Here is a 72089-nt window from a genome sequence, read left to right on the forward strand (position 1 = left end):
AACCCATGCCCACCCGGGGTGGTGGCTTGGGCGTTTTCAGCCTACCCACGCCCAAACCCTCGCCCCATACCCCGCAGTCTAAGTAATGAGGTGGAAATTAAGAATGGTAAGAATATTTGTAGGGTTGGAGATGAAATAAGAGTTTTTAAGGATTTGTAAGGATATGACGTGGCAGATGATGTGGCAGCTAAGGACGTCTAAGAACGCACGTAGCATTAAAGATAGTCTTAGCTCACGATGGGAGTACTTGCAAATTGTGGGTTGTGGGTTATATGGCCCCTTCACCCTTAGCATATTTTGGGTTAGATTTAGTTAAAATTGAGGTTACTGGTTGAAGTCATTAATTAAAGTTCTACCTCTAATACCCTTCCAATGCAAAGTTTTTGATTAGGAGATCCAACAATCAAGATACATCATTTGTATATCTTTATCAAGCTTTGAAAACTTATTTAGACGATGCGTAGTGGGCAAGATCCATCCTTGGGCATTTTGCGCTATGTGGCAGCCCAGTCAACAATGGGGCATTATAAGGCGTTTTCTAAAATGCGTGTAGTGGGGATTGTGGGACATTATGTTTGTAATAAAATAAAATAAAAAAAAACATTTAAAAAATCTTATCAGCAAAAAAATGGAAGCTCAAATGTGATTGGCCAAGAAATGGCCCCACCGGCGTGATTTATAACATGCCATAACAAAAAAAAAAAAAGGCCAAACACGCCCCAACGTAGTGGCTGGTGGGCGAGATTGAGCACAGAAAACGTCCCTTTAGACGGCCACTACGGTGATCTTATAATACTATAATATACCTTACCAACCTACAAGGGAACCACCAATGACACTGACGGTGCTAACTATGACCACTAATCTTAAATAAATCCATTTTCAATTGTTCATCCGAATTTATAGTAGAAGTTGACACCCACACCCACCCACACTCACCACTTCACTCATCAAAGTCCACAAACCCCCCATTTTCTTGCAATAATCACAAAACCACCAACTCCAAAGCTAGATTCTTCCAATCATCACATTAAATTAAACACACCACCACTACCACCTTTCCCCTTCGCCCAAATCCCTAAAACCATTCACCATCATCTCCAAATGCACAATCTTCTTCACCAATGGAGTCCCTTAAACCCCTGAGAAAAAAACCATACTTCCTCCCCCTCATCCTCTCTCTCCTCACCTCCTCTCTCCTCATCCTCTTCTCTCTCTTCTTCACAAACCCTTTTCACTCCTTCCACCATACCCAACCAAAAACCCTCCAACAAACCCCTCTTTTCGTCGAATCAAAGCTCCAAATCACCCCACCAAACCCCGATTCCACCGCACCCAAGCTCGCCTACCTCATCTCCGGCTCCACTGGCGATGTTCAGTCCTTGAAACGGACGCTAAAGGCGTTGTATCATCCGGTTAACCAGTATGTTGTGCATTTGGACCTTGAGGCGCCGCCTGAAGAAAGGTTGGAGCTTTTTGAGTTTGTGAAAAGTGAACCGGTGTTTAACGAAGTGGGTAATGTAAGGATTGTTGTTAGGTCGAATCTGGTGACGTATAGAGGGCCTACTATGGTGACGAATACGCTTCATGCGATGGCGATTTTGTTGAAGGAGGGGGCTGATTGGGACTGGTTTATTAATTTGAGTGCTTCGGATTATCCTTTGGTCACTCAAGATGGTATGTGTTTTTTTTTTTCGTTTGGGAATTTCGTCGAACAGTTGGTGGGTATGGGGTGAGTTTTGTACTTTTGTTATGTTGGTTAGAAGAAGTTGTTTGTTTTTGAAAAAGGGTATAAATTATGCAACTAAATTGGGTAATGGGTATGGGTGATCTTTTATTGTTTAATGGTTTTTGTCAGTTTTTTCGTTTGGGAATTTCGTCGAACAGTTGGTGGGTGTGGGGTATTGGGGTGGATTTGTGATGTTGGCTAAGAGGAAGTTGTTGGTTTTTTAAAGTGGGATAAAATATGGAACTAAAATGAGTAAGGGGTATGGGTGATTTTATAATTATGGTTATTTTTTTGAGAACTGTTGACTTGAAGTGAGTTTTGAAATTTGTAACTCTAATTTTTTTGGGTTGTATCGACTATTGAATGTTTAGTGATGGGAAGTATACTAGTATCCCCCCTTTGGTGCCAATTTTTTGTCCTTGCATTAGTTTTTGTACCTTCGGATTTTATCTTAACTGAGTAAACGGTACCGACGTTGGTTTTAAAAGGGGTGCCTGAGGTGCGTAGGAAACACATAAGGGGCTTGAGGCGGATTCTCATGTACTTTTGGGTTAAAATTAGGTCTGTAGGAGGTTTATATGAGAAATTAACCAAAATAATGAAAGAAATCATCAAAGGTTTACTTATCAAAAAGGTTGATATGTAAAACAGTTGAGATAAATGCAACTTTTGGATGTAAATAAAATCTTATTTGTTTGTACATAGAGTAAAGCCTCGTGCTTCGGCTTTTGGAGCTACATAGGCACTAGTTCTGTCTGGTGCACCGAGGCTTTGGCTTCACAAGGGTTCTAGAGGGAAGTGGTTAACACATATACTGTTCTATGATATTAATTCTTCGATGTTTAGTGAAGTAATCCCCGCTTTAGAATTGTGTAATGCTTTTTAACAAATTTACATAAGTAAGAGGAATTATCTTTTAACTTTGCATTTTAATTAAGAAAAACGCAGCCGTCCTCATGATCAAACTCACAATCAACGCTTTTTTTACAACTTTGACAGATTTGCTTCATACTTTGTCAACTGTTCCTCGGGAGCTAAATTTTATCGAGCACACCAGTGACATTGGCTGGAAAGAGTATGTGCATTTTCTACCCTTCGAATGACTAAAGTACGTCACGTATTGCCAATGCAGAACTTTGGTTATCCTCGTTTTTTGTCTGGTTGTAGGTACCAAAGAGCCAAACCCGTTATAATCGATCCGGGGCTATATAGTAATAAAAAATCAGATGTTTTCTGGGTCTCCCAGAAAAGGAGTGTTCCCACTGCTTACAAGCTCTTCACTGGTAACTTAAAAAAAAAAACTCATTTCATAAACTTAAAACATGATCTTTGATAATTTCAAAAAGATTAATGATTTGTTTTGTAGGTTCTGCGTGGATGATGCTTTCGCGATCCTTTGTAGAATATTGTTTATGGGGATGGGATAACCTACCAAGAATCGTCCTCATGTACTACGCTAATTTTCTTTCATCACCCGAAGGGTATTTTCACACAGTAATATGCAACGCCGATGAGTTCAAAAATACGACCGTAAATCATGACCTTCATTTCATTTCTTGGGATAACCCCCCGAAACAACACCCCCATTTTCTCTCCATTGATGATTACGAAAGAATGGTAGAAAGTCATGCCCCGTTCGCTAGAAAATTTGGTGAAGATAAGGAGTTACTCGACAAAATTGACTCTGAACTTCTAGGGCGTGAACCCGATGGTTTTGTGACAAGTAATCCCCTTATCCCTTATATGTTTATAGTTAGTATTTTTGCGAAACGTAGATAAAAATAAGCAAATTGCGAGAGTTAAAGTTGTTTGATGTTTTAGTTAAGGGGCTAAACATGTCATTATTAAAGTTGAGGGGCTAAAGTTGTTTATTATTAAAGTTGAGGGGGTAAAGTTGTTTTAGTTAAGGGGCTAAAGATGTCATTACTAAAGTTGAGGGGCTAAAGTTGTTTGATTTTAAAATTGAGGGCTAAAGTTGTTTGATTTTAAAATTGAGGGCTAAAGTTGGTTCTGATAAGGGGCTAAACATGTCATTATTAAAGTTCAGGGGCAAAACATGTCATTATAAAAGTTGAGGGGCTAAAGTTGTTTATTTTTAAAGTTGTTTTAGTTAAACTGGCTAAACATGTCATTATAAAAGTTGAGGGGCTAAATGATAGGAATCAGCTATGAGAGGGAAGTGAGTAATAGGTATTCTTAAGGGGCTAAAGTGTAATATGGGGATAGTATAAGTAATATAGAATAAGGCATGTTAGAGGGGGAATTGAGTCTGTTAGTTCGTTAGGGCTCCTGCATTTGTGCGTGGAGAGAGGGCGTAGCCCTGGATTATCTCTGTTTCTGTTCTTCTTTTCTCTTGTCGTATATCATCCGTTAAATCATTCAATAAACTGTTCTACTTCCCTGATTGAGTTACACTAATTTCACAAACCCTATCACTAAACATGTCGTTATTAAAGTTGTTTATTTTTAAAGTTGAGAGGCTAAGCTGTTTTAGTTAAGGGGCTAAAATGTCATTAGAAAGTTGAGAGGCTAAACATGTCATTATTAAAGTTGAGGGGCCAAAGTTGATTGATGTGACAAAATAGCATATTTTATGATGTCAAGGATTGACCCAAAAGTCAAATTGATATGCAGGCAATTGGTTAGACAGAAGTGATGCAAACAAAACTATAGCTGAAAGCATAGTCAGGAACGCAACTGAACTGAAACCGGGACCTGGAGCCGAGAGGATCAAGACCCTTATCGGCGGTATGCTATCTGACAAAGATTTTCACTTGAAGCATTGTATCTGATTATTTAGTACGCCCGTTTTCCTCCATTTCTTGCGGGCCTCGGGCCGTGGTGAGAATAAAGATTGGAAGAAAACGATCGGTCGCGTATAACTTGTAAGTAAGCACCAACCATGAAGGAGGTGTGTTTTACTGATGTAATTTGTCCAAGATCAAGTTTTTCTTGGAATATATTACCTATAAAGATATGAGATTTATATTTTATATTATATAAATGATGCCAAGTTTATATTTTGTAATGAAATCCTGGAGGAGCAGGGTATTAAAGTTGTAGCAATGCCAGTGTTGGTGGATGATGTTTCATTATAAACCATACATATGTCTGTATGAGTAGTACAATCTGCAATTCTTAGTTCTCTCGATGATCACATTATGAATGTTCGATCCCTTCTAACGACGGATAAGATTAGGATTGTTTTTTGTTTTCATTCACTGATTTTGATTGATTTTGTTTTTATGATAATAGCCGGGTTCATGTTTATCATGTTGATTGATCACACTCTTTATCAATTGATCGTTAAATCAATGTATTCTTCGGTTAATCATTTAAAGTTTGTTATTTGTTTTGATATGTTCTTGATTGATTTTGTATTCAAAGTAATGATCCAACTTATATTCTTTCTTTTGCGGTATTTAAGTTTCACTTTATGATATATGGTTATCAAGATGATATATATGAACGTGTGGATATTAGATTGATATCAGTGTTGGATCTCGGATGGTACACATGAGTTTTCGAGGGAGGGTGTGGGGAATAGAGGTTGCCTCTTGAGAGAACGGTGGAGAGAAGAGAAAGGTAAGAATTATTTGATATTATAAAGGTTTGTATATTTTGCATGCGTTCAATAGAACATTCTACACGACTACCCAACTATATACACAGAGACAATGTCCTAACCTAATTCTTAACCCTAATTTAGATGGATGGTGATGGTATTATGGAGATGGTGAAACAATGGTGATGATGGTGATGGCGGCGACAACGATGACGACGTTAGTGAGAGGCTTGGCAATCTTTTGCCCAAACATTTGGATTTTTTATAGGTTTTAGACTTCAATATAAGTTTTTGAGCTTTTTTAGTTTAAGTGCTATTATAAGGGGGCAAAACGGGTAAAAATAAAAAATAACATATTGTATTAAAGCTTTTTTTTGGGGTACTTGAGTAGATCAAATTTGTATTAAAGCCAACATATTGTTTCCATGGAGCATAGGCTGGTGACCATATGTTGTTAGCACACGTTTACTAGTTTATTACAATTTTTCTAAAACAGTTCATATTGACTTGTACACATATTCTTTCTAGCCTGAAGCAATATGATATTTTTTTAAACCACCCGAACTTATCCGAACCCGTTACGCTACCCGACCTGTCCATTTTACTAGATACAGTAGTGAGCATTTTCGCATTTCACACCCACTAAGGTTGAGTATTGTTGATAAACGTCTAGGGGGTGAAAACCACCACATTGGTGCCACATCGACTAAACCTGCCACGTCCCCTTCACGCTTGCCCCCCTTCGCCCCTTCAAGCGTTACCAGGCTAACGTCCAGCCCTTCACACCCCTCTTGCGTGGTGTTTAACGACCCATTCACGCCCTAGAACTTGCAAAAAAAAAAGTGGTACCACCTAAGGTTGAGTCGGATAGGGAACGCGGAACCGTAATACACAACCTAAGGTGTGATGTAAAAAAGAGGTGAAATCTGAAATGTGGCAACGTGGAACCATAATACACAACCTAAGGTGTGATGTAAAGAGGTGATGGTGGTGTGGTTGAGGGAAAGTGATAAGGATGAGAGAGATATGAGGAAGAGAGAGAGAGACTAATCAGACTTTCATGTGTATACATATAATTTTTAAAATTTATTTTGCTTGTTTATTAAAATACTTAAGATAAATGGGTAGAAGACTATTTTGCCCTCAAATTGGTCAAATTTAACCATGAAAATTAATTGAGTTAGGGCTAAAGGACATGACGTGCAAGGGTTTGCAAACATTAAGTACGTTTTTTTTTGTACATTTTAAAGATAAATGACACAGTTTGCAATCTGGTATCCACATAAAAGACGATTTTTGTAATTTACTCTTTATTTTATTATCACATGTAGCATCTTTTATATAATGGAAGTTGCGTGTCAGTTATGTAAGCCATCTAAAATTTGGTTTTACCGTCTTTTTTTCATATTAAAATTACGATGTCACATGTCAACTTTTCTAATGAACTTTATATTTTAAGAACTATATGACATATTGTTTAAAATTATTATTTTAAAAAAACTTTTACTCAATCGTGTAATTAACAGGTCCCTAATCTACTAAAGTGATATATTAAAGAACACGACTCTCAACTGATATATTAAAGGACGCATCCTTTCGGTAAGGGTATTTATAGGTTAACAATCCAAACCATTATACCCTTTAGGCATTTACCAAAAGAATGTGTTGTTTACTTTTATTATTAAAATGTATATTAAAGGACGCGACTTTAAAGCGATATATTAAAGGAAGCATCCTTTCGACCTTTAAATTAATATTCTAAACCAGTTGTTTTTAGCTGACGCGACTTTTAAATGAAAGGGTGTAAACCTCAAGTTAGTAATTCTGTATAGATATTATTGCACTCTATAATTTTATTTGTCTAATTTAACTAAGGGTAAATTACTTTTTGAGTCACTGTATTTTAGGGGTTTTAATTACTTGAGTCCAAAATCAAAATGTTTAACGCCCTGTGTCCCTATAGGCACTTTCTTAACCATTTGAGTTCAAATTTCTAACACTGTTAGAATTTTTTGGTTAAGTATCATTAAATGACCAAAATACCCTTATAGTTAAAAAATAAAAAAAAATATTATTAGATTTCTCTCTCAGTCTCTCTCTTATATATATCTCTTTCTCTCTCTCTCTCTAAACATTCTGCATCTTCATCTCTCTCTCTTTAGACCACCTGCATCCCTCACCACCATTGTCATCACCACAGCCACAACCACCTCTGTCACCAACCACCACCACAACCACAAAATAATAATAAGAAGAGTAAACTGCAATTTTACCCCCTGGGGTTAGGAGTGATTGGCACCCTTACCCCCACTAAGGAAATAATTGCAATTTTACCCCCCACTGTTTGCTGTTATGTCGCAACCTTACCCCCGACTTCAATTGTGTTGACTGGTCTGTTGACTTGGGGGTGAAATGACTATTTTACCCCCCAACGTTTGCTGTTATGTCGCAAGTTTACCCCCTGGCATCAAATATGTTGGCTGATCTGTTGACTTGGGGTAAATTACTAAAATGCCCTTTCTTATTACCCCCTATACTTTGTGTTTCGAAGCAAAATTACCCCCTGCAACTTCCAAAACCTTTCCCGCCACCATCCATATTCGATTCCACCACCCATATAAACCCCCTGGCATCAAATATGTTGACTGATTCAATTCAAATTCATTTAAAGGTTGTAACAGAATTCTTACTTTGAACCAAAGCATTTGGAATGCAAAGATTGAATTCATGGTTGGAATCAAGGTTGTAACAGAATTCTTACTTCATGGTTGGAATGCAAGGTTGTAACAGAATTCTTACGGAATTCAATTCAATTCAAATTCATTAAAATATTCGATTGCAGTTTTGTGTATATATACCCTCAAGGTCTCAACCATGAAGAACCTCCAGCCACAGCTTAAGGTCTTCTGTAATGGTTTCGTCCAGGCATTTGGAATGAATTAGAATTTTCCAAAAACCATTTGGAATGCAAAGAACCTTCGAATGAATTAGAATTTTTCCAAAACCATTTGGAATGCAAAGAAACTGGAATCTATATCAGAAGCTTTTGGAATGCAAATGCATCAGAACCTCTGCATCAGAAACTGGCATGTTACTCAAAACTGCTTAGTCACTTTAATATCATATTACATACAGCAACAACCAAACAACAGAGTAACCAAACAGCAGCAACTTAACAGTCAATCTGTTCTGTTCTATGATCAAACATAACAGCAGCAACTAATCATAGATGCAAATATAACCTGTACAAGCTTTTAACAGTCAATATTAGATGCAATATAACCTACATTAACCCACATTAACAGTCAATCTGTTCTATAATCAAACATAACATGTTCTATGATCAAGCATACCAAAAGATCCTAATATATAAATAGAGTTCAACTACACTACATATTAACCCATAAGATCCTAGAAGATTAGAGTTTAAGTATCCTACACAACCATTTCCTGCTGAGGGGGAAACTGGAAATGCAGGAACGGGCGGCCTCGCATCTTGACAACCAATGAGACCACAATCGATCGTAGTGAAACATGAATCCTCATGTCCACTGCAAATACAGAAACATCCATTACTAGTTCTGACCTGATTTTGCCCCACAATCAAAATAGTTGTTTGATTTTACCTGAAAACTGCGAGAAAAAAGGAGGATCGTTGTAGGATCGTGTTTCGACCCGAACGAGTCGTTTAGAGGAGTTTTTATCAGATACAGGTGCGGAAAACAAGTGTCTGACTTAGAAACAGCTAGCAAATCACTTTTAACACCTTTCTGTATATGACAATTTACATCCAAATCTCAAACCGGCAGCACTTCGGTATGAGTTACAAGGGAATGATACATGGTTTCGCTCATAAGCACCTATATATAGTGCATGGGGTTTCGCTCCAATGGACATGTACACATGAGCGAAACCTCCAGCTGACACATAAGCGAAACTATCAATGGTCACATAAGCGAAACCCTCTATGTCCCTATAAGCGAAACCCTATCTAAGATACATATGTTTTCCAGTTATCTCGTAAAACGTGCCCTGATCTAACAATCTAAGACTAAGATTCGATACAAGACGAAGTCGACAGATGCATGCACCAACAGACTCCCCCTCAGATGTTGACGAGTCGACTATCGAGTCATGACAATGCTGTGTCTTTACTTCTTCAGCCTTGATCAGTCTCTGGGCTTCTTTCTCTCTATCTTCATCTCTTTCTCTTTTATCATCAACAAACTTTTTCTCTTAGATGTTGACATCTTTAAATTTATCATCATTAACATGTACTCCCCCTCAAACGTTGATTCTTCCTGCATAAAACTCTACCACAAACATAAGTTTTATGATAAACATTTAAGCATATAAACACCATTTGAAACTTTCTCAAACAAATATGTCAATTCTTTTCTGATGAACCACTTGCAATTATATCGTCTTTCTTATCAAAACATCACTCTCCCAAACCATCTGTTCATCATGTTTAGCACTTGGAATTTTGAAAATCAACCTTTCAATATCAGTCGTCGAAAATCTTTTTGACTTTTTCAAAATTTATGCTAAAACACACCTAAAATCTTTTTGGATTTTCGGAAAGAAAAAAATGCAGAAATGAATTATTTACAGACAATATTTTTGTGAGTTTGCATAAGAGGATCATATCAATTTTTGAGACGTGTCAACAACACCGTTAAGCTGTGATTTCATTTTCAGCTCTAAACAATTCACTTAGATTGTCAGTATATCGGTCCACTTAAATTTTCACACAAAGTTCAATTGATCCGAGATACGATATTAATGTCTTAAGAACTTAAACTTATCTTTGTGTCCCACTACTTGAATATACTCCCGTATCCAGATCCCAATATTCAGTCTTACAGGTGAGTATACCACAAATGATATCTGTAAAGGGGTTATGTGCGAGGGCCGTGAGAGCTCAGGTCGATACTTCCGTATACGCAAAGAGATGACGGCTTCGACTTTTGGAGTGTCCCCTTTAGAGGATCTTTTGTTACAACAGCAGCGACTATCAATTTTATTGTTTCATCAGCTTGCTGAGGGCGATGCTATATTTCAAGCATTAGCAGAAAGCATTATCCGGGGACTAGGTCAGTACTTCCATACAACAGAAGTCCCGGGATAATACCCCAGATATCACTGAGCATAAAGACCTAGTATCTCAGAATAAGGGACCTTTCAAACAAGATTTCAGGGGTTACCTATATATCCAAGCAGTTTTGTTAACCCACAGAATAAGCAAGTTTGATTTTTAGGTTTATATCTCGTCACAATTTACTAAGTGTGTAAAAACCTACTGACACATCCGCAGTAATATTGTTTATCACATTTTATCTTTACAATTCTTTAGCATGTTGTGACAACCCACTGATGTACTATCATTTCCTCTTTTCACAACAAAACTCATTTTTGATTTTATCATGTTTTTGGCTTTTCAAATTTTCTAATGTTTTTGGATTTTCTGAAAATTTTCCACTCCCCTAAAATGCAAACACATTTCTAAGGAAATTTGAAAACTTTCTAAATCTTGACCCACTTGAAACATGAAATATAAAACCAACTGTACAAAACTTGGCAACCAATATCAAAGTGCATCAAATCTCCATTCACTTGGCATAAACAATCAGAACTCCCCCTATCAACAAACTATTTTCCCATTTAGATTTCAAAACACTTAAGTTTGTTTTAATCAAAATGGTTTTTCCGGAAAATAAGTTTGATTGATTTTACCACTTGTAGGTTTATCAATTTGGGGATGTGGTTCTTCATCTTGTCTTTCAACCACTTGTAGGAAAAAGCAAGTACAAATTAATGTCCTTGATTTACCATATTCAAGTATGCACAACCAAATCTTCTAACCACTTAATAAACAAACACAAACAAACCTCTTTACTGTTTGTATGATTGACATTACCGAATAAATTCCTCAAAAAAGATGCCGATACCTGCTCCTCGCTTACCAACCTGGGAGCTCCGGCAAGTCGGGTTTTTAGTTGAAGAAAATATCCACCCAAGCCTGACCAGCCTTGGGTGTCACCGAGTCACCATCACTCGGTTTCTTACCTTTCCTCTTCTTCTCATAAAATTCTTTAACCCCTTTGACTTTTCGATCAATCATCTTACCAAAGATATGCTTTACTTTGGGGTTAAAGACCTTCTCAGCATCAAACTCCTGTTTGTCATCATAAAATTGGTTAGAAATTTCAACTTTACCAATTTTCTTCTTATAATTTTCAGCCCGAAGTGATGGAAAATCCTCATCATTCACAGTCGGAACTGATTTTTCATCTTTTAAAATAGCTTCACTTTCCGAAACAACTTGTGGCTCATCTGATTTTGTGGAATCAGATTCATCACCAGAAGATAACTCCTCTGATTTTGACCTATCAGAATCATCGCTAGAGCTTTCAGCAGCTTTCTTAACAACCCAATTCTGGTTGTCAGATTTAGCTCTCTTCTTGTAAAATTTGTTTGAACATTCACCAATTTCAAAGGTAGAATTTTTAAACAATTTGGTTCTATCAATTGGTGGTTCAAACTCAACAACTCTCTCTTTGAGTTTACGAGATACTCCCTGTTTTGATTGTATTTCCTTAGAACAATCTCTGGCAATATGTCCAACAGTGTTGCATTAGTAACAGGTTCTCGTATCTTTCTTCTGCTCAGTCATCTTCTTCATTTCATCTTGCTTCTTTGCAAGGAACTCATTGTTTGACTGTCTCCAGAAATCTTTCTTTTGTTCTTCAGATGACGCTCCTGAAACAAATGTCATTTTGGATTTAAAATCACGAACATATTTTTCATTTTTCTGTTTTTCTGTAGGAGTAAAACCAAGACCTTTCTTTTTAAAATTACCATTATGGTTTGATTTCTTTTGGAAACCAGAACCAGAACCGTAACCTTTTTTCTTGTTTAGTCTTTGTTGAACTCTTGAGGTGTATTTTTTAAGTTTATCATTAAGACACAAATCTTTTATTTCAGAAATATTAATTTCTGTGAGTTTGAAAACCTTGTTTATCAATTTAGTTTTGACACCTCTTATTGGAAATTCCTCATCAGAATATATTTTGTCAGAATCATTCAAAGTGTAAGCAACTTTAAACGGTTCATCATCCAAATTAGATTTTGATAACAGGAATTCTTTGTCATAAACTATTTTGCCCTGTTTATCTTTTTGTCCCGGAGTGCTTGACTCAGACTTTGATTATGACACGGACTTCGACTTTGACTCTTCTGTTTCATCGTTTTCTAACACATGATCCACCACTATCTTCATCAATTGAGATTGTTGATCAGTGTCAGATGATGTAAACGTAACATCAATACTTTCTGGTAGATTGACTGACGACTCCGACTCCGACTCCCATTGTAAGTTTGTTGCCTTTTTTACTCTTTCGTCATTTGGATTTCTAGCCAAATATCCATTTTCCAGAGGGGGTGGACACTTGTTGTAACTGACACCTTGTTTCTTACCAGATGTTGTCTCTACAGTGCCTTTCTTCTTTTTAGTCTTTTTCACTGGAGTCTTTTCTTCAACCTTTTCTTCTGAAACTTTCTTTTCTTCAGTTACATCATTGTCCTCAAATGCCTTCAAGCTTTCAACCATTGGATAAATCCTGTCAATGACATAAGACGAACATGAGTAACTTTTCAACAAGCGATTAACTCAGTTTCAATTCTCTGAAGTTCAAGTTTTTGTTCAAGAGCAACACATTCTCGATATAGTTGTTTACAACTTTTTGCTTGACCATGAAAGCTCCTTGAAGTGTTTTCATTGCTGTAGCCTGCTCTTCACTTGTGTCGTTGTACATATTCATTTCCCGGTTCAACACATCATATGATTCTTTCAATCTGTTCATGTTGTGGATCAATGAACTGTTCTGTTTCTTTACAACTTCACAATTTTCACAAGTTATTGGATTCTTCTTTTCAATGGCTTCTTCATTAATCTCGAACTTTGGAATTTCTTTCACTTTTCTTCTCACTACTGGTACTGTCTCATCATCGCTGTTAACCGGTGTTTTTACCTTCTTCTTTTTCTTCTTTGCCTTCTCATCCTCACTGTCACTTTCTTCCATCATTTTTAGATGTTTTGCCATTTGTCTAGCATAATACTCAGAATCATCATCATCACTTTCTTCTTCAACTCTGGCAACAAAAGCTGTGTAAGCTGTAGCTTGATCAGGAATATAGTTATCCCAAGTGAAATTCTCCCAGCTAAAACCCTCGGGTAACTTTTCATCATCTTAATCAATCAAACAAGCTTTTCCATCAGCTGAGACATATTTATCCCAGTTGAATGGCTTCTTTTCTTCCTGATAAACCACAAGCTCTTTTTCCAAAATCTTCAATTATAGGTCTTCCATGTGCAGTTTGTGCTTGATGTTGATGCTGTTGAGATGGTTGTTGAGCAACTTGATGGTAGATGGCTTTTCGATAGTAATCATTATTGTTGTTGAAAGGATTCTGAGCTCCACTTGCTTCACGGTTGGTGCACTCCCTCTTAAAGTGACCTTTCTCCCTGCAACGAAAACAAGTGACTTTAGATTTATCAATACCTAAAGTAGAAACATTAGCCTCACGAAGATCATCTCTCCCCGTGATCTGCTTGAATTTCTCAGCTCTCCTTAACACGCTTGCCAAACACCATTTTATGTCCATCAGTTCCATCTCTTCAGCGTCTATCTGGTCATAATCTTCCTTTGTTAGCATTGGATTCCCGATACGACCTGCAACAAAACAACTGTAAGATTCTAAAACCATTCCTAATAAAGACATGTGGTTTTTAGCAACTTCCTCAGAATAATCCTAATCATTTTCAAGATTTAAAACAATATTGCACTGAAGTTTTCTCCCATTTTTGGTTGCTGAGATGTTCGGATCAAAAGAAGGAAATGATGTGAAACTTGTTTTGCTGTTTAATCCTGATGATGAACCTCCAGAAGAATTCTTGGCGTTGTAAGCAGTTTCTATTTTTGGAGATAAATTTGTATATTTCTCATTCACCCCTGCTTTATAGTACAACCCAATATCCTGTTCTCCATCGAAATCTTTCATTCGAACAATCTTTCTTTGTTCCATTTCCTGAGCTTCCAACTTCTCAATGAATTTGCTCAAAGTTAACGTGCTAAAACCGTTTTTGTTCCTGAGCATCATTAGATATGTTCCCCAAGTTTCATGTGGTAACGCATCTGCAAGCTTTTCAATTAACTCTTCATTGTCTTTGTTGATGCTTAACCTCTTCATGTTCACTAACAAGTTGCAATATCTTTCAATGATCTGTTTTGTACTCTCATTCTTTAATCCTCTAAACAAATCAAACTCCTTTTTCAAAAGTGACTTCTTATTCTTTACCATCTCCTGACTACCAACAAACTTTGATCGCAACGCTTTCCAGATTGAATATGAACTTCCGTTGTGTTGTAACAAAACCATAATATCTTCTTTCACAGCTTGTTGTAGCAGACTTAACATCATCTTTTCATTCTTATATTTCTTTTTGTCATCGGCACTCATATCTGTTATCACAACTTCCTCTTCATCATCATTTAACGGTCTCACATACTTTGTTTCAACACACTCCCATGCGTCTAGGTAGTTAGCTTGTACCCAGTTCTCGAAACGACCTTCCCAACCTTTATATTCTTCAATGTTCAATAGTTTGGGTGGTTTTTGTATTGTTCCCGTTTCGTTTTCGAGCATTGTAGTTTGTGCAATAGTGATCGGGGTAACCAGAGTAGCGAATGCGTTGTAAAATTCCTCGTCCATTTTTCAGATTTCAACAATTTACACAACTGTCCTTAAAAGCGAAATAGCAATGTTCACAAAAGCGAAACAGCTCTGAACTTGTGACACAAAAGCGAAACCTAATGATATTGTGATACTGGAGCGAAACCAATGTTCAAATGAGCGAATCCTTTTGTAATGTGACACAAGAGCGAAATTACTTGGTCCAATGAGCGAAACCCCTGAAATTAGTGACACAAGAGCGAAATATGATGGTCAAAAGAGCGAAATAGCAGTTTATGTGTATCTATGAGCAAAATCAACACTGTCACAAGAGCGAAACCTCTTGATGTCCGTATAAGCGAAACCTAATCGGATTCAATTTTAGTCCATTTTTAGTTCGAATTTAGATCTTAAACTTTCCAGGGTTTATTAATGTTCAATTATCTATGATCTGTGAAATTTTGAGCGAATTTCAACCGATAAAACTTTCTGAACTGAAGAAAGAAGGTGTAGGAGTAAGAAATCTCGATGAATTCCAGCTATTCTCTGCAGAACTCCTCCTCCTGAAGCTCTGATACCACTTGTAGGATCGTGTTTCGACCCGAACGAGTCGTTCAGAGGAGTTTTGATCAGATACAGGTGCGGAAAACAAGTATCTGACTTAGAAACAGCTAGCAAATCACTTTTAACACCTTTCTGTATTGATATCTGATAATTTACATCCAAATCTCAAACCGGCAGCACTTGGGTATGAGTTACAAGGGAATGATACATGGTTTCGCTCATAAGCATCTATATATAGTGCATGGGGTTTCGCTCCAATGGACATGTACACATGAGCGAAACCTCCAGCTGACACATAAGCAAAACTATCAATGGTCACATAAGCGAAACCCTCTATGTCCCTATAAGCGAAACCCTATCTAAGATACATATGTTTTCCAGTTATCTCGTAAAACGTGCCCTGATCTAACAATCTAAGACTAAGACTCGATACAAGACGAAGTCGACAGATGCATGCACCAACAATCGCTGGACCACAGCTGGATCGACGGTGGCCGGTGGTGTGGTCGCCGGCCCTGGCTCTGCCGGTGGAGCTGGATGCATCATTGCATTCTGTTCACTCATCTTCCGCTCATGTGGTGAAGAAGAAGGAATGGTGAAGAAGACGGAGTGGAGGTCGTCGGAGGGTGATGAAGAAGACAGAATGTAGGTCGCCGGTGGGAGATCGCCGGTGAAGAAGTCGGAAATGAAGAAGACGGACGGTGTAAAGTGAAGAAGATAGATTGTCACACCCCAACCGATGGCGGAATAATCGGGGCGCGGCACTGAGCGAAACAGATTGTCTAGAAGTTTCCATAACAATTATCATTACCAATCAATTTAAAATAACCCGTCCCATATCATGTCTCAAAAGGTAAACAAATTATTATAGACAAAATCTAGGCAAATAGTTCTGTTCCGACAACTCAGATTTTACAAAATTGCCCAATTGTTTATCTGCTTCTAGAGACTCTTGATTTCAGATCTACAGACAACTATTTGTTGGCCTCTAGAAGCTTATTATAGCCTCGCTTTCCTAGCAGATATGCGTCCTAATTTCCTGTCACATATGTTAAAATAAAAGTCAATACACATAGTGTAAAGGCGAGTATACAAGTTTGATAATAGCATATAGAGTTCGAAATAGTTTACGCATAACCAGCACGTACACAGAGGAAAACGAAGCATGTTAATTATCGACATGAACCTATCGGTACCAATGACTGCGGGTTAACTGCCCGAGTCAGTTCGCAATACATGATCACCACTGTAATCCATGCAAGTAATTGTCCTTAACAACCCCCGCATGAGCGGGTGCTGACTCCAAACTATAGTACTATCATCGTTAAGGCAGGTAGACAACATTCCATGTGTAAAAATAACAAACAAGCATTCATTAAGTCACGTGATACATGCAGTAACGGTTAGCGTTTAAAAATGTTGCGTAGTGTGTTCGATGTGATTTTGTATAAGTAACGTATGTAACACCCAAAAGCGCTTAAAGCAAAAAGGGATCGAGTATACTCACAGCGGTTGGATGGATTGAAGGGAGCGCTTGAGAGTAAGGTTAGCCTGAATAGTTCGATAGCATAACGATAAGTGACGTTTTACGCGTCAAATGATGCAAAGTGTAAGTGGGTCGAACAGATGGTCGATCGGTCGGCAGTCCGATCGGACAGCTGGTCGGGTGAGTGTCAATTCGTTCGGACAGTTGTCCGGTCGGACGGTAGTCCGATCGGAGGACTGTTCGAGTGGATTGTTTCTTCCTTTGAATGGGATGTGTTTGTGTATGATGGTTTGACTTTTGAAGTTTTCGTTGTAGCATTAGGAAGCATTAAAGTACCTTTACCTTTCAGGTCGGTCGATCAGACGGTCGTTCGATCGGCCGGCAACCTGATCGGTTGGGCAGCTTAGTGAGAACAAGTTCACAGCAGAATGTCACTCGATCGGACGACAGTTCGATCGGGTGGCATTCCTAGTGCATTGAACATGTGGAAAAATCGATTAAGTGTTAAAGCCCAAGTATCTCATGATCCGAAGAGTAATCCGATCGGATGGTAGTCCGATCGAACAACAGTTCGTTCAATACTCAAACTTCAAATATTAGAAAAAAAAGTGATTAAGTGTGGGACCTATAGTGCAAGCCGATCGGTTGACCGACCGTTCGGGTGGCTGTCCGTTCGGACAGCAGTCCGATCGGACGACACCCTGTCCTGGTCGTCCCGTTCGTCTTACACTTGGTTGGTTTTGATTGTTTGTTGTTTTATCGAGGCTTTTTGATAACGAGTCAAACAATCGGGAACTTGTCAATACTCGGTCCTCCTGATCGGACAGGAATCACCCAAACCCAATTAGCGAACTGTTCGAGACGGAGTTCTTGTTTAACCCGAAACCGATGAACCTCGTGGATAGGATCGGATCTTGAGCTAATGATGTGCGTTAGGTGTAATATAATTTAGGTATATATTTTAAGCCCTTTTACACTTTTTAGCCAAGTTTTAAATTTATAAAACACGATATTTACTAACACTAAACACACATATGGGCAAGTGCACCCATCGTGGACGTAGTATAGTGTTGGTAAGATACCGAGGTCGTCCAAGGACACAAGAGCAAAAGTAAGGGTTTATCCTCAACGTCTAATCAAATCAAAAAGTTAGAAAAGGTTTTTTAAACTATGAAAATAAAACTAACTAAAATGCTGAAAAATAAAATAAAAATAAAAACAGATAGACAAGATGAATCACTTGGATCCGACTCATGTGTAGTGTAACCTTTGATTATTTTCGCATTTTTGCACTTATTTAAGAGATTATCTTAGTTATTGTAGTAGGCCCCTCTTTTGAAGGCGACGTTACCCTCAACCCAGTAGTTTGAGTCAGCAAGGATACAATCCTAAAGGGTCGGATTATTGAAAGATAATTAATTAAGCTATTAATGCATAATGTGGTAGACCCCTCTTTTGAAGGCGACGTTACCCTCAGCTAAGTAGTCTGAGTCAGCAAGGATACAGTCCTAAGTAGCTGGGTTAAAGTTTTAATAGTAGTTTAACTTATGAGGGGATCAAAGAGTTTGGACCCCCGCCATCCAATACCTTTGGGTATTGAAGGAGGTCCTACTAAATTTGACCCAGGTCCTTTGCAGGATCTATACACTGAACAATGGCAAGACTCTTACCAAACCGTTCCCTTAACCCCCGACCAGGTAGCCAACATACCTCCATATAGACCGTGGAGATATGAATGGTGAAAATCTTTTATTTTATATAGACAGTAAAATAATGCCAAGACACCACGGACAAACGATAAGGAAGAATCACCTTCAACATAAGAAACTTGTAATTAAAGTCATTAATACAAAACCAATTAAAAAGTGCAAAAGATTAAAAATAAAAAGTATTACACTAGACATTTGTCTTCAACAAGTGATGTAAGAGACTTAGGCAAACATGGCCTTTGATTGTCAAGAACTCTTACGATTAATCTTGGATCCCGAGACGACTCACACACTCTATGATGAACAATGGATGATGGTGGTGGATGATGGTGTTATGGTGGTGGTGGGTGAAGTGTGAGAGAGGTGGTGTGCCAAGGGATGAGTTGCAAGAGCTCCAAACACTCCTATTTATAGGCTGAACAGAAGCTCGGGCATGGCCCCGTGTCCGCTGGGCACGGCCTCGTGTCCATCTGACTCTCTCTCTTCATTAATTGTAATTCGCAATTACAATAAATGCGCCTGTAGGAAGTTGACCACGCCCCCGTGTCCACTGGGCACGGCCCCGTGGTGGGCAACAGAAGCTTCTATGAGTTTGTCTTTTCTGCAGGCACTTGGGCACGGCTCCGTGCTCACTGAGCACGGGGCGTGTTCAGTCTTCTGTCTTCTTTGTTTTGCTTGGGAAGATGCTGTCGGGAGGTCGGGCATGCCACTTTTGTTCCTTTTCTTGTATTTATGTTAGATTTTGCTGTCTTTTTGCTTCTTTTGTTATTTTGAGCTCATTTAATCCTGAAAATACAAAAGGAAGACAAAAGCACACTTTTTCCAACATTAGTACTAAAAATGGTTAGTTTTATGCCACAATTGATGTAATTTATATGTTGCATTTTGTGCACATCAAATACCCCCACACTTGAATCTTTGATTGTCCTCAAGCAAAACTCTTTATAATGTGGCTTATGCACCCAAATGGAATGGGTAGAAGAGAAGTTTTGGGCTTGTCATAGAGTGTTGGAATTTCCAAGATTCTTTATTTAGGTTTTATTTTTATTTATTTACGATCCTATTCGTCATGATTTATTAAAAACGTTTCATAAGATAAATTACTTATCAGGGCATAACATACCTTTTTTAAAAATCCATTTATATACAAGTTCACATACCTCACGGGGAATCACTCAACACTCGGCCGAAGGTGTATTTTTAGTGAATCACTCGAGAGCGGCATGGAACTTACTCCTACCATAAGCTTGCCAAGCAATTAAGCCTCCTCCTTTTTAACTATATACCTTTGTAAATATCAAGATGACTTTTTGGGTGAAGGGTTAGGCTTGGGCTAAAGGTGGGTGGTTGGGTTAGTGGTTAGTAAAAAGGGCGAAAAGCGTAACAAACGTCGGTTTTTGAAAGACTTTTTATTTTTCACTTTTTTAATTTATTTTGATGAACCATTTATTTCAAAGTTATTTTTGATGAACTTGTTTGTTTATTTGGTTTCATCAAAATATTTATATATTTTTTTTCAAGTCATAAGAAAACCGAACATTGTTACTAAAAGAAAGGGTTAAAAATAAAAAGGTTTAGGTGGGTAAAAAGGGTGATTGTTTTGGGTTAAGAAATGAAAAGGTTTAGGCTTAAAGGGGTTAACTAGGGGGATTTTGGGTATGTGGTAAAAAAAATGAAAAATAATGGTGTAGAAAGAAAAAGGGTTAGTCCTAATGCCTCCATCATTTACTTACTCGGGTTTAAGTTGGTAAGGACCGGGAATGTATTGTCGTGGCAAGTTCTAGAGTCGTACGAACCAAGCAGCTATTCACACAAGAAACGAAAAATGAGCATTTAGTGTAAAGATATGTATTTGTATGCTCGATTAAAGGCTCAAAACTCACTTTTGTGGGAAAGGGTTTTTATGTGATCAAATATATATAATCAAATTTTAACTAAGTTTGTCATGCCTTTTCATAATTTTCTTATGTTGGTTCTTTTTATCACGACGCTATCGGTTGTAAACTTGTAAAAATATAACCTTGTTAGAACTTGAATTCCCAACTAAAACTTAGACAAGTAAAAAAAAATGAATTTTTTTTTTGAAAAAAATTGGGGTGATTAGCGGTTCCAATAGAGTTTTGTGTAAGGTTTGTTATTAGGACTTGCAAGATTCAAGGTTTTAGCATCCCCCCACACTTAAATTACACATTGTCCTCAATGTGTCCCAAAAATAAGTTTTTAGGTTGATTGAATGTGTAAAATGGTGTTAAAAGCAAAATTTTATGTTACTGGCATCCTGGACACGGCCTCGTGTCGGTTGGACACGACCCCGTGTTCAACAGCCAGTAACGAAAACTTACAGAAGATGGACACGGGGGCGTGTTGGCTGGGCACAACCCCGTGTCTGGCAAAAGTCTGTAGAAATTAAACAAACAGCAGGTCTGGGAGGTGGGCACAGGGGCGTGTCGGCCGGACACGACCCCGCGTGGACAGTCTGTAGGGATGAAAAACAAGTTTCTTTCTCCGGTTTTCCTGCCCTGGCTTTAGTAGTACTAATAATTTAGCACTCTAAGCCTCGTTTGTACCTGTTTTATCAGTAAATACCACACCAAACAATACCAAACGTCCTAAATTACCAAGTCAAGCATCCAAACCATCAAGTTAAAGATAAAAACAAAAGCAGAAAATAAAAATAAGTTAGGAAAAGTAAATTGTTCAACACTTCGGCACGCAGGCCGGAAATTGTTTGATAGAAAGGGAATTTAACCTGTGGGATCACCAACCAGCCGCTCCTACTCCTACTCCACCCGCCTAGTCCATGTCTTCATCACTGTCATCACCTCCTTCCCCATGCCCCGCCATATACTCCCGGATGCTTCCGATGTCATCTTGGATATCGGTAATGTTTCTTTCAATGGCTCCGACCCGGTGGTATGTGTTCTTGGCGAGGTTGTAGGTGTTCCTGGTGCACATAAGGTTATCCTGTAAAAGATCATGTAAACTCTGAAAGTTAGGAAAACCACCTCCTTGTGAGGAGGACTGGCCCGGTTCACCGTGGGGTTGGTACTGGTATTGGGGAGGTGGAGCGTGAAGGACTAGCGCCTCTTGCGGGTTCCATGCATGACCTTGCATCCTCTGAAAGCTTACTGACCCATCTTCCGCCTCATAAATTAGGTTCATGGAGCGACAAATGTGTACATCAACCCGTCCTGACAATGGGCTCCTTTCAAAAGACCTAGGTATGCGCGTGAAGAGCTTGAAGAGGCGGTACACCCATCACCCGTAGAAAATAGGGGTTGGTGCATGACCAAGCCGGTTCAGATGCATGTTATGGAGTAGGAGGAATGGAACATCGAGGGGTCTTCGGGTGTGAATGCAGTGGAGGACTACCAAATCTCTCAACCCAACAACGCCGCTGCTGTCATGTCTCTGACTAAGAGAGTAAGCAAGGAACCTATGAATGTAGCGATAAAGCGGATCCCTTAGCTTAGTGCTCTTAGTGCTGCTCGGGTTGTAGAATCCTTCCCCAATCTGAGCCCATGTGGCTTGGCGTGCGTTTTCATCCAACTCTCGCACTCCACCGGTGTTTTCTTCACTTCCCGAATCCTCTTCCGTATACAGCCCCACTATTGCCCCGAATTGCGCCATAGAGATCGAGTACCTAGTTCCACCACACCGAAATGCAACACCCTCATTGTCGAAAGGGTTGCACCTTGAGTTAAAAGTGAAGGTGCTGTAGAACTCCATGGTGCAGTCGTGTACCGATCGAAGTCGAGTGGTTAGGGCAACCCTTAGTGGGCCAGTAACGAGGTTGTTGAACCGGTCAAGTTGGTTCACCATGGCTAAGAGGTCCGTGCATGCTTGCCTTCGGTATTCTTCGGGTCTTGTTTGAAGTGTGTCATATCTGGCCCTAGCATCGAGCTCATTTGCGTTGAATCTTGTGAACTTCTTCGACATCTGAAAGAATACACCAAAAGTTAGCACGAAACAGTGAGATTTTCGGAAAAAACTGCAAACAGTGAGCTGGACACGGCCCCGTGCTCAGCGGGCACGACCCCGTGTCCAGGCGTCTGTTCCTCAAAAATTGCATTTTTCGACCCGGTCCCGAAAATCTGGAAATTTTTGGCCAAGTAGGTGCGGTTTTCCCCGAAAATAAACCCCAAGTGCCGTTTTTCCCAAAACAAACCGTTTACCCTTTCAGTTTCATCTTTTTCGGTTCAAAAACAAGGGTTTGGGGTTTTTATGAGAAATCGGGCAAGTCTATCAACAATACAAGTGTATTTACTTCCCATTACACTAATCTAAACTAATGCTAACAGATGATTGCAAAAATTTGAGGTTTGATCCGGATGAACTTCAAGAACCCTAGATTTTTCCCCAATTTTTTTATGTTTTAACTACATGCAAGTAACTAATTTAACTAGTAATGATGATAGAATCATACCTTGATATTGTTAGAATGAGAGGAGACGTCGAAAATCTGCGGAAAATCGCCTGGACCAGAGCGTTTTTCGGGGAAACGGGGCGTGTGGAATTATGTAACTGATATGAAAAGAGGGTTTTATCCCGACAGTTACGCGGACACGGCCCCGTGGACACGGCCACGTGCCGAGCAAAGTTTTGAAAATTTATTATTATTATTATTATTATTATTATTATTATTATTATTATTATTATTATTATTATTATTATTTTTAGTGCTCGTGTGAGTGCCCTGTTTTCCCAAAAACTTGGTTAGAAGACATACCGATTTTGATGTTTACCTGCTTGTTCATAACGTACTAGGTATGATGTTGATGTGTTTACTCGTCGACCGTTTGGAGCGAGATCTCTTCCTTTTCATCCTCAATGGATCCTCGATAGAGTTTCAGCCGTTGGCCATTGACTTTGAATGGAATTCCATTCCGAGATTCAATTTCTACTGTATCGTGAGGAAAAATATGGGTGATGGAAAAAGGTCCTGACCACCTAGATTTTAGTTTACCCGGAAATAATCGAAGTCGTGAATTAAACAATAGAACTTGATCTCCTACTCGAAATTCATTAGGTTTAATGTGTTTGTCGTGTAAATTTTTCATTCTTTCCTTATAAATTTCTGAGTTAGAGTATGCATAATTCCTTAATTCGTCTAATTCATTTATTTGACAAAATCGATTTTTACCTGCAATTTCTAAATCCAAGTTTACATTTTTTATTGCCCAGTAGGCCTTGTGGGCTATTTCTACCGGCAAATGACAACTTTTTCCATAGACGAGCTTATATGGGGTTGTGCCTATAGTGGTTTTATAAGCAGTTCGAAAAGCCCATAAAGCATCATCTAATTTATCGTCCCATTCCTTTTTATTTAAACCTACGGTTTTTTCAAGTATTCGTTTTAAACCTCTATTAGTCACTTCGGCTTGTCCGTTTGTTTGAGGGTTATATGCTGTTGAGACCCGGTGATAGACCCCATATCTTGTTAAGATTTTTTCAAGTTGATGATTACAAAAATGGGTATCTCTATCACTTATTAATGCTTTAGGTGTTCCAAAACGAGAGAATAATTTCTTCAAAAATCTTACCACGACTCTTCCATCATTTGTTGGAAGTGCCTCAGCCTCGGCCCATTTAGACAAGTAATCGACTGCCACAAGTATATATTTGTTTCCTTTTGACGGTGGGAAAGGTCCCATGAAATCGAGTCCCCACACATCAAAAATTTCACAAACGAGAATGCCATTTTGTGGCATTTCATTTTTGGAAGAAATATTACCTGATCTTTGGCAAGCATCACATGTCTTGACAAGATTTTGCGCATCTTTGTAAATGGTAGGCCAATAAAATCCTGAATCAAATACTTTTCGTGCGGTACTAGCGGCACCATGATGTCCTCCATATGGACCTTCATGACAATGGCGGAGGATCCTTCGTGCTTCGTTGCCATGTACGCATCTTCGAATGAGTTGGTCGGCACACATTTTGAAAAGATAAGGGTCTTCCCAAAAGTGATGCTTTACATCAGCAAAGAATTTCTTTCTTTGGTGATGTGGCCATCCTTTGGTGACTATACCGCTAGCTAAATAGTTAGCGTAGTCGGCATACCCTGGTTCTTGTCTATGTTCCGCCATTTCCAGGGACTCTGTTGGAAATTTTTCATTGATTTGCTCGTCCCTGGTTGCCTCCAAAGCTGGGTCTTCTAGGCGCGAAAGATGATCTGCTGCTGTGTTTTCTGCCCCTCTTTTGTCTTTGATTTCAATATCAAATTCTTGGACGAGTAGAATCCACCTGATCAAACGGGGTTTTGCGTCTTGTTTCTTGAAGAGGTATCGGATGGCTGCATGATCTGTATAGACTACAGTTTTAGATAGAACAAGGTAAGAACGAAATTTATCAAAAGCAAATACCACAGCTAGTAATTCTTTTTCAGTGGTTGTGTAATTCTCTTGTGCATCGTTAAGCATTTTACTAGCATAATAAATTGGGTGGAAATGCTTTTCTTTTCTTTGTCCCAAGACTGCTCCAACGACAAAGTCACTTGCATCACACATGATTTCGAAAGGTAATTTCCAATCGGGCGCTATCATGATAGGTGCATTGACTAGCATTTCTTTGAGGGTTAGAAATGCATGATTGCAATCCTTGTCAAAGATGAAAGGCGCATCTTTTTCAAGTAATTTTGTTAGAGGTCTTGAAATTTTCGAAAATTCTTTGATAAACCGTCTATGAAATCCGGCGTGCCCTAAGAAACTTCTGATTGCTCTAACGGAGGAGGGTGGAGGCAATCGAGAAATTGTGCCTATTTTTGCTCGATCAACTTCCATTCCTTCGCTCGAGATCTTGTGATTGGGTACTATTCCCTCTGTTACCATGAAATTGCATTTTTCCCAGTTAAGGGCGAGGTTAGTTTCCTCACATTGGGATAGTATTCGTTCGAGGATATCGAGGCATTGGTCGTATGAATCTCCAAAGATAGAAAAGTCGTCCATGAAGACTTCCATTGTCTTTTCTATCATATCATGGAAGATGGCCACCATGCAACGTTGGAATGTTGCAGGGGCATTACATAGACCGAATGGCATGCGACGATAAGCAAAAGTTCCGTAGGGGCATGTGAAAGTTGTCTTTTCTTGGTCTTCAGGTGCTATCGGAATTTGAAAGTAACCTGAAAAACCATCCAAGAAACAGTAAAATTTATGACCGGATAGTCGTTCTAACATTTGATCAATGAAGGGCAAAGGAAAGTGGTCTTTTGTCGTTGCTTCATTTAATCGTCTATAGTCTATGCATACTCTCCATCCTGTGACGGTTCTCGTTGGTATTAATTCAGTTTTTTCATTAGTTATTACCGTCATACCTCCTTTCTTTGGGACTACTTGGACGGGACTCACCCATGGACTATCAGAGATAGGATAAATAAGTCCGGCGTCAAGTGGTTTGATCACCTCATTTTTAACCACTTCTTGGACATTTGGATTTACTCTTCGTTGTGGTTGTATTACTGATTTGTAGTCATCGTTCATTAGAATGTCGTGCGTGCACATGGAAGGGCTTCTTCCTTTTATATCTACAAGCTTCCAAGCGATCGCATTTTTATTTTTTTTCAAAAGTCTAATTAATTTTTCTTTTTCTACACTATTTAATTTAGACAAAACAATTACAGGTGAATTACCATCTTCGTCTAGAAAAGCATATTCCAAACCTTTTGGAAGTTCTTTGAGCTCAAGGGGCGGGTCTTTAGGAGACCTTATTTTGGGGCTCATTTTGATCAAGAACTTTAAAAGTTTGTTCTATGGCGACCTCTTCTTCAACAAAGTGGTCAATCTTTCCACTTATATCGGGTGACTCATCTTCATCTTCAATTAGGGGGTCATTATTGCCAAAAGGATATTTCATTGAACGCTCAAGGTCTATGCTCCTTTTGAATGCCCCTAATTGAAGAGGTAGATTATTAAACTTCCGGTTTTTCAAAGCTTCGTGAGTTTTTACAAAGGGTCTTCCCAACACTAGAGGAGCGTCATTGAGGATGACAAAGTCGGTTGGAATAACCATTTGATTTGTTTGAACCAAGACGTCCTCAACTACACCGATTGATTTTATTATTTTCCGATTAGATAGAAAAATGGGTATTTGAAGTGGAGCAAAATCACTAATACTTAATTTTTCGAAAATGTAATTAGGCATTATGTTAACACAAAGATCCTTATCAATGGTGATGTTACTAATAAATGAATTTTGAAAAAACATGGAACCGGTGTGATGTTAATTTCAAAAGGGTCTTATTTTATTAGCGAAGTTTGATCATAAGTTAACTTAACACTTACCATTTCCTCAATTTTTGCGTTAGTGTTTAGCTCTTTTAAAAACTTAGCATGAGTTGATACTAAACAATGATTTTCAAAAGAAGGTGATAAGAGATTAATTCCTTCAAAATTAGACTCTTCTTGAATTTTAACGTTATCGGCCTCACCTTTTTCGTTGTTTAACTCATGTGTCGGTTTTTCACTTATTTGTTCTTCCATTTTTAACTTTTCAACTATCGTTTCTTTATTTAATTCTTCTCTAGCGCGGGACTCCTCTTCCCTTGCGCGAGATTCTTTTATGTATCTTTCGATAGTTTTAAGTTTTTCTATTATCCTATCGGCCACTTCGGTGATAGAGAAAGGATCGGGATCCTCAAAGCTTGAATCCGGTTGTTCGATCCTTGGTTCCTCATAGTACCCATATGAAGTAGATGGTTCACACAATTGTTCTTCATTGTAAGCATATGATGGATAAGGGTCGTAATTTTGTTCTTCATAGTACTCATATGAGGTGGGTTGTTCACGCCATGGTTCCTCATAATGAGTATATGAAGGTGGTGGTTCATATATTGACTCCCCAAAGTATGAGTATGAAGGCTCATACCTTGGTTCATCAAAATATGAGTATGAGGAAGAGGGTTCATACCTTTGGTCTTCATAGGATGTGTATGAAGTCGATGGCTCGTACCTGGGCTCCTCATAATAGTTGTATGAATTGGATGGTTGAAATAAGTTACAATATTGTACCGAGTGCGGGTTACCACAATTAGTGCAATACTCTCCCCTATAATCATCCTCCTCATAGGTGTAGTTGTAGCCTCCTGAGTATTGATCCATAAGAATCACTCAACAGACCACAACTGAGTCTCGGGACCAGAAAACAAAAATAAAGACGGAAACAGAGGTTGGACATGGCCCCGTGTTGGGTGAACACGACCCCGTGTTCAGCGTCTGTATCTGGGCGTTTTAATAAAAGTTACTGGTCTCGTTGAGCACGGGGGCGTGTTCAGTGAGCACAACCCCGTGTTCAGACTCTGTATCTGGGTGTTTAACTAGAAATATGCAACACGGCCCCGTGTTCAGACTACTGTAAATGCAAACTAAACTAAAATGCAGAAAAATGTGCGCGCGTTTGGAAAAAGTTTTGAAAAACAGATTAGGCCGTCGATTTTAAGCTTTCTTAAAATCCTTGTGTCCCCGACAGCGGCGCCAAAAACTTGATGTGCGTTAGGTGTAATATAATTTAGGTATATATTTTAAGCCCTTTTACACTTTTTAGCCAAGTTTTAAATTTATAAAACACGATATTTACTAACACTAAACACACATATGGGCAAGTGCACCCATCGTGGACGTAGTATAGTGTTGGTAAGACACCGAGGTCGTCCAAGGACACAAGAGCTTTTAGTACTGGTTTATCCTCAACGTCTAATCAAATCAAAAAGTTAGAAAAGGTTTTTTAAACTATGAAAATAAAACTAACTAAAATGCTGAAAAATAAAATAAAAATAAAAACAGATAGACAAGATGAATCACTTGGATCCGACTCGTGTGTAGTGTAACCTTTGATTATTTTCGCACTTTTGCACTTATTTAAGAGATTATCTTAGTTATTGTAGTAGGCCCCTCTTTTGAAGGCGGCGTTGCCCTCAACCCAGTAGTTTGAGTCAGCAAGGATACAATCCTAAAGTGTCGGATTATTGAAAGATAATTAATTAAGTTATTAATGCATAATGTGGTAGGCCCCTCTTTTGAAGGCGACGTTACCCTCAGCTAAGTAGTCTGAGTCAGCAAGGATACAGGCCTAAGTAGCTGGGTTAAAGTTTTAATAGTAGTTTAACTTATGAGGGGATCAAAGAGTTTGGACCCCCGCCATCCAATACCTTTGGGTATTGAAGGAGGTCCTACTAAATTTGACCCAGGTCCTTTGCAGGATCTATACACTTAATAATGGCAAGACTCTTACCAAACCATTCCCTTAACCCCCGACCAGGTAGCCAACATACCTCCATATAGACCGTGGAGATATGAATGGTGAAAATCTTTTATTTTATATAGACAGTAAAATAATGCCAAGACACCACGGACAAACGATAAGGAAGAATCACCTTCAACATAAGAAACTAGTAATTAAAGTCATGTGAAAGTTGTGTTTTCTTGGTCTTCAGTGCTATCGGAATTTGAAAGTAACCTGAAAAACCATCCAAGAAACAGTAAAATTTATGACCGGATAGTCGTTCTAACATTTGATCAATGAAGGGCAAAGGAAAGTGGTCTTTTGTCGTTGCTTCATTTAATCGTCTATAGTCTACGCATACTCTCCATCCTGTGATGGTTCTCGTTGGTATTAATTCATTTTTTTCATTAGTAATTACCGTCATACCTCCTTTCTTTGGGACTACTTGGACGGGACTCACCCATGGACTATCAGAGATAGGATAAATAAGTCCGGCGTCAAGTAGTTTGATCACCTCATTTTTAACCACTTCTTGAACATTTGGATTTACTCTTCGTTGTGGTTGTATTACTGATTTGTAGTCATCGTTCATTAGAATGTCGTGCGTGCACATGGAAGGGCTTATTCCTTTTATATCTACAAGCTTCCAAGCAATCGCATTTTTATTTTTTTTTCAAAAGTCTAATTAATTTTTCTTTTTCTACACTATTTAATTTAGACGAAATAATTACAGGTGAATTACCATCTTCGTCTAGAAAAGCATATTCCAAACCTTTTGGAAGTTCTTTGAGCTCAAGGGGCGGGTCTTTAGGAGACTCCTTATTTTGGGGCTCATTTTGATCAAGAACTTTAAAGGTTTGTTCTATGGCGACCTCTTCTTCAACAAAGTGGTCAATCTTTCCACTTATATCGGGTGAGTCATCTTCATCTTCAATTAGGGGGTCATTATTGCCAAAAGGATATTTCATTGAACACTCTAGGTCTATGCTCCTTTTGAATGCCCCTAATTGAAGAGGTAGATTATTAAACTTCCGGTTTTGCAAAGCTTCGTGAGTTTTTACAAAGGGTCTTCCCAACACTAGAGGAGCGTCATTGAGGATGACAAAGTCGGTTGGAATAACCATTTGATTTGTTTGAACCAAGACGTCCTCAACTACACCGATTGATTTTATTATTTTCCGATTGGATAGAAAAATGGGTATTTGAAGTGGAGCAAAATCACTAATACTTAATTTTTCGAAAATGTAATTAGGCATTATGTTAACACAAAGATCCTTATCAATGGTGATGTTACTAATAAATGAATTTTGAAAAAAACATGGAACCGGTGTGATGTTAATTTCAAAAGGGTCTTATTTTATTAGCGAAGTTTGATCATAAGTTAACTTAACACTTACCATTTCCTCAATTTTTGCGTTAGTGTTTAGCTCTTTTAAAAACTTAGCATGAGTTGATACTAAACAATGATTTTCAAAAGAAGGTGATAAGAGATTAATTCCTTCAAAATTAGACTCTTCTTGAATTTTAACGTTATCGGCCTCACCTTTTTCGTTGTTTAACTCATGTGTCGGTTTTTCACTTATTTGTTCTTCCATTTTTAACTTTTCAACTATCGTTTCTTTATTTAATTCTTCTCTAGCGCGGGACTCCTCTTCCCTTGCGCGGGATTCTTTTATGTATCTTTCGATAGTTTTAAGTTTTTCTATTATCCTATCGGCCACTTCGGTGATAGAGAAAGGATCGGGATCCTCAAAGCTTGAATCCGGTTGTTCGATCCTTGGTTCCTCATAGTACCCATATGAAGTAGATGGTTCACACAATTGTTCTTCATTGTAAGCATATGATGGATAAGGGTCGTAATTTTGTTCTTCATAGTACTCATATGAGGTGGGTTGTTCACGCCATGGTTCCTCATAATGAGTATATGAAGGTGGTGGTTCATATATTGACTCCTCAAAGTATGAGTATGAAGGCTCATACCTTGGTTCATCAAAATATGAGTATGAGGAAGAGGGTTCATACCTTTGGTCTTCATAGGATGTGTATGAAGTCGATGGCTCGTACCTGGGCTCCTCATAATAGTTGTATGAATTGGATGGTTGAAATAAGTTACAATATTGTACCGAGTGCGGGTTACCACAATTAGTGCAATAGTCTCCCCTATAATCATCCTCCTCATAGGTGTAGTTGTAGCCTCCTGAGTATTGATCCATAAGAATCACTCAACAGACCACAACTGAGTCTCGGGACCAGAAAACAAAAATAAAGACGGAAACAGAGGCTGGACACGGCCCCGTGTTGGGTGAACACGACCCCGTGTTCAGCGTCTGTATCTGGGCGTTTTAATAAAAGTTACTGGTCTCGTTGAGCACGGGGGCGTGTTCAGTGAGCACAACCCCGTGTTCAGACTCTGTATCTGGGTGTTTAACTAGAAATATGCAACACGGCCCCGTGTTCAGGCTACTGTAAATGCAAACTAAACTAAAATGCAGAAAAATGTGCGCGCGTTTTGAAAAAGTTTTGAAAAACAGATTAGGCCATCGATTTTAAGCTTTCTTAAAATCATTGTGTCCCCGACAGCGGCGCCAAAAACTTGATGTGCGTTAGGTGTAATATAATTTAGGTATATATTTGACCCAGGTCCTTTGCAGGATCTATACACTGAACAATGGCAAGACTCTTACCAAACCGTTCCCTTAACCCCCGACCAGGTAGCCAACATACCTCCATATAGACCGTGGAGATATGAATGGTGAAAATCTTTTATTTTATATAGACAGTAAAATAATGGCAAGACACCACGGACAAACGATAAGGAAGAATCACCTTCAACATAAGAAACTAGTGATTAAAGTCATTAATACAAAACCAATTAAAAAGTGCAAAAGATTAAAAATAAAAAGTATTACACTAGACACTTGTCTTCACCAAGTGATGTAAGAGACTTAGGCAAACATGGCCTTTGATTGTCAAGAACTCTTACGATCAATCTTGGATCCCGAGACGACTCACACACTCTATGATGGACAATGGATGATGGTGGTGGATGATGGTGTTATGGTGGTGGTGGGTGGTGGGTGAAGTGTAAGAGAGGTGGTGTGCCAAGGGATGAGTTGCAAGAGCTCCAAACACTCCTATTTATAGGCTGAACAGAAGCTCGGGCACGGCCCCGTGTCCATCTGACTCTCTCTCTTCATTAGTTGTAATTCGCAATTACAATAAATGCGCCTGCAGGAAGTTGACCACACCCCCGTGTCCGCTGGGCACGGCCCCGTGGTGGGCAACAGAAGCTTCTATGAGTTTGTCTTTTTCTGCAGGCACTTGGGCACGGCCCCGTGCTCACTGAGCACGGGGCGTGTTCAGTCTTCTGTCTTCTTTGTTTTGCTTGGGAAGATGCTGTCGGGAGGTCGGGCATGCCACTTTTGTTCCTTTTCTTGTATTTATGTTAGATTTTGTTGTCTTGTTGCTTCTTTTGTTATTTTGAGCTCATTTAATCCCGAAAATACAAAAGGAAGACAAAAGCACACTTTTTCCAACATTAGTACTAAAAAGGGTTAGTTTTATGCCACAATTGATGTAATTTATATGTTGCATTTTGTGCACATCACTAACGTAACCACATATCGGGTAGTAAGTCGGCATCAGTTTCGATTCTATCGGTTTTGAGTGCATTGAGTGTAAAAGAGTTGAAAGAAAGTTAGAAAACCATCTTTCAATCCTTTTCTTTGTGAAAATGTTTAGATCTATGAAAGATCTTTGATAGTTTATGTGGAAATCGGTTAGATTCAAGTTGTTCTTGAAGGATTGAGGCCAAAACATGAAGTTCTTGAAGAACACCATGATGACGACATCATAGAACACTCGAATCTTGGTGATTTCACGGTTAAAAGTTAAAATCTAAAAGATAGAAAGGTGTAAGAGTGCGTGTAGATCAAGAAAGTACAAGATTTAGAGTGAGATCTTACCTGAATTGAGAGAAATCTGAGAAAAGGTGAGGAGAGTGGGCTGTTCGGTCAGAGAGTTTCCAGAAATGGAAAGTGTGAAAGTGACATGGGTATTTATAGGATTCCAAAAGAGGAAAGGGCTGGCCGATCGGTTAGCAGCTCGATCGGACAGCAGTCCGAATGGACGGCTGGTCGATCGGCTGGTAGCCTGATCGATCGGTCGCCTGTTTCGAGTGTTCGGTGCGACGAGTTTTGCTATTTCGATTTCGATTACGAGCGTTGCGATGCGATAGATTTTCCTAGTCAAATTACTTTTAATCCCAACTACTCATATCGAGCACTGTCTCTTCTCCACTAATTATCATACTATATCAACATATAAGCATCCTTAATTCGTATTCGTTTTGTGATTGCGATTCGTTTGCGATTGAATTCGATTGCGGTTTGAGTTTCGATTGCGATTCGATCGATTACCACACATAACATAAATAAACACGCACAAGTAACACATAAGGCACACACACACACGTATAAAAAAATCACCAGAATGCGTGGTTCGAGTTTGCGAGCGCGATGTTGATTTGATTAGATTGATTAGCGTTTAATTGACTTTATCGCATTGTTACTTCCTATTATTCACAGTCGTAAAGCGATTCGTAGCGATAAATATACTTCGATTACTGCGATTATAATTACTTACTCCACATAATACAACTAACGTAACATAAAATAGACTATCTACGGTCAAAGAAGTCAAAACAGGAATTGAGCAAGGAGAGACAGATCGCAATTAGCAATCTTTTCTCCCTTTGACATCAATCTTGACTTTGACTTCGACTTTCGAAACACTGGGTGTTACATAGATGGAGGTGAAACTTAGGGGGTAAGATTGTGATATAATGTTGGGTTAAGGGGTTATTATAATATATAAGGTACAATTAACATGAAATTACTTTTTTATCCTTTGACCCTCCTATGTTTATGTTGACCGGTCAACAAAATTGAAGCCGAGGGGTAAGGTTGCGACATAACAGCAAACAGTGGGGGGTAAAATTGCAATTATTTCCTTGGGGGGGGGGGGTAAGGGTGCCAATCACCCCCTAACCCCAGGGGGTAAAATTGCAGTTTACTCTAATAAGAATTAGTACATAGATCGAAAACATAATAGCAAGTGATTATTTTTTAACGGGCAATTCAAAACCAGAATTCTTTTTGAGTGACATCATGTGTAATCGAAAAGGAAAAAAAAGGCTCTAAAAATAACAAAACATATCGGCATGATCTACTGGACAAAGAACAAATGTACGAATCAAACATAATCGATTGGAAGAAAAGAAAGAATCCAGAATATATATCCGATTTGAACCCCCAATCGTCGTTTCTTCATCTAGGCAGGCTGTGGGTAAACTTGACTTTTGTAGAAGAGTGGTAACCGATGGAATTCAAAAGGGAGATTTCCGGTGACCGTTTCTTCACAAGGCTTGTTGGGGCTTGAAGCATATGTTAAGTATTGGAGTAGAGACCAAATGGGTACAATCTTTGTAATACGATTTGAATTTGCAAAAAGCTACTTTTCTCAAAAGAACAAGATCAAAATCTAAACTAAAAGCAACATCAAATAGAAAAGCAATTGATGAACTTTTTACCTGCGATTGAACAGATTAACGGTATAATAACAGGCTAAACGGTGATTTGAGATCGAAAAGTTTTGAATCTGGTGAATTAGGTCAAATACAGATGATGATTGATACTGTGTGTGGTGTGTGTTTGATTGCAATTTTTGAATGAAGAGAACAAGGGTTTGTGTTGGGTATGGAGGCGATGATGATGATGTGTTGATGGTGGTGGTGCGATGTAGGTGTTGGTGTTGGTGATGGTGATGGTGATGTGGTGGTGGTGCGTCGGTGACAGTGGTGACTGTGCTGGAGGTTTGTGGTTGTTGTGGTGGTGGTGGTTGGTTATGGAGGTGGTTGTGGCTGTGGTGGTGACGGTGGTGGTGTGGTGGTGGGGGTTGCAGGTGGTCTAGAGAAAGAAAGAAAGATGAGAGAGAGATGAAGGTGCAGAATGTTTAGATAGAGAGAAAAAGATAAGAGGGAGAGAGATATACAAGAGAGAGAAAAAAAATCTAATAACAATATTTTTTTAATTTTTTAACTATAAGGGTATTTTGGTCATTTAACAATACTTAACCAAAAAATTCTAACAGTGTTAGAAATTTGGACTCAAATGGTTAAGAAAAGTGGCTATAATGACTCACGGCGTTAAACATTTTGATTTTGAACTCACATGATTAAAACCCATAAAATACAGAAACTCAAAAACTAATTTACCTTTTAACTAATATTAAAAATAAGATTAAAAAATAATAATTAAAAAATGATTGAGCTGCATTGAAAAGCACTACAACTTAAACAGTAAAACCAGTAAAAATGGTTTAATTATGGGCAAAGTGTATATAGTAATGTTACGGTAGAAAACTGAAAACAAAGAAAACCCATTACATTACACTTTGTTTAGAGCATTCACATCCAATCCATCAAATTATACATACATTTCACTAAAAAACAAATCCTATATCAATATATTTCTACTAAAAACAAATACTTTTTCTCTCTCCTTTCAATTAAATAATATTATCATTACCTTTTTCTCTCACTTCCACTCACAACCACTTTCAAAATATATTAAAAAATTATAACGGGTGAACAGTGTCCCCCAAATATACAGATGAACAGTAACATTTTCTCTCTCCTCTACTCACAACCACTTTTTATACCCTTTATAATATAAAAACCCCTCCTCACATAATTTGATGGTTAGGATGTGAATGCTCTTAGATTTTTATATTAACAGTTTTTAAACTTTCTTGTCTCCGTCAGGACATCGCTGATCTCTCGAACATCCTAACAAACAAATCTTCACTCTCAGATCCAGTCTTCCTTCCTTGTTAATCCACCCAAATCTCCCATGGCAAACGCTTGGAAGAAATACAAATCCAACAAACTCACCACCCCCAAACTCCTCTTCCTCTTAACCTCCACCTCCCTCATCCTCCTCACCTTCTTCTACCTCTCCACCCCCACCACCCCACCCACCCCCTTCTTCAACCCCACCTCACCCATCCACCCCTTCAACTGCACCAACACCCCTCAACCCCACCCCATCATAGCCAACCAAGTTGAAGGCCTCAAACACCCATTCATCTACTCCCTTTCCGATTTCGGGTCCCTACCCGATAAACCCCACAAGAACATTGTCCGGATGCTCAAAGGGAAATTGTTTAGAAGACCCGATATTTCGGTTACCGTCCAGGACTTGCTGGACAAGATGAGGGCTGAAGGGAGGACCGGGGCTTTCATCGATGTGGGAGCGAATGTGGGTATGGCCACATTCGCTGCTGCGGTGATGGGCTTTCGGGTTTATGCTTTTGAACCGGTGTTGGAGAATTTGCAGAGTGTTTGTAATGGGATTTATTTTAATCGGGTTGGGGATTTGGTCAGGCTTTTCGAAGCTGCTACTTCTGATCGGCTTGGGAATATCACATTTCATAAGGTATATTTAGTCAGTATATATGTTTGCATAGTAAGTGTTTCACCACATTGATTGTTTGGATTCGTTACAGTTGGTTGGACGGCTAGACAACAGTGCGGTTTCAGCGACTGGTGCGAAGCTGGCTTTTAAATCAAACGAAGAAGTTGAACTTCAAGTAAGATCGGTTCCGCTTGATCTAGTGATCCCCGAGACAGAACACATTCTGCTTTTGAAAATCGATGTGCAGGGTTGGGAGCATCATGTGTTAAAAGGGGCGAAAAAGTTGCTGTCGAGAAAGAAAGGTGAAGCTCCGTACTTGATCTATGAGGAAGATGAAAGACTCCTGTAAGCTAGCAACAGTAGTTCGACCGAGATCCGGAAGTTTCTCGGTGGCCTTGGATACACTCACTGTGTGCATAAAGGTACTGATGCTCATTGCACCAAGTAAAGATTAGTTATGGAATTTATAGTTGTTTTCACGGTTTGTTATCACTTTGATTCGGTTGATTCATTTGAGCTTTGGTTTATTCTGCCATTGTCGCGATCATTAGTTTGATGATTTAGGTATAGTGTCCCTAACTGTTGTATTTGTATTTAGAGAACTTGAAAGATTGCATCACATATGAATACATATAATAACATATAGACGAGGTGATCGAAAACATATACTATGTAGGAAAACATAGTGTAAGTATTAAACTTTATCGGTCAAATGCGTGTGTTAATTAGTTTCATTACTCATAATTATTTTCATAATTACAAGACAACCCAGCCATTATCACTTATTTCACTTATGAGATTACTTGAAGCCCACGTAAATGAGACTACGCTGCAACATACAACACTCTTGGTCCGTGTTGGCTCATCAATGGTGCGCCTTTATTAACTTCGGTTGTGATCTGTTGTAGATCGGGTCAAGCAAGGGCGGGGGTGGTGATGGGCTCAGGCTGCATCGCTTTCTGGACTATCTCAGAGTGTTCTTTGACATGAACTCCATAGAACCCGGTTGCTGTCGCAGCTGATGGAGCACGGCCCACGTATTTGATGTCTTGTATGCTACCCCGGTCCACTGCTTTCATGGCTGTAGCAAGGCGGGGAGCAATGTATGCAAATGCCCCCATGTTCATCGGCTCCTCTTGACACCAAACGATCTCTGCGTCTGAACAAAATCACACACGGATATTTATAAGCATTTATGATTGTCAAAACTTTATTAAAAGTGGCAAGATGCGTGAGTTGGATCGAAACATGTCATTTTTTAGTACAGTTTGAAACACACCAAAAGAAAAAAAATATTGAATGCTTACTTGGGTAACGCTTTAGTTCACGTTGGATCAGGTCGTATGGGAACGGGGAAAGTTGTTCCACCCGACAAATCGCAACATCTTTTCCATCGACTGACTTTCGTTGTTCGTCAAGTTCATAATAAACCTACAAAATAGGCCGGTCATAAGGGTTGGGTAATAAATGAAAACGGGTCATTTTCTAGTAAGGGTCAAAACAGGCTGGCCAGGTCCTTAGTGTTTTTGGCAAGACGCCAAGTTTTTTCGTCTTGAAAATACTTTTACGAACCTTTCCTGAGCAAAGAACTAAACGTCTAATGCCCTCTTCGAGATCAGAGTGACGGTTATAATCCTTGATGAGACGTTTGAACTTGGTCCCTTGTTTGTCATACCCCGGATGACCTTTCTCATCGTCGAACTCTGATAGATTCGACTTGCACTCTTTGTGGCGAAGCAAATTCTTAGGAGACATCACGATGAGCGGTTTACGGAATTCCCTATGCAGCTGGAAGAGCATCACAAGATAAAATTTGAAGACTGAAGTATAAATATGGTAAAATTTCTCATGAGAGATTTAGCTAGAGGTGGCAATTTCTAACACGACCCGAAAATAATCAGGCTTAGGTTGTCATATCTAACTCATTTTTAACAAATTTAATTAAAAAGGTCGACCCGTCAATCTGTTTATTAAACATGTCGAGCAGTTTAGAACCCACCAACATGTCAACCTGACACGTTTAGATGAATGGGTCAAACGGGCCGTGTTTAGATAACATGATTAAAATAAGTATATGAGTCGAGTTCGGTTCAATGGTTTCAACCCACTGAACCGATATGATTGGCACCCCTAGCTTTAGCGATATCTACGCAACAAACATACACAGTAATATCTCACTCAGATTATATTATTTAAAATAAGATTACCTGCCTACGCAAGACATGGAAATAATTCGAGGGCGTTGTGACATTTACAACCTGCCAGTTGCATGCTTGTATCTGTGTTCGAAGTGTCGGGTCCATCTCAGGTATAACAACAGGATTATCATCACTCATCTGCCATCACATTCGGAACAATAAGCTGCTAACATGAACTCATGAACCATAACTATGGGCAACAGTAATACCTGAAGGAACCGTTCGAGGCGTGCACTAGAATGTTCAGGGCCCTGACCATCATAACCATGCGGCAGCAACACGACTAACCCGGTCTGTCGCAGCCACTTAGCCTCACCACTGCTCAAAAACTGGTCAAACATCACCTGGGCTCCGTTCGAAAAATCACCAAACTGGGCTTCCCATAACACAAGTGAGTTTGGATTCTCCATTGAGTACCCCAATTCAAATCCTAGAACACCGAACTCCGAAAGAGAACTATTGCTAACGGTAAACATTTCCGGATGCTGATTCTTCATCACATGAGCCAACGGACAGTAACGCTCCCCGGTTTCTTGATCGTGGATAACCGAATGCCTGTGACTGAAAGTACCTCTTTCCACATCCTGACCACTTAACCGCACGTGGTTCCCCTCCACCAACAGTGTTGCGAAAGCAAGTGCTTCTGCAACGGCCCAGTCAACACCCTCTCCGGTTTCAATCATCTTTAAACGGTCCGCAAATATCTTTTTCACTGCTCGGTGAGGGTTGAAGTTTTCCGGAAGTGTTGTGATCGTCTTCCCGACATTCTTCAAGATCTCTGGTTGGACCCTGAACAAGATCACAAGCATCCTTTTATATATCTCCAATCATCACATTTCAAAACGACGCATTTCTTAAAAAAATACGAAAATGTTGTATAACATAAAAAACTTACCCGGTGTTACGAATACGTGAAAGCTGTTCCGGGGACTTAAATCCTGCCCAGTAGTTTGAAAGCCAATCCCTTTTCTGCGTCGTGTAATCTTTGCTTGCCACAAATTCTTCGTTCAAGATCGATAAAACTTTGTTTTGTATTCTGTCAATATCTTCTTTCGTAACTTGTCCCGTTTCAAGAAGCTGCTTTTGGTAAATTTCGAGGGCGTTAGGATGGCTCTTGATAACCTGTAGCAACAACCCATACCAGTTTAGAAACTATACTGATGCCCTAAACTCTAAACCCTAAACCCTAAACTCTAAACACGAAACAGAACACTAACCTTGTACATTTTAGGTTGGGTGAAAAAGGGTTCATCAATTTCATTATGTCCAAACCGACGATAACAAGTGATGTCAACCACAACATCCGAATGGAACGTCTGGCGCCACTCGGCTGCAAGCTCGCAAGCATGAACAACGGCTTCCACATCATCACCGTTGACGTGGAAAATGGGAGCATCCAATGCTTTAGCAACATCTGTACAATACTGTGAAGATCTTCCTGATTTTGGATCAGTAGTAAAAGCAACCTGATTGTTGACCACAATGTGAATAGTGCCACCAGTTGTGTAATTTGGTAGACCACTTAGATGCAATGTTTCATACACTACACCTTGTCCTGCAAAGCTCCCATCACCATGGATCAAAATACCCATATTCTTCGTTCGGTCCACATCGTTCGAGTAATACTGTTTCGCTCGAGTTTTACCGATAACAACAGGATCGACGGCTTCCAAGTGACTCGGGTTTGCAACCAACGACAAATGTATATGCTTTCCGCCTCTCGTGGGCCGATCATATGATGTTCCTAAGTGATACTTAACATCACCGGTCCCAGTATAAAGCCCGGCTTCATCAATGGGCTTCGTCCCGCCACTAAACTCACTGAAAATCTGACGTAGCGGTTTCCTAACAACATTACCTAACACGTTTAACCGTCCTCTGTGAGACATCCCGATCACGATGTTTTCAACGCCTAGATCCGCTGACCGGTCAAACATCTCTTTCATTCCTGGGATTAATGTCTCGCCACCCTCGAGCCCAAACCGCTTAGCAGCAGTCCACTTGGTAGCCAAAAAGTTCTCGAACTGAGTACTCCAAATGAGCCGGCTGAGTATAACCTGACGCCGCTCACTACTATAAGGCGTTGGCGACGGGGTTTCGATTTTGTCCCGCAACCAGTTACATCGGTCGCGGTTCGCAATGTGCATGTACTCATAACCAATGCTGCCACAATAAGCCTGTTCAAGTCTAGTCGTTATCGCTCTAAGGGTCTGCACGGGTCGGTTTTCGGATAAAAACCCTGACATCCTCCATACACCGAGGAAAAACTCACGGTCGAGATCAGACTCACCGAACCCGTAAAAACCGGGGTCTAGATCCTCCGGAATCAACCGTTGCTCGATCCCCAACGGGTCCAGTTTCGCTTTCATGTGACCGTGAAACTGGTAAGCTCTCACAAGCAACAACAGCTTCATACTTTCTTGAATAGTCTGACCCGATAACCCGGGGGACGAAGCGGCTGGACCGACAAAGTTCCTAAAGAAATTGTCCCACGACTCATCGACGCTATTCGGGTCGGTTTCCCAGGCTCTTTGAAGCTCTTCCAGGTACACACTACTGGTTCCATCCAAGAAACTATCGGATAACCGCGAAAGTGGGACCGATCGAGGAACGGGTCCGGATTCGGGCCCTGATTTGAAAACCGACGAATGAAAACGCTGATTTTGTAATGGAAAAACAGAGTGCCCTGTTCTTGCTGCATATGATCTACCCTGTTGCAGAGTTTTTCTAATTGCAAGCTTCCTGAGACAAGATCCAGCTCGAATCCATGCCATTTTCACCCGAATTATATAATTCAAACAGCCTATGAGGCTATGATCAATCAAAACGTTATCGTATCGTAAATCAGTAAAATTGTACGAAATTGAATAAAATGGGGATGAATGAATATGATCAAACCTTGTTTTGTGACAAATCAATCACCAATTTGTTTGAATCTTTGGAAGATTGTATGCAGATTTGTTATTATCGATGAATTCATGCATTGATTCAACTATTTTTTACACCTGAAACAGAGCATAGGAACAGAGGACTCTATTTTTAGAAATGGTAAGCAAATTTTGCCACATGTACGTATTTTATTGTTGTTGTTTTTGTTTTTTATAATTTTGTTATCCTATCACGATAGAAACGGTTGCCTTTTATTTAGTGAAGAACAATTCTATTTATTTTCTTGAATAAAACTGAATTAGATGGTATTTCAATGATAACTTACTAATAATAGATGTGTTTAAAAAGTAAACTATTTTTTTTTCGAAAGGCCATTCCTCATTCAACCCAAACACTAGACAGAGGCTAGAAATACAACATGAAACAAGGAAAACAAACAAGCAACAACAGAACCTACAAAGCCAAAATCAAACCTTTTTGATCTTCTGTAATCGATTCCAACGGCATGGGGTTATGGTAAGGGCTTGGGATCTCTAAGGTCTCAAGTTCAAACCTGACTCAAGACTCAAGAGCTGGGTAGCAGCTTTGTAGGGGGTTCCCCGAACTTTTCACTCAGTAGTGTCCGGTATGTAGTTTTCGTAAAGAATTTTTTAGGTATATACGTTTTCGACCCCCGGTCGGTTCGCCACTGCTCAAGAGGGTTTTCTCATAGTGGTGGGTTTCCTCTTTGATGGTGTTCTTGGGTGAGTCAGATATGGAGCGTCAAAATGAGTATGGTGTTCTCAACATCTCATCCCAGGAAGGCTCATTCGGGTATTGGGAGTAGCTTCAAACGTTGCTCAAAAAAAAAAAAAAACCTAAGACGTTGATATTGTGCATTGTTGGGTTATGTGTAGTCTTGATTAGGCCCAGATTAGAAGATAATTAAAGTCGAAGATTAATTGTTTTTGAACGGCAAAGAATCTCACGTGTAAACCCACCATGCTCGAGGCTATGTCCAAGGTCGACTCCTCGACCGCCATGAGACCGTACCCCCCCCCCCCCCATGCGCGGGAACCGGATGGAATCCGTAAACCCTCGCCCCCGTCAGGTTCAAGCCGAGGATTAAAGCCTTGATCCGTCCCTTCACCCAGATGTCCCTTGAAAATGACTTAAGTGAGAATCGAACCTGCGTCTCCACTAGTGAGGACAGACCAATTTACCACTAGACCAAGTTCTCAGGACAAAGTAGAAGATTAATTAAATTGAAGACTCGGACTACTTTATTTAATTACAGCCCATTATTGATTTTGTTGGAGATTATATTTTGTACTTGTAATTCCTCACGTGTAAGTAAGGGTGTTCAGAATTCAATTCGGATTCGAAAAATTCAAAATTCGATTCGATTCAAATTCGATTAAAAAGGTTCGAATTCGAGTTGATTCGTATTCGAATCCGGTAATCGAATACGAATTTGATTCGAAATTCGAATTCAGTTTATTCGAAATTCGAATTCAGTTGATACGAAATTCGAATTCGATTAAAAAGGTTCGAATTCAAGTTGATTCGAAATTCGAATTCAGTTTATACATATATTTTTAATATATGTATATACACACACAAACATATACACACAACACACACATATAACTTCTAAACTTGGCCAAAGTATGAACTATCTTCATAAGTGATAAGTTTATTATTTATAACATTACCAAACCTACTGACAAATAGCCCATACTATTTATTTCTAAAATTTTACCTAACTTAAATCGCTACCAGTAACCAACCTATCTTCTAAATTTTGGTGTTTTGACATATTGATAGTTAATTAGTTTTGCAGATTATTATATTTTGTGTTGAATATAATTATTTGCAGTAGTTTTAAAAAATGAAAGTAAAATAATTTATTGTTTAGGGTGAAGTTAAATGAAATCGAATTTATTCGAATTCAGTTCGAATTCGATTTGGATTCGAGTTTCAAATACTAATCGAATCGAATACGAATTCAGGTAAAATGAATAAAAATTTGAATAATTCGAAAATTCGTTATTCGATTCAACGAACACCTCTACGTGTAAGGCATAAAGCAATAAAGAACATTCTGGTTGCATCCGGTGAACGTAGGTCATATCAACCTAACCACGTAAATATCTTTGTTCATTTATTATTTTTCTCCCCGACACGGGAAAAATGCTTGAACAATTATAAAAGGGTTATTGGATATTAATAATCCTAAGTTTCACCTATTGGCCGATAATAATCCCAACTTTAAAAATTCCCTCCAATAATCCCAACTTGTAAAAGTTTGGCCGCCATTGATCCTTTTCTAACATAGGTGCACTTAAATCAATTAAGGAGTCTCTAGGTGTAATTGAATATATTGAGTAGACCAAATTATTATATGTTTGAAAAGGATCAATGGCAGCCAAACTTTTACAAGTTGGGATTATTGGAGGGAATTTTTAAAGTTGGGATTATTATCGGCCAACAGGTGAAACTTAGGATTATTAAAATCCAATAACCCAACAATTAATTGGTAAAGTATATAGATTTGAAGGTTTAATAATCCTTTATAAAATAAAGCAAATATGAAATCATATAACATAAAAGCGATTTTGAGAAGGAAAATTGGATTTTAACAATCTCAACTTTGTTTTATTGACGAGGAATAATCACAACTTAAGAAATGTTTACAGAGAGTATCAAATTTGAACATATTTTTCTTTAGTGATCCCATACAAATTGTCAGTTACTTTTTGCTGATGTTGACCACTTATGTGACAAAAAGTCAGAAGTTTTGATAGCGTGAACTGTTTATGTGGCAAAAAGTCAAAGTGTTGATGACATGGACTGCTTATGTGGCAACCCGTGTCAGCAAAACTAACTGGGTTAACTAATTGTTGAAGAAAGATATGTTCAAAGTTGGGACTATCGGTTTGGTAAAGATTTCATGAGTTGAGATTAATCCTAATCAATAGGTCAAAGTTGAGATTATTAAAATCCAAATTTTGTTTTGAGAATTTAGTTAAACAAGAATTTTATTGTTTATTTACTTTGATTTCTAAAGCAATTTCCGTTATTAATTGTTATAACTACAAAAATGAAGTTTAGTCCAACTAATTTATGGTATTTATAATCAGTATTATTCAATTATTTTTTATTTAATCACATATTTGGCATGTGTATGTAAAAGATAATCAAGCCTTGGACATCAAGCACATAACACTCAACAATCGGGACAAAGGCCTATTAGTGCATATACCTTTTTTGTCTTTCGACTATTAACACCACCACATGATGCATGATTAGCCGTCCACCGCTTTTAACGTTATTTTCATGAAATTAGTAAAATAATATTAAAATTAGTGCAATTTGACTTTTGCTTTTAAGAGCTCACACATATATACATTATTATATTATATGTGCACATGGGTGTAGAACCCTAACTTTCAACATATTTTAAGTTAACTATTTACACATCCTAGATGAAAAAACCCTGGCCTGATTCTGAGTCTCATTGTTGCTCCTTCGCTCCATCATATCGTTCTGATTCTCATCGCCAATCTCGTTAACCATCACAGATTCTAATGAAACAACATCGGGGACCATCGTTCTGATTCTCATGCAACCTTAGTTGTAAAAACCATAGGATTGATAAACACAACAAACATCAATCTCGATTCATCAAATCATGTAGAGCCAGATGTATGTGTTACATGTTAATAAGTAGAGGGACTCATTTTGTAATAAATGATAAGTCAAGGATTAGATTGTAAAGAGTTAGTTAGTCATTTGTAATACCGTTAAATAGTTAGTAACGATTTGTAACAGATCATCTTGATAATGAATTGATTTCGATTTCCCTCTCTACGATTCTCTTCAGTTCTTATCGTAACATTGGTATCAGAGCTACCGATTCTCATCGGAGCTCGTTTTTTCTCCGTTCAAACTCTGATCATCGTTCCGACCAATCGATTATTGTTGATCGATTCCTTTAATTCCGTTCAATTCTACTCTGGATTGATCATCGTTCGATCAATTCCTTCATTCAATTGTCCGTTTCAATTCTAATTCATTGTGGCTGATTGATTCCAGCTTCAATTATTGATCAAACTTTCCCCAAATTTTGACCTAATTGACGAATATGGCTACCAGACATCAAGAAATGGAGAAATTGGAAAAATTAGTACATTCTAATGCATCTTTAATCGAAGGACAACAAGCTATATTGGATCAAAATTCTGAAGCAATCAAAATGCTACAGATCAGTATGACAACTTTAGTGACTCAAATGGCGGAAATCAACAATAAATTGGGCCATGAAAGAAATGTTAATCATGAACAAAGATTGGTACGAACAGGAAGGTTAGACTTCCCCAAATTTGATGGTACTGAAGTGGAGGGTTGGATCATTCGTTGTAATCATTTTTTTACAGTGGATAGAACTCCTGATAATGCCAAAGTGCATTATGCTGTTATCAACCTTGAAGGTGCTGCTTTAGAATGGCATCAAGGGTATGCGGATAGTCAAAACAGAGATGTGAGTGACATCACATGGGATGAGTATTCCAGATCTGTTGTTGCTCGTTTTTCAGAAAGATTATCTGAAGATGCTATGGAAGAATTAAAAAACCTTCATCAAACAGGTTCACTCTCTGATTACACTAAAGAATTTGATACTTTGCTCAATAGGGTTAGGTTGACTGATGAATATGCAGCTAGCCTTTATGTGTGTGTGTGTGGGGGGGGGGTTGAAACCTGAGATCAAATGTTTAATTAAGATTTTTAAACCTAAAACCATGAGAGATGCTGTTACTATGGCTAAACAACAAATGGTAGTATATACTACTCTTTTTGGGGATAAAGATGTTAAGAAGACCCTTAATACTGGTACTTCCCTTAATGCCAATAAAATGACCCCTTCTATTTTCAATAAAGGGCAGTCAAGTAACAATTTGCCCCTGTTACCAACACCACCAGTCAATAAAATGAATAAGAACGTTAAGAAAGTGTCTGCTAAGGTAGCTGAAGAGAAGAGGGCTAAGGGAGAATGCTTTTGGTGTAATGAAAAATACAGCCCAACCCATAATTGCAGATTTAAACATTTGTACAATTTGGAAATTCATGATGATGAGGAAATAGGAGATATAGAGAGTTATGAGCATGTAGAGGAAACTGAATCAGGGGCCCAAATTTCAGTTTATGCTTTGACTGGGGTTACCTCTTTTCCACTATGAGGGTAATTGGGACTATTGGCACTAGACAGATACAGATTCTAATTGACTCTGGCTCCACTCATAACTTTGTCAGTTCAAGATTAGCTAATAAACTGAACTGTCCAACCAGAGAAGTCTCTTTAATGAAGGTGTTAGTAGCTAATGGAAAGGAGTTGGATTGTCACCTACTTTGTCAAGATTTTCAGTGGTTAATGCAGGGAGTCTGGTTTACCACTGATGTGTTGTTGTTACCTTTGGATAACTATGACATGGTACTTGGTATACAATGGTTACAATCTTTGGATGATATTGTATGGAATTTTAAGAACTTGACAATGCAATTTAAATTTGACTCCAAAGTGGTAGAATTGAAAGGTATTAGTAACAATGCTTTGTCCTTATGTTCTCTAGAAAAGCTGTCTCAAATGCTTTCTACAGACACTTCTGTGACTAGTCTACAGCTCTTTAGTATGCAGAATGGTGATAAGGGTTCATTTAATACTGAAATCAATGATTTGTTGGATCAGTATAAGGATGTGTTTAGTACTCCTAAAGGACTCCCACCTGATAGGAGCTGTAACCACAGAATTCAGCTACATGATGAGTCTGTTACTATCAACCAAAAAGCCTATAGGTATCCAGTGGATCAAAAAGATATAATAGAAAAAATGGTATAAGAGATGTTGGATATGGGTATCATCAGACAAAGTGTGAGCTCCTTTGCTTCACCAGTTGTGTTAGTAAAGAAAAAAGATGGTAGTTGGAGATTATGTATAGACTATAGGAAGCTGAATGATCAAACTGTGAAGAACAGGTTCCCAATACCACTAATTGAAGAATTATTAGAGGAATTAGGGGGTGTTGTGATTTTTTCTAAGTTGGACTTAAGGTCTGGTTACCATCAAATACGAATGTTTGAAGATGACATACACAAAACTGCCTTCAGGACCCATCAAGGCCTTTTTGAGTTCTTAGTTCTTCCTTTTGGACTCACTAATGCTCCTGCAACTTTTCAAAGCCTAATGAATTCTGTGTTTCAGAAGTTACTACGGAAATCTGTGTTGATCTTCTTTGATGATGTTTTGGTATATAGTAAAAATGTTCAACAACATGTAGAAGACTTAAGAGTGGTTTTACAATTATTCAGAGAAAATCAGCTATATGCTAAGAAATCAAAATGCAGTTTTAGGGGTGCTCAAGTAGAATACTTGGGTCTTATCATTTCTCAGCATGGAGTGGCTACTGATCCCACAAAAGTTGAAGCAGTCAAAACATGGCCAATCCCTACTAATGTCAAACAATTGAAAGGGTTTGTAGGGCTTACTGGCTATTATAGAAGGTTTGTTTCAGGCTATGGCACAATAGCTAAACCATTAACAAAGTTGCTTCAAAAGGATGCATTTGTATGGTCTGAAGAATCCCAGTTAGCCTTTGATACTTTGAAGCAAGCAATGATTCAAGCACCTGTTTTAGCCCTACCAGATTGGTCTCAAGAGTTCATTATAGAAACTGATGCAAGTTCTAAAGGGCTGGGAGCTGTATTGATGCAAAATAAGCATCCAATTGCTTATGTAAGTAAAGCTCTTTCAGCAAGGCAATGTGCATTATCAGTATATGAGAAGGAATTATTGGCTATACTATTAGCTGTGAAGCATTGGCATCAGTATTTGATATTGAAGCATTTCACTATTCGAACTGATCAGAAAAGCCTAAAGCATTTATTGGAACAGAAGATCACCACCCCTCTCCAACACACTTGGTTAAGCAAGTTGATGGGGTATGACTATGACATTGTATACAAAAAAGGAGTGGACAACAATGTGGCTAATGCTCTCTCCAGAGTTCATAGTTCCATTATTTTTTCTTTGACGATTTCTTCTTATGATCCATTATTACTGAACAAAATCAAAGATCATTGGTCTAATGATTTACAAGCCCAACAGTTAATTCATAGATTGAGCCAAGGAGAAATTATCAAACACATGAAGTGGGATGGGGTATTATTAACCAGGAAGTCCAAGCTTTGGATTGGAAATCAAGAAGATTTAAGAAGGGATATTTTGTCACTATGTTATTCTTCAGCTGTAGGTGGTTATTCTGGCATACAACCCACTATTCAGAGGTTCAAGCAATTATTTTATTGGAAGAGGGCTAACAAAGACATTAAGAAATGGGTTAAATTTTGTGTTATATGTCTACAAGCTAAGTATGAAGCTGTTGCAACTCCGGGGTTATTGAATCCACTTCCTGTACCACAATCTATATTTACTGACATCTCAATGGATTTCATCAGTGGCTTGCCAAAATCTGAGGGTAAGGATTGTATTTTAGTGGTAGTTGACAGATTAACTAAATATGCACATTTCATAGCCCTCAAACATCCATTCACAGCAGTTAAAGTTGCCCAAGTGATGTTAGACAATGTGTTCAAACTCCATGGTTGTCCACTAAATGTTGTTTCAGATAGGGATCCAATTTTTATGAGTTTGTTTTGGAAGGAATTTTTGAAACTTCAAGGTATTGATCAAGGTCTCTCAACTGCCTATCATCCTCAATCGGATGGTCAAACTGAAGTTTTGAATAGGTGCCTGGAGACATATCTTCGATGTATGGTTATGTCAGCTCCTGCAACTTGGTTTCAGTGGCTTTCATTGGCCGAGTGGTGGTATAATACCACCTGACATTTTGCCATTAAGATGCCTCCATTTAAAGCCCTATATGGGATTGATCCTCCACTGTATCTTCCTTATATTCCCAGTACTTCATCTATTCATTCCATAGATGAATTGTTCAAAGGCAGAGATACTATGTTGGTTCTTTTAAAGCAGTCATTGGAAAGGGCTAGAAATCGCATGAAACAATTTGCTGACAATCATAGAAGTGAGCGCAGTTTTGAGGAAGGGGATTGGGTTTATCTCAAACTTCAACCTTATGTGCAGACTTCACTGAGACTGCACAAATATTCCAAATTATCACCAAAATTTTATGGACCATTCCAGGTCATTAAAAAATTGGTACAACTGCTTACACTTTGGCCCTTCCTTCGGATTCACAACTACATCCAACTTTTCATGTTTCTCTTTTAAAAAAGGCTCCTGCACCTGGTGATCAACCAATATTTTACCTCAGCAAAATAGTTCTGTGCTGCAACCTTGGGCCATTTTGGACAGGAAATTAGCTCGAAGTGGAAACAAGCCGATAGTTAAATTTTTGGTTCAATGGAAAGATCTTCCCTCTCATGATGCAACTTGGGAAGAAGCTGAATCTTTCATGACACGATTTCCTGATTTCAAGATTGATTCTTGAGGTCAAGAATCTTAATGGAGGGAGTTTTGTTACATGTTAATAAGTAGAGGGACTCATTTTGTAATAAATGATAAGTCAAGGATTAGATTGTAAAGAGTTAGTTAGTCATTTGTAATACCGTTAAATAGTTAGTAACGATTTGTAACAGATCATCTTGAAAATGAATTGATTTCGATTTCCCTCTCTACGATTCTCTTCAGTTCTTATCGTAACAGTATGGTAGTCAAAAAACACAAATCGAATAAGAAGATAGATGTAGATGTAGAAGAAATTCGTTAATCCTCACCGATTCTTCATACATACACACATACATACATCCTTGAAGCACATAGCCAACCCTAGGTAAGCTTCTTTAGGGTTGGTCACTCACACTATAGACACCCCTACAAATGAGGAAAACTATCCTCTTGATAGCAAGCATTGCAAGTCTTGAAACTCAAAGCAATTGTCGTCGCCTCTATTGGCTTTCACGCGCAACTAAATGACTTTCCCATTATCATCGTGACCATCAACCGAGCTACTAGATACATTCATTGTCGTTGTCGGCAAGTCTCCAAAGCACCTACCCGCCACAGGTCGCCCCTCCTTCTTTCTAAGCTCTCTAGCATCACTCTCTTTCTCTCTAAAAACTATGGTGGAAATGAGATGACAAAAATGTAAAAAGATTTATATAGGTAGGTTGGAACAAGTGGGTATTAAAAAGTGTTTTTGTATATCGCGTGTATGAATCTTATCCCATAATTTTAACGTTCCGTACACATGCTTAATAATCTTTCAAATAAAAATTATTTAATGTGCATGTACTTCATCAAAGTTAATAAAAACTAGGATTAAGCACCTCCGTGTTGAGGCGGGGGCAAACAACAATGTCACACTACTGTCAACGATCACCAACACTAAAGTTGCGGCGTGTTAATGTAAAGAAAGTAAATCGAAACGTAAAACATATAAAAGAATAACTAAGTCGATCTAGGACCCGCATGTTACGATGAACCTGTCAAACGGAAAAAAAATAGACAACGTAAAAATGTTTAACACAGATGCACGTCGCGCCGTGTTAACTCGCAAAATTTAGAACGGAACGTAAAGCGAAAATTTTGCGAAAAATGAAAAGTATAGAGAACCAAAGTTGAAAGTAAAAAAGTTGTGAGGTTAAATTGTAAAAGATGATATACAATAGCTTAATACATACAAGTGTTACAAATTATATCTATACTAGGAGCCACATGTTGGATAATGGCTAAGGGAGGAGCTTGAAGTTCAAGCCTCACTACACATGGTTTTATGCTTGCTACTGACTCACGCGTTATCATGTGGCACCCTACGCAATAATCAGTTGTACTCTCTTGTGGCTTAAAGTTGTAAACCCACATTGGGTACAATCATAAGATCATAAGATGCATAATACATCTACAAAGCTTGATGTACAAGCTTTAATGCAACAAAATGTTGCAAATTATATAGTATATAATATAATATAATATAATATAATGTAATTTTTCTTTATTTAAAAATTAATTGTGTTGCGAGCGTAGACCACGTGTACGTGTCCTTTAATTATTGTTATCGTGATAATTTATGATTACGACGACGTTTCTACGTAACTCTTTTTCAAGTTTTACACGAGGTCATAATCGTTAATGTCTCCTAAGGACATTTTCCATCACATCAGCATCATAACGTCTCTTTAAAACCTGTCTAATGGTTAACGCTCTTTCAATCATTGCTTTCCAAAAATTTCTTCTTATTTGGCGCTTTACTAGAAACGTCCCTCCATGTTCATGCCTCTATAACGCCGGGGGGAGGGGGGGGGGGGGAGGGGGTGTTGAGGGCGTTTTCAAGCCCTTTCACGCCCCTAAAATGTTCATTACGCGTGGTTTAACACTAGTTATATGTATTGACATGAATCATCAAGATACGATGCCAAATATATATGATCGAATAACAATTAGTTTTAGGGAAATTTAGACATATGATAATTAGCGAATCTCTCACCAAAACTAACAAATATGTCTAAAATCAGAAGCAAATTGATTTTGAAACCAAAAATATTTAATTTCCAAATTTAGCATCTTGACTACTATAAATACATCTAAAAAGAGATTGAAGGTACCACCACCGATCAAAATGACACCATTCAACTTCAACATGCTTATGTTTATGGCCATGTTGGTTGCACCCATGGCCTTGGCGACCCAGCACGTGGTGGGCGATAACGACGGATGGAGTAATCCGAGGTACCCAGAGTTCTACGCCGAGTGGGCATCCTTACACACCTTCAACGTCGGAGACACTCTCTTTTTTAACTTTACCAAAGAAGCCCATGATGTCGCGGAAGTTCCTCAAGAAGCGTACGATCAATGTCATACCGAAGGCGCTAAAGTCATCATCAAAAGTGCTGGCGCGGTCAAGTTGACCAGCTGCGGAGCACACCACTACATCTCTACGCGTAAGGGTGATTGCGAGACACATCAGAAGGTAGCCTTATATGTCCAACCTTCCTCCGTTTGAACTTTTAAATTTTTATCTACGGAGGAGGTTAGTATTGTGACTGAAATGGAATAAAAGTTGTATGTTTTGGCTTATAATATATTCGTATAAAATAAATAAATTATAAAACACTATGGATGATTTGTGTCGTGTGTGTGTTGATTTCAGGATTTTGTTTTTATTTTACAAAAAATTGTCAATCGAAGAGCTTACTTGCACTTACGCTTGTTTAATCCTTCCCAACAGTGGATCCGTGTGACTTTTGTCTTGTGTTTAATGGGAATATACTTCAACTTTTTTTAATCATTTTTTCGTTGCGTTGTTTAATGCGAATATACATGAACATTATTAACACTGTCCGAATATCTCTCTGAATCGTGTTAAAATCACTTTCAGAATGATCAATTTCATTTGTAATCAAGGATAATATAAGAATATAATGCAAGTTTAGGTCTTAAAACCTGGATTTGGAGATGGTGGGTTTCGGCTACTTAGTGCTGTCTGCGGTCGCTCGCGTATTGGGTTGACTTTTGCCACTGGATTACCCCGAGTAGCCAGGCTTTTATTTCGTTGGCCGTTTCAAAACATAGAATCCTCCAATTATACTAAAATAATTTTGATGACAATGTAATCATCAACAACTTCATTTTAACTTCAAATCACAGGATACGTTAATCGAGAAAATTGTGTTGTTTGTAGCTATTTTAATATTTATTCTGTATTCTAATTTCTAAGAGTAAAAAAGGATTGTGGAGGGAATCCTAGTCCTAGTACTCTTTTGGGTACTCATCATCTCACCCTGCAAGGGTTTTGATGTCAGCAAATAGCCTCGGTCACTACCTCCATGATATGGGCACCACAAGGGTCGAACCCGCGTCACTACAACTTCCCATTTCAACGTGACTTTCATTGGCTGCGGGTACCACTGGGCTATAAGACAATTGGTAATTTCTAAGGAGTAAGGACATGAATCTTGTGTTGACACCAGCTACAAAATCACCTTGGTGTTTTTTGAAAGTTTTTGATATTAATCTTTCTGTTTATTTGAAAACTGATTCTAATATATAACTACTTAGAATCGAAAACGTTGTAAATCTTACTAATAGACATTTCAAACACTTGCACTATGTTTCTGAAATTCCTTTTATTTAGTGATTTGTTTTATTAATCAATAATTTTTTTAAATTCCGTTTATTTACGAGGTATCTAATGTTTTGTTTTATTAATCAATGATTTTATTTTTATTTTGTTTCTGTGACCGATGTTGAAAAATGTTTTTGACTTTTGTTCCAAATCAACAACAATGGCTGAGTGAGAAGCAATTGTTTGATAAGAAAAAAAAATCCGTTCAATTATGAAGCAAGCATGTGTTTTGATCAACAAGAAATGTAAATGGAGATGAGTTTGTTTTTGAAGGATATTATTATCATTAGGGGGTGGGGTGGTCATCACTCATTACTCACAACACCCAATCAAGTTCTGTCATGTCATCAACCATTTTTCTATCACTCACAACCTTTTTTAGTGCCAATGTCCATCACTCAACACCAAAAAATAAACCCTCACACCCCCTCACATCATACCTTTCATCATGCGTGAACTATATCACGGAAATGGAAATCCACGCGTTGAAGTTGAGCAGTGGCGGTGGGTTGTTGCAGCTCATCACTCGTGGACAATTTCTATCACTGAGAAAATCATCCCCACCCCCAGTCCCCTTAGTCAAATATTTCATTAAAACTTTCCTTGGGTGGTGAAAGGATTCTTAAATTCCTCCAAATAAAGAAATTTGATGGAATTCTTTCCATTCCAACGCCTAACCAAACATGATTTTAGAAGGAATTCATTTCAGTTCCATAGAATTCCACGAACCAAACGAAGCCTAAAGGATAATTGTGTTCTAAAGTCTTTTTTTATGGGGAGTTAGGAAAAAAATAGAAGATTAAGGGATATGCCAATGTCAACATTCTTGTCAAGTTGGCATGGTCGAAAATGGTTGAACTCGACCAAGCCTTGTATAGATATTTCTATCAAATACATTAACCTTAACCTCTAGGATATACACATTTAAATCATCTAATCCAATAATTTAAATGATCAAGCAAGCTGTTGTAAACATGTTAGACATGATTGAAGACTTAAGCTAATATATACTTGATACATAAATGACTCGTCGCGTCACGTGTGATAATTGTGTGAGTCCAAAATTCTTTATCGCGCTTCTCTTATTTCACCCTTTAATCATAACTTATCACAAAATGTCGTCTAAATCTTCGTTATTAACTATTTAATATATCATTCATTTTACTTGTGTAATACTTGAGTCTCTAATTACTTGTATAATACATGAGTCTCTAACCTAGTAAAACTTATATTTATATTCAAATTCAAAAGGGTTTACATCCAAATTTAAGAGGGTGATGCCATGTTTAGAAGATACTCATTCATAGAAATGCCTAGCAAAATATTTATTAGAAGGTGAAAAAATAGACGGGTCACATTCGATAATTGTCTATTTGTTTATGAAAATTAAACGCTCATAGTGTCATTCAGTTTTATTTCTTATTCATTTTTTGTTATTAAATTATACATATTAACATCGATAATATGATTTCTTAGGTTTTATTTTAATCTTTATACGATAAATAATATGCGTCTTGAACACATTTAGTTTAATATATTTTGATTTTTCTTTAATAATTTGTGCTCGTTAACTTTCGTTAAAAGTTTAATAAGCATATGTGTTTAAGTTTTGTTTCTCGACATTCGAATATGTGTTTTTTGTTGAAGTAAAATAAAGTATTTCTTTTAGTATTATAAGCTATAGCCATTGTTAGTATCGTACTTCGAACCAAACCAAACCGATATCGACATCGGTATTATCTGGTATTATCTGAACTGATGTCAGTATTTTTTTTTATAGTTTTTGATCGATATAAATACATGTCAGTATCCTATTGGCCATATCATGACTATAATTTTCGAATTTTCTCTTTTGGTTGTACTGACGTCGTAACAAACATCGATAACAATGATACCAACTGAATTGCCGCCGTAACATGCGGAAGGAATTTTACTAGTTAAAAATTATAAGGGAAATCTTACCAATTTCATCATTTCACCATTTTCAAAATGTCACACCCCCGTCAAGGCGGAAACTTGGGGATGCAATGAACCAAAAGCTATCATGGCAATGTCTCAACTAAGTAAGATGTTCATGCAGTCTAGTCCTCAAATGCAATCTATACTAGAGCCAAGTCTTAGCTATCTCAATTGTTTTCACCTGAAAAACATGTTAAAAATGGTCAACTATAAAGTTGGGAAGCATGTATGTTTGATTTTTTAGTAAAACGATAAAACAAGTTAGAAGTCAACAGGATTGAGTAGTACTATTCTGGTTGACACTCAAACTCTTACTCGTGGTACCGCTAGCTAAAGTACACGAATGCCACATAAACGACACCTGGGTGAATATCTCCAATCTGAAACATGAAACTAATTTATAATTTTTTCTTGTTTGTTCTCCAATTTACTAAATGTGTTGCATAGGAAATATTTTGTTGGATTGGATTTAGTTAAGTATCAAACAATTCTTGTTAAGATGGTGAGTGTTGTTGAATGTAATCTCCCAATTTGGAATATTACTAGTTGTGCACCAATGCTTATCATGTATTAGATGCTTCCACAAGCAATTATGTGAATATAGGGTTTTGTATAGGAATTATGTCTAATGTAAGGCTATTATATTACACTTGATTGTTCACATAATGCATCAAGTCATTGTTAAAGTCGAAGCTTGGTCAAAGTCAACCTGCAAATTTGGTGATGGTTGTCACATAAAAATCCAGATTAGAGCTTCAGTTGTGAAAAGAAAGTTTTATTAAGATGATTTCTTATTTAATTTACGTCAAATATTACCGACGTATTGTTTTTTCTTGTTCATCTTTTTGTTGTAATAACGACGCGGTATATGTTATTGTATTAATGATGGACTCGTAACAATTTCTTTTTAAACGACAACTCTTTACATTTAAATACCACATAACTTTTCATTGGTACGGATTCAAATTCACGTTACTTTTACGATTATAACTTTAGGCTGGTAAATTTACGATTATTAGTGTTTTGGTCAAAAATCACACAATGATAATGTAACCAAATCTGATTTTTGTGAGGTTGAGTGCTTGATTATATGAACGAATAGAAAATGAAATCAATGATGAACACCGAGATTTATACGAGGAAAAAGCCCTTGATCAATGAATGATCTCCGGCATAAAAAACCTCGGGTGATGGAAACTACCGATCACCAACTATATTGCATAAAAAGATTACAACTTTGGAAGATATTGAGCTTGTTACAAGGAATTCTAGTGTGTGTGTGTGTGTGTGTGTTCGAGAGCGAGTAGCAGAAGTGTTGTGTCAAAAAAAGTGTGTTCTACCAGCTCAATATCCCCTAAAATAATAGGTAAATCTGCTAACAACTAACTTCGCGAAAAATATGGAAGCTCCCACGTTCATTACCCATGACCATTGTGAAAATATCACATGTGTGGCATCTTGAACGAATATTACCCGAAATTCCAGCTGAGAATTAGTCCACTATGTCCATTATCTGCATATAAACGTTAAAAACGTGACAATTGTTAAAAACATAAACAATAGTAAGGATCCTAGATCCTCAGACTCCCTGCATCATCCGTTAAGGATCCGTGATCCATGCCCAGTCTCAGGATAGATGATCCTTAGCATAAAATTCACACCCTAACAATTGCCCCCAATATGGTAGTTGTGATAAGGATTCACAACTGTCATATTTCCGTTAGAAGCGGACTAGCCGTTGCTGCTGGTAACTAGACGTTACACTGCCTGTCGTCACAAATAAGAACTGCTATAATCATCAGTGTAAAATAAAGAGTTAGAGATAACTCCTCAAATGCCTTTACAGACAAGAAGATCCTTCTGTTTGTGGAGAATGAATCCTTCTACACCGTGCGCTATTAACCTTCCCGCACTTTAATTTCTGCATAGACACTTTAACTGTTAGATAGCCCTATCCGGCCTGGGTGGGTGGTCCACGGTTTTGCTGGTGAAATCCAGGCCAGATGATTTTGATACATAATGAATGGGTAATAACATTAAACTTTTTTAGCTACATCTGTTGTTGTTTCTTCCCTTTTTATGTTTCATGTATGCATTCTATTTTCAAAGATATCATCGCCAAACAACTGGAAAGTTATTGGAAATCTGATGACAATGTTAAACTTTTTACAGAAAACTTGAAGTGCTCAGACAAATGTGGATCAATGATCCTTAACCAAAAAGGATAAGTGACAACTTGCAGCTTAGAAAAAGTTAGAATATAACATACCAGAGAATCCAAGTTAGGATTCTATATCCTTGTAAATTATTACTGAATAAACAAGCTGTGAAAAGTAAAGTTTCAAGGATCCAGGATCCTTATTGTCAGAACTTGATTAACTTTAGAGCTCCAAGATCCTGTAAGAAAAACAAACTTGGGACCAAGCCAAATAATTGGGAATGAACCCATAATAACTGGGGACAAGCCCACATAAACTGGGGACAAGCCCAAATAAATTGGGGACAAGCCCAACAAACTGGGGACAAGCCCAAATAAACGGGTTTAAACTGGGGTCAAGCCCAAATAAACTTGTGTAAACTGGAGTACGACCCAAACTGGCGACTATCCAAACGTGAGCGACATGAAAATTCCGAAACCTTAGCTAACATGAAAACGTTGGAAACCTTAGGAACGGATGTATGGTACGTCTACCATTATACTTGGATCCTAAATACAGCCAGTACAATGAAATTGTCAGCCCCTAATGCGGGTACTGGTCCCACTGCCTTTAACTGCATTAGGATAATCGTGCGCAGCTGGCGAAGGTGTAAGAACCTGATTCGTAGAAGGTAATAGATACCTTAGCTGGGGACAAGTCTAAAAACTGGGGACAAGCCCTACAAATTGGGGGCAAGCCCAAAAAACTAGGGATAAGCCCAAAAACTTTGGAGAGTTAGCCAACCACTTTGATCTTTTGTAAAATGATAACAACTCTGCAAAAGCTTAAACTTTGTGAAAATAGATGTTAAAATGTTTAACATCTTTGACTTATGATAAATAATAAGAATAAAATGAATGAAAATGAAAGTAATGTGTTACCAAAGATAGAATCATATATCCTTTGAGGATCCTGGATCCTTAATCAGAATACTGGTATCGCTGAGGATCCCTGATCCTTCTTACTTTAAGTATTTTTTGAGATGAACAGCATTCCAAGCTCTTGGTAGGGGATCACCATCCATTGTTAACAAACGATATGCCCCATTTCTTGCTTCAGTTTCAATTAGATAGGGGCCTTCCCACTTTGGTGCTAGTTTGCCATCAGCCGAATTCGTAGTGTTCTGGAATGCTTTCCTTAATACCAAGTCACTAACTTGAAACTTTCTGACCCTGACATTTTTGTTGTATGCTCCACCTATTCTTTGTTGATAGCTAGCCAATCTTATCCTTGCCAAATCCATGAGTTCTTCTATGGTATCCAGGTCTTGAGTCAGGCTTTCAGCATTTCCTTCAGGATCATAGATGCTTTTCCTCCTGGTGCCTTAGGAAGCTTGCCAACTATATACATTCCCCATCTCATGAATGGCCAAGAAGAGGATATAGGATGCAGAGGCTCAGATGGTTGATGTAGGATATTACTGTGTCTTTGACAAGCATCACACTTCTTTGCATATTCCACAGCATCTTTCTTCATGGTAGGCCAATAATATCCTGTTCTAAGGATCCTTGAGAACAGTGCTCTGCCTCCAGTGTGGTTTCCACAATCTCCTTCATGGAAATCCTTCAGAACCCTCTTGAATTTCTGGATCCTCGATGCACCTTAGTATGGACCTGCAAGAGATCGTTTATATGACATGTTATTTAGTATTGTAAATTGAGATACCTTGACTTTGAAAGCTCTAGGATTTTCTCCAGTAGGAATCTCTCCATGTTGTATATATCTCAGGATCGGAAGGATCCAGGATCCTGAACTTGACTGTGCACCATCACTAGGTATGATTGCTGAATCCTCCACTATCTCCATAGTTGTGTGATCCTCAATAGCACGAGCTAAGATGTGGATAAATGGAATTTTAATATCCTCTGGAATCTTCAGTGATGATCCAAGGTTGGCTAAAGCAGCAGCTTCTGCATTTTCTTCCCTGGGTACCTGTGTTAGACTGAAAAAAAGCAAAAGAATCTGCCAATTTCTTGACTATTTCTAAGTACTTGATTAGCTTTTTACCTTTGACAGCATAAGAACCGTTATAATGATTAGTAATTAACAGGGAATCGACGAATACTTGAAGATACTTGATCCTCATATTCTTAGCTAATTGCAAACATGCTATCAAGGCCTCATACCCTGCCTCATTATTAGTGGTTTGGAATTCACATGCAATGGATTGGGGTATAATGTCCCCCTGTGGCGATTTTAGTAGTATACTTTGTCCAGTTCCTTTAACATTTGAAACTCCATTCGTGAAGAGTGTCCAAGGATCCTTGGTCTTCTCAAGTTGTTGAACTTCTAATTCAGCTTCCCTTTGTAGATCACTACTGAAATCAGCCACAAAGTCAGCTAAAGCTTGGGACTTGATGGCAGTCAAGGGTTCATACTTAATGTCATATGCACTAAGCTTGACTATCCACTTTGCCATTCTACCTGATGTTAGGGGAGGATTTTATAATCCTAAGGATCATGGATCCTCAAGTGCTGCCGGGATCAAGGATCCTTAATTCTGTTTGAATTAGTGATCCTCAGGGAGTATTGCAGGATCAGGATTTAGGATCATTATTGTTATCCTCACACTAACGGTTGTCTGTTTCGAATGTGAAGTTGTTTTGCAGGAGCTGAAGCATGTACCAAGTCTTACCGAAGTTCCTGGAGCATATTCCCTTAATATTCCACACGTGCTAAATTCTCATGGACGTTATGGAGATCGTGGGGAGTTCACTTAATTGTCGGATTGTTTGTTAACGTAGTTATTTCTAATTTAAAATGGGGATAACAAGCTTGATTAGAATACTTTTTCTATATTCGGCATACACACACACTTATAACTGCTCTCAGTTGGCTCTCGAACATTACTTGGTGATTTCATACACATTTTTGCACATTACACACTAGTGATCCTTGTAACAAGCTTGTTATCATCCCGAGTTGTATCTTTTATTGTTTAATCTTAGTTGGTGATCGGTAGTTTCCATCACCCGAGGTTTTTTATGCCGGAGATCAACTCTTGATCAAGGGCTTTTTCCTCGTATAAATCCTTGTGTCATTTGTTCATTATATTTGATTGTTATCCTTAGCATTGTTCATTGATTCAAGCATCACACCTCACAACAAAAGATTTGGTTGCATTATCTTTGCTTGATTTTTGACCAAAATAGTTTGGCGCCCACCGTGGGGCAATTGGTGCTTCAATTCTGAGAAATTTTGTTCGTTTTATTCATTTCGGTTCATCACCTTCAACCGCATGGCTTCTCAAGGAAAAACCACTTCAAGTGCAATGCCAGCAGTCAATTCATCCCAGGGCGTTCCACCTTTGCCTCCACCACCTTTTGGATCCCAGAAGAATGCTGAAAAGAGACCGACTCCTATTTTCTCAAAACCTCCAACTTCTTCTGCATCTTATACTCCTACTACTAGTGACCTCTTTACTTTAATTTTGCAGATGAAGGATCACATACAGCAGCAGGATAAGACTAATGAAAAGATTCTTAGAGAAATTGGAGATATCAAGAAACAGAAGAGATCAGCAGAGGATCATTCCCCATTGATGCCTAGGTCTTTGAATTTCGACACTCCGGTCTTAACCTCCCAGCATTCTGCAGCTCCGGACGTCCAATACTTGGGTGGAACAAGAGGAATGCACTACGGATCCTCAGCAATGTCTCAGGCCCTAGGATCCTATTTTCAACCAGCAGGATCCTTCTCTCAGCATCAAGGATCCTTCGCCAGCTCAGGAGGATACATGGGGACGCAGCAGGTTCAAGGATCCTCTCAGGTTCAAGGATCCTCTTTTCAACCTCAAGGATCCTCTCAGGTTTTCAGATCTATGGATTATCCTCCAAGACCCCGTTCACAGTGTATCAAGGATCCAGTGTTTCTCAGGATCAAGGATCCTTAAGAAGCTTGCAGCTTGGAAGTTTAGATGTCCATCAAGGAGACTTCATCCCAATGCAAACCATTGCTTCTTCTGGTCCTTCAATTATACCTGAATCTCGACAATATGGATTCATATCTGGGATTCCGAACTTGAATCCACAGGGAGGTAACACTTTCAATAATTCTTATACTACTAACCATGGCCTTATGCAGGATACAGGTATCAACCAAGCTATGGCTAGGGAGTTACAAAAGCTTAAGGATATGATATCCAGCGTTCCAGGGGTGGTTAAACCCATTCCTGAGATTGCAGATGGGAGCCATAAGATATCTCATTTTGCACCACCTATTTGTGATGCTGAGATACCCAAAAGGTTCCAGATACCAACCATGAAGTTATATGATGGCTCAACAGATCCTGAAGAACACGTGGCTCAAAACAGAGAAAGTATGGAGATCAACCCCATCCCTGAGAGGTTAAAAGAAGCAAGTTTATGCAAGGGTTTCGGATCCACACTTACAGGATCAGCTCTTAAATGGCTGCTAAGTCTTCCCCCTTACTTTATTACTTCATTTGCTAATCTAGTTAACCTGTTTAATAATCAATTCTCTTACAGTAGAAAATTTGAACGCTTAACTAGTGATTTATATAGGGTAACTCAAGGTCAAAATGAATCACTTAGAGATTATATCACTAAGTTTAGTAAAGAATCCTTAAATATTCCTAACTTGGATATAGCAACGGCTGTAGAAGCCTTTAAAATTGGCTTACTTAGGGATTCATTATTCTATGATGATCTTGTTATGACACCATGCAGGAATCTTGATGAAGTAAGAACCAGGGCCCTTAGGTTCATCCGATTAGAGGATGACAAAAGGATCCAGGAGAGACTGGCAGGATCCTCGAAACAGGAAAAGCAAGGATCCTATTTCAAGAATAACAAGTTCAAATCCTACAACAAGTCTGATAACCAGAATGTGCATGCAGTCGAACAAGAAGAGGATGATAAGGATTATCCTCCAATCTCTGAATACTGTTTTTCTGTTGATAACAATGAATTAATTCTTGCAATGCAGAATTTAGGTGAGAAAGCTAGGTGGCCAAGAAAAAGTGATAAACCAGCTGCTACAAAAGACAAATCAAAATGGTGTGCATATCACGAGGATTTTGGGCATCTCACCGAAGAGTGCATTGCACTAAGGAAAGAAATTGGTTACTTGTTAAGCAAGGGGCACTTAAAGGAACTTTTGGGACGAAAGAAGTCAAGAACCCAGGATCCTGAAAGGATCCCAGAAAAAGATCCTGCTCCTCCAACAGATGCACAAGTTATAAAATTCATTTCCGGTGGATCAGACATTTGTGGTACTTCCTTTTCAGCAGCCAAAAGACATGCCAAGGAAACCAAGATGGACAATGGAGACAGACCCATCCGAACATCCAGTGTTACCAAGGATAAAGTCATAACTTTTGATGAGGATGATCGTGTTGACATTCAGGATCCTCATCATGATGGTCTTGTTGTTACTCTTTTTATTTCTAACCATTTTGTTCGCAAGATCCTTATAGATGGAGGAAGCTCTGTGAACATCATCTAGCTCGATGTCCTAAAGAAGATGAAGATTCCTGAATCCGATATTGTACCAAGATCCTTAGTACTTGTGGGATTCAGTGGAGAGACCAAGAATACTCTAGGGGACATCAAACTCCCAATCTATATCGAAGGACTCCATTCTTATAAAATTTTTTGTGTTATAGATTGCTTATCTTGTTGTAATGTTATCCTTGGCAGGCCTTGGATACATGACATGAAGGCAGTCCCATCCACTTATCATCAATGTGTGAAGCTTCCTAGTCCATGGGGGGTGGTGAAAATTAAGAGTGATCAGCAAGAGGCTAAGAATTGCTACACATCATCAATGAAACCAGCCTCAAGGCCAAGGGAGCAATAGCAATTAAAGTATCCTCCAAGGGATGTCTTGGAGGCAAGAGAGCAGGATGTGAAAGAAATCCTTATGGATCCTTTTGATCCTGAATCCAAGATTTACATAGGATCAGGGATCCTTGGCAAAATAGAAGAGGATTTGGTATCCTTCCTCAAGAGGAGAAAAACTACCTTTGTATGGAAACACGAAGATATGACAGGTATATCCAAGGATATAGTTACTCATAAACTCGGCATTGACAGGTCATTCAAACCAATCCATCAAAAGAGGAGGAAGTTTGCACCAGAGAGAAATGCCATTATCCAGGATGAGGTAGAAAAATTACTCCGAGCAGGTATGATTAGAGAGGTCAAGTATCCAAGATGGTTGGCCAATGTGGTTGTTGTTCAAAAGAAAAACGGAAAGTGGAGGGTATGTGTCGATTTCACTGATTTAAATAAGGAATGTCCCAAGGATCCTTTCCCATTACCCTACATTGACTCCATGGTGGATGCTACCGCGGGTCATGAACTGTTAACTTTTATGGATGCTTTGTCTGGATTTCAACAAATTCAGATGGAACCATCTGATCAAGAGGATACAGCTTTTATGACCCCAACTGGTATTTATTGTTATATTGCTATGCCATTTGGACTAAGAAATGCAGGTGCTACTTATCAAAGGCTAGTCAGTATGATGTTCAAGGATCAAATTGGACACACTATGGAAGTCTTTATAGATGACATGGTGGTTAAGTCTAAAAAATTTGAGGATCACCTTAAAGACTTGGAGGAAGCATTCAATATCCTTGATAAATTTAATATGAAACTAAATCCTTCCAAGTGTCATTTTGGTGTAAAAGCAGGTAAATTCCTAGGGTATATGGTGACAAAAAGAGGCATTAAAGCAAGTCCAGAGCAAATTAAGGCTATTGTGAACATCAAATCTCCTGCCAGCGCTAAGGATGTGCAAAGATTAACAGGCAGGATCGCAGCCTTAAACAGGTTCATATCCAAATCCTCAGAAAAGTGCAATGAATTCTACGACATTTTGAGGAAGAACAAAAAATTTGATTGGACTGAAAAGCACGAAAATGCTCTCAAAGCTCTTAAGGATTACCTATCCTCAGCTCCTGCCTTGATGAAACCAGAAAAAGGGGATGTGTTATCCTTATTGTTAGGGCTGGATTTTTACAATACATGATCCTCACGTGTGATCCTAACCAGTGATCCTTGTTTCTTTGGCAGATAGTGATCCTTAGCAGAGTTCCAGGATCAGGATCACGGACCATCATAGGATCCTCATGCTAACAGTTGCTTTCGTTGAATTTAATGTTGTTTTGCAGGATATCTAGCAGGATCCGCTCTTAAGCATCACAATCAAAGGACGCGTCTTTACAACTATAGCATGTGCTTAATCGGAGATGGACGTTGTGAAGGATATGGAAACTTGGCATGATTTAAGGGCGATAATTTAGGCTAGATTTGCTTTTATTTCTAAAGGGGTAATGAGCTGATTATTAGTCTTTTTACCTAAAATAGGTCACCTACACTTGTATATATAACACTCTTCCCCACTCGGAAGAACACACAACACAATTCTCACACGCTTAGACACTCGAAACTATTGTGATCCTTGTACTCAGCTCATTATCATCCGAAGTTGTAACCATTTTTCTTATATTGAAGTTTGGTGATCGGTAGTTGCCATCACCCGAGGTTTTTTATGCCGGAGATCATACAATGATCAAGGGCTTTTTCCTCGTATAAATCATTGTGTCTTTGCATATTTCATAGTAAAAGTGATCCTTTACTTTTTCAACAAACCAAGCATCATACCCCGTTTACATAGAGTTTGGTTGCATTATCCTTTGTGTGATTTTTGACCAAAACTGTTTGGCGCCCACCGTGGGGCAATTGGTGCTTCATTCATAAGAAAACCTTTTGTTCGAAATCATCTCAAAGAATTACATGGACTCATCATTGAAAAACACGTCCACGGCGATGTCTGCAGTCAACTCGTCTCAGAACACTCTGCCTTCTCCACCGGCAGGATCCCAGAAGAATGCTGAGAAGAGACCAACTCCTACTAACTCTAAACCTCCATCTTCTTCTGCTATGAATTCTTATACTCCCAGTACTAGTGACGTATTTACTTTGATTTTGCAGATGAAGGATCGTATGCAGCGGCAGGATGAAACTAATGAAAGGATCCTCAGGGAAATTGGAGATCTCAAAAGACAAAAGAAAACGGCAGAGGATCATTCCCCACTGATGCCCAAATCCTTGAGCTTTGATACTCCAATGATCACTTCTCAGCCATCGGGAATTCCAGACGTGCAAATTATGGGAGAATCAAGAGGATTGCACCTCGGATCGACAGTAATGACTCAGGCATCAGGCTCACACTTTCAGCCGGCAGGATCCTATCCCCAGCATATGGGATCCTTCATGAATTCGGGAGCCTATCCGGGAGCATAGCAGTTTCAAGGATCCTACTTTGTTCCAGGATCATCCCAGGGTCAAGGATCCTCCTTTGTTCCAGGATCATCCCAGGTTCAAGGATCCTCCTTCGTTCCAGGATTATCCCAGATACCAGGATCCTTCCAGATACCAGGATCCTTCCAGATGCCAGGATCCCTAAAAAGTTTGCAAACAGGAAGTCTAGATGTCCATCAAGGGGACTTCATTCCAATGCAGACCATTACTTCCACTGGTCCCTCCGTTATCCCAGAATCCCAGCAATATGGATTCACTAACTTGAAATCAATGGGAGGTAACACTTTAAATAATTATCTTACCACTAACCATGGATTCGTGCAGGATACAGGTATCAATCATGCTATGGCCAGGGAGTTGCAGAAGTTAAAAGATATGATCTCAAGTGTTCCAGGGGTAGTCAAGCCTATCCCAGAGATTGCAGATGGAAGCCATAAGGTATCTCGCTTTGCACCACCAATTTGTGATGCAGAGGTACCCAAAAGGTTCCATATATCCCAACTATGAAGCTGTATGATGGTACAACGGATCCTGAGGAGCACATAGCACAATACAGGGAAATGATGGAGATCAATCCAATCCCGGAAAAGCTAAAGGAAGCATGCCTATGTAAAGGATTTGGATCCACCCTTACTGGATCAGCTCTTAAATGGCTGCTAAGTCTTCCCCCTTACTCTATTACTTCATTTGCTAATTTAGTTAATTTATTCAATAACCAATTCTCTTGTAGTAGAAAATTTGAAAGATTAACTAGTGATTTACATAGGGTAACTCAAAGTCATAATGAATCATTAAGGGATTATATAACTAAATTCAGTAAAGAATCCTTGGACATTCCCAACTTGGATATGGCTACGGCTGTTGAAGCCTTCAAAATGGGACTGTTTAAGGATTGATTATTCTATGATGATCTTGTTATGACACCATGCAGGAATCTAGATGAAGTAAGAACTCGGGCACTCAGGTTCATCCGGCTAGAGGATGACAAAAGGATCCAGGAGAGACAAGTAGGATCCTCAAAACAAGAGAAACAAGGATCCTCCTTCAAGAACAATAAATTCAAATCCTACCATAGAAGTGACATCCAGAATGTGCATGCTGTTGACCAAGAAGAGGATGATGAAGATTATCCTCCAATCTCAGAATATTGTTTTTCCGTTGATAATCATGAACTAATCCTTGCAATGCAGAATCTAGGAGAAAAAGCTAGGTGGCCCAGGAAGAATGATAAACCATCCGGGACTAAAGACAAGTCAAAATGGTGTGCATACCATGAGGATTTCGGGCATCTAACTGAAGAATGCATAGCTTTAAGAAAAGAGATTGGATATCTGTTAAGCAAGGGGCATCTAAAAGAATTGTTGGGAAGAAAAAAGCAAAGGACTCAGGATCCTGAAAGGATCCCTGAAAAGGCTCCAGCCCCTCCGGCGAATGCACAAGTGATCAACTTTATTTCCGGAGGATCAGACATCTGTGGTACATCCTTCTCGGCGGCCAAAAGGCATGCAAAGGAAGCAAAAATGGATAATGGAGAGAGACCTATTCGAACCTCAAGTGTCTCGGAAGGAAAGACGATAACGTTTGATGAGAATGATCGCATTAACATCCAGGATCCTCATCATGATAGTTTAGTTATTACTCTCTTTATCTCTAACCATTTTGTCCGCAGGATCCTTATCGACGGAGGAAGCTCAGTGAACATTATCCAGCTTGATGTTCTGAAGAAAATGGGTATCCCAGAATCAGACATCACACCAAGATCCTCCGTGCTTGTAGGATTCAGTGGAGAAACGAAGAAAACTCTGGGGGACATCAAACTCCCAATCTACGTGGAAGGATTACATAATTATCAAAAATTTTGCGTTATTGACTGTTTATCTTGTTGCAATGTTATCCTTGGCAGGCCCTGGATACATGATATGAAAGCAGTCCCATCCACCTATCATCAATGTGTGAAACTCCCTAGCCCATGGGGGATAATCAAGATCGACAGTGATCAGCAGGAGGCTAAGGATTGTTATACATCATCCATGAAGCCAACCTCGAAGCCAAGGGAGCAATAGCAATTACAGTATCCTTCCTCAAAAGAAGAAAATCTACCTTTGCATGGAAACATGAAGATATGACAGGTATATCTAAGGATATCATAACTCATAAACTTGGCATTGACAGGTCTATCAAACCAATCCATCAAAAAAGGAGGAAGTTTGCACCAGAAAGGAATGCCATTATCCAAGAAGAAGTAGAGAGGCTACTTCGAGCAGGTATGATCAGAGAGGTAAAATATCCAAAATGGTTAGCCAATGTGGTCGTTGTCCAAAAGAAAAACAGAAAGTGGAGGGTATGTGTCGATTTCACTGATCTAAATAAGGCATGTCCCAAGGATCCTTTCCCATTACCCCACATTGACTCCATGGTGGATGCAACAGCGGGGCATGAACTGTTGACCTTTATGGATGCATCATCTGGATTCCAACAAATTCAGATGGAACCATCTGACCAAGAGGATACAGCCTTTATGACCCCAACCGGTTTGTATTGTTATATTGCCATGCCTTTTGGATTAAGAAATGCAGGTGCAACATATCAAAGGCTGGTGAATATGATGTTCAAAGATCAAATTGGACAAACTATGGAAGTATACATAGATGATATGGTAGTCAAATCAAAAAAAGCTGAGGATCACCTAAGGGATTTGGAAGAAGCATTTGATATCCTTGATAATTATAACATGAAGCTTAATCCTTCAAAATGCCACTTTGGTGTTAAGGCAGGTAAATTCCTAGGATATATGGTAACTCAGAGGGGGATTGAAGCAAGTCCGGAGCAAATTAAAGCACTGGTGAATATCAAATCCCCTGCCAATGCTAAGGATGTGCAAAGGCTAACAGGCAGGATAGCAGCTCTGAACAGGTTCATATCAAAATCCTCAGAAAAATGTAAAGAATTTTACGATAGCCTAAGGAAGAACAAGAAGTTTGAATGGACTGAGAAACATGAGAATGCTTTACAAGCCCTTAAAGAATATATGTCCTCAGCACCAGCATTTGTTAGGGCTGGATTTTTACAATACATGATCCTCACGTGTGATCCTAACCAGTGATCCTTGTTTCTTTGGCAGATAGTGATCCTCAGCAGAGTTCCAGGATCAGGATCACGGACCATCATAGGATCCTCATGCTAACAGTTGCTTTCGTTGAATTTAATGTTGTTTTGCAGGACATCTAGCAGGATCCGCTCTTAAGCATCACAATTAAAGGACACGTCTTTACAATTATAGCATGTGCTTAATCGCAGATGGACGTTGTGAAGGATATGGAAACTTGGCATGATTTAAGGGCGATAATTTAGGCTAGATTTACTTTTATTTCTAAAGGGGTAATGAGCTGATTATTAGTCTTTTTACCTAAAATAGGTCACCTACACTTGTATATATAACACTCTTCCTCATTCGGAAGAACACACAACACAATTCTCACACGCTTAGACACTCGAAACTATAGTGATCCTTGTACTCAGCTCATTATCATCCGAAGTTTTTTATGCCGGAGATCATACATTGATCAAGGGCTTTTTCCTCGTATAAATCATTGTGTCTTTGCATATTTTATACTGAAGTGATCCTTTACTTTTTCAATAAACCAAGCATCATACCCCGTTTACATAAAGTTTGGTTGCATTATCCTTAGTGTGATTTTTGACCAAAACAGTTTGGCGCCCACCGTGGGGCAATTGGTGCTTCATTCATAAGAAAGCTTTCTGTTCGAAATCATTTCAAAGAATTACATGGCTTCATCATTGAAAAACATGTCCACGGCGATGTCTGCAGTCACCTCGTCTCAGAACACTCTGCCTCCTCCACCGGCAGGATCCCAGAAGAATGCTGAGAAGAGACAAACTCCTACTAACTCTAAACCTCCATCTTCTTCTGCTATGAATTCTTATATTCCCAGTACTAGTGATGTATTTACTTTGATTTTGCAGATGAAGGATCGTATGCAGCGGCAGGATGAAACTAATGAAAGGATCCTCAGGGAAATTGGAGATCTCAAAAGACAAAGGAGAACGGCAGAGGATCATTCCCCACTGATGCCCAAATCCTTGAGCTTTGATACTCCAATGATCACTTCTCAGCCATCGGAAATTCCAGACGTGCAAATTATGGGAGAATCAAGAGGATTGCACCTCGGATCAACAGCAATGACTCAGACATCAGGCTCACACTTTCAGCCGGCAGGATCCTATCCCCAGCATATGGGATCCTTCATGAAATCAGGAGCCTATCCGGGAGCGCAGCAGTTTCAAGGATCCTACTTTGTTCCAGGATCATCCCAGGTTCAAGGATCCTCCTTCGTTCCAGGATCATCCCAGATACCAGGATCCTTCCAGATACCAGGATCCTCCCAGATGCCAGGATCCCTAAAAAGTTTGCAAACAGGAAGTCTAGATGTCCATCAAGGGGACTTCATTCCAATGCAGACCATTGCTTCCATTGGTCCCTCCGTTATTCCAGAATCCCAGCAATATGGATTCACTAACTTGAACCCAATGGGAGGTAACACTTTAAATAATTATCTTACCACTAACCATGGATTCATGTAGGATACAGGTATCAATCATGCTATGGCCAGGGAGTTGCAGAAGCTAAAAGATATGATCTCAAGTGTTCCAGGGGTAGTCAAGCCTATCCCAGAGATTGCAGATGGAAGCCATAAGGTATCTCGCTTTGCACCACCAATTTGTGATGCAGGGGTACCCAAAAGGTTCCATATCCCTACTATGAAGCTGTATGATGGTACAACGGATCCTGAGGAGCACATAGCACAATACAGGGAAAGGATGGAGATCAATCCAATCCCGGAAAAGCTAAAGGAAGCATGCCTATGTAAAGGATTTGGATCCACTCTTACTGGATCAGCTCTTAAATGGCTGCTAAGTCTTCCCCCTTACTCTATTACTTCATTTGCTAATTTAGTTAATTTATTCAATAACCAATTCTCTTGTAGTAGAAAATTTGAAAGATTAACTAGTGATTTGTACAGGATAACTCAAAATCATAATGAATCATTAAGGGATTATATAACTAAATTTAGTAAAGAATCCTTGGACATTCCCAACTTGGATATGGCTACGGCTGTTGAAGCCTTCAAAATGGGACTGCTTAAGGATTCATTGTTCTATGATGATCTTGTTATGACACCATGTAGGAATCTAGATGAAGTAAGAACTCGGGCACTCAGGTTCATCCGGCTAGAGGATGACAAAAGGATCCAGGAGAGACAAGTAGGATCCTCAAAACAGGAGAAGCATGGATCCTCCTTCAAGAGCAATAAGTTCAAATCCTACCATAGAAACGACAACCAGAATGTGCATGCTGTTGACCAAGAAGAGGATGATGAAGATTATCCTCCAATCTCAGAATATTGTTTTTCCGTTGATAATCATGAGCTAATCCTTGCAATGCAGAATCTAGGAGAAAAAGCTAGGTGGCCCAGGAAGAATGATAAACCATCCGGGACTAAAGACAAGTCAAAATGGTGTGCATACCATGAGGATTTCGGGCATCTAACTGAAGAATGCATAGCTTTAAGAAAAGAGATTGGATATCTGTTAAACAAGGGGCACCTAAAAGAATTGTTGGGAAGAAAAAAGCAAAAGACTCAGGATCCTGAAAGGATCCCTGAAAAGGCTCCAGCACCTCCGGCAAATGCACAAGTGATCAACTTTATTTCTGGAGGATCAGACATCTGTGGTACATCCTTCTCGGCGGCCAAAAGGCATGCAAAGGAGTCAAAAATGGATAATGGAGAAAGACCTATTAGAACATCAAGTGTCTCAGAAGGGAAGATGATAACGTTTGATGAGGATGATCGCATTAACATTCAGGATCCTCATCATGATAGTTTAGTTATTACTCTCTTTATCTCTAACCATTT

General features: G+C 38.7%; 4 protein-coding genes across 4 annotated transcripts; 3 read left to right on the plus strand and 1 right to left on the minus strand.

Moving 5' to 3' along the window:
* Positions 1–901: 901 nt before the first annotated feature.
* LOC110865620 (beta-glucuronosyltransferase GlcAT14B) lies at positions 902–4857 on the plus strand. Its single transcript, XM_022114938.2, has 5 exons — positions 902–1677; positions 2729–2804; positions 2897–3012; positions 3096–3452; positions 4364–4857. Exons 1-5 carry the CDS (start codon positions 1125–1127, stop codon positions 4519–4521), a joined length of 1260 nt encoding a protein of 419 aa, XP_021970630.1. The 5' UTR covers positions 902–1124; the 3' UTR covers positions 4522–4857.
* Positions 4858–35870: 31013 nt separating this feature from the next.
* On the plus strand, positions 35871–36830 carry LOC110865621. The gene is made up of 2 exons (XM_022114940.1): positions 35871–36502; positions 36573–36830. The coding sequence occupies exons 1-2, from the start codon at positions 35918–35920 to the stop codon at positions 36828–36830; spliced, it is 843 nt and encodes a 280-aa protein (XP_021970632.1). The 5' UTR covers positions 35871–35917.
* A 387-nt stretch (positions 36831–37217) lies between these two features.
* LOC110865622 (2-oxoglutarate dehydrogenase, mitochondrial) lies at positions 37218–41453 on the minus strand. Its single transcript, XM_022114941.2, has 7 exons — positions 39897–41453; positions 39575–39801; positions 38889–39468; positions 38689–38817; positions 38054–38269; positions 37789–37912; positions 37218–37640 (listed from the first exon to the last, which is right to left on the minus strand). The coding sequence occupies exons 1-7, from the start codon at positions 41451–41453 to the stop codon at positions 37396–37398; spliced, it is 3078 nt and encodes a 1025-aa protein (XP_021970633.1). The 3' UTR covers positions 37218–37395.
* Positions 41454–52199: 10746 nt separating this feature from the next.
* LOC110944851 (mavicyanin) lies at positions 52200–52583 on the plus strand. The gene has a single exon (XM_022186496.1). The coding sequence runs from the start codon at positions 52200–52202 to the stop codon at positions 52581–52583; it is 384 nt and encodes a 127-aa protein (XP_022042188.1).
* Positions 52584–72089: the final 19506 nt, after the last annotated feature.

The sequence above is a fragment of the Helianthus annuus genome, chromosome 6 (assembly GCF_002127325.2).
Source record: "Helianthus annuus cultivar XRQ/B chromosome 6, HanXRQr2.0-SUNRISE, whole genome shotgun sequence".
Lineage (NCBI taxonomy): Eukaryota > Viridiplantae > Streptophyta > Magnoliopsida > Asterales > Asteraceae > Helianthus > Helianthus annuus.

Excerpts from the sequence above, each read along its gene's own strand:
- LOC110865621 (XM_022114940.1), top strand. The coding sequence starts at position 35,918 with ATGGCAAACGCTTGGAAGAAATACAAATCCAACAAACTCACCACCCCC. Across the intron at positions 36,503-36,572 it reads GGAATATCACATTTCATAAG|TTGGTTGGACGGCTAGACAA; the intron begins GTATATTTAGTC and ends GATTCGTTACAG.
- LOC110865622 (XM_022114941.2), bottom strand. The coding sequence starts at position 41,453 with ATGGCATGGATTCGAGCTGGATCTTGTCTCAGGAAGCTTGCAATTAGA. Across the intron at positions 38,818-38,888 it reads GCCTCGAACGGTTCCTTCAG|ATGAGTGATGATAATCCTGT; the intron begins GTATTACTGTTG and ends ATGTGATGGCAG. Across the intron at positions 37,641-37,788 it reads TGAACTAAAGCGTTACCCAA|ACGCAGAGATCGTTTGGTGT; the intron begins GTAAGCATTCAA and ends GATTTTGTTCAG.
- LOC110865620 (XM_022114938.2), top strand. The coding sequence starts at position 1,125 with ATGGAGTCCCTTAAACCCCTGAGAAAAAAACCATACTTCCTCCCCCTC. Across the intron at positions 1,678-2,728 it reads TCCTTTGGTCACTCAAGATG|ATTTGCTTCATACTTTGTCA; the intron begins GTATGTGTTTTT and ends CAACTTTGACAG. Across the intron at positions 3,453-4,363 it reads ACCCGATGGTTTTGTGACAA|GCAATTGGTTAGACAGAAGT; the intron begins GTAATCCCCTTA and ends ATTGATATGCAG.
- LOC110944851 (XM_022186496.1), top strand. The coding sequence starts at position 52,200 with ATGACACCATTCAACTTCAACATGCTTATGTTTATGGCCATGTTGGTT.